The following is a 72,089-nucleotide window of genomic DNA, read 5'->3' as shown; positions in this document are numbered from 1 at the left end:
ATCTTTATTTTTCTCCTTATCCTACTTGAGGTAGCTTGGTTCTTATTGTGTTTGTTTGCTTGTTTATTTTGGCGTATTGAAAGTTCATCCATGGTGTAGATTTATCTGTGGGAACCAAGAAAGGTCTAAAATTAGGGTGGGATCTTTAAAGATAATTTTCATTAGTTTCTTCCAGATATCCTTAAGGTACTGCCTACCAAGAATTAACCTGTGTTACTTTTCAGTGTTGAGGTTTCCAGGTATATTTAAGCCAGACTTGCATCTGAAAAGTTCTCTAATACTGAATTCTTTTATTTTTCTTAGCAGATTGCAAGCTAAGGTAGATAAGTTTTCTTGTCAACTATTTCCTTTTCTTATGGATGGTTTTCAGTCTACCTTTCAATGAGGGCATAGTGCTTCTCAGTTCTGGCCCTTGTTAAGTAGGCCCTATTCTCCCACATTATCTTGCTTGGGCTCAAGGTCATGTCTAAGGTTCTAGGCACGGCCACTGAAAGCTAAACTTCTTGGATGCGGAAATTGAGACACTCCCCTAGGCCATCCATAGCTTTAGCATCAGCCTGCCATTCTGATTTCTATTACTCTTTTGAATTCTGGCCTCTGGAGACTATCCTTACTTCCTAGTGAGTTTCATTATACATTTAAAAAATATTTGTTATATGTTGCTAACATTTCTTGGTGTTTTGCATTGAGAAGTTTTTAAGAATCTGGTTTAAAACATTGCCAAAAATAAACTTAGAAAGCAAGAATTGTAGGGTTTTGTTGACCTCTGTTCTGGAATTTGTGGCATTCATAATAAGCAGTACTTCTAGATATTTGCCAACCAGCTCAGATTTGGGGAGCTAGAACTGGTATAGCTCTTTTTAATGTCTCAGTTCATATAAATCTCACAGATCAGAGGGACCACAGGAGGAATAGTGGTCACTGGCAATATTTAATTTATCACAATTACCTAGTTAACCAAAGTCAACCAAAGTAGTAAAATAACTCTAGAGGCAGAACGTGAAGCAATCAACATTTTTAGCCTTAAGGTAATTATTTCCTTAGAGAAAATGGGGAAGGATTCTAAAGTGTTTCTGCTTGCCCGCATATTTTATCATATTATATTTTAATATTTTTATAGATTAATATTTATTAATGGTGGGAATATTGATGAGGAAATTTGCATACAGGGAGAGAAGGGGAAGAGGAAGATGTGAAGAAATGACAGGGCTTCATGTAGTGAAAGTGGTGGTGTTCTCTTGTCTTATTCTCCTCCAATTAGGAATCATAGGCTGTAGTGTGAATATGGCAGTGTCAGCATATTTTTACTCCATCAATTAGTATAGTGAACACTATTTTTGTTAATAAGATAATATTAACAAATACAAATGCCTTAAATATTATTACATGTACAATAATTAATAGCTTATAAAAGTAAGAATGTAAATGCGGGTTCGTTTGTAAAATAATAGCATCTTCACAGAGAACTTACCCAGACTGACAAGCACGGACTATCCAACCAGATTGGACAGTTGTTTGGAATGTTCCCTTCATGACAGCAAAACAAGTTCAATTATGTTGTTTGATTTCACTAAGTGTCTTCTCTATTTCAATGTAAGTCATCTGGCCTAAATCAGGCTTCCTCTTTTCTTGGTTAACTTCTGCTAAACCAGAGAATCAGATAGGCAAATAGTAAATTAGGCTGAATCAAAATACGTTAATTCCTATTTAGGTGATTATAGAATACTCGATGTTTTCTCTTTTTACATCTAGATTATAACCAATATGATTAGCTTCGCAAATCAGCATTTGGCTGACATGTTGCACAAATCAATGTGGATTATTCTTATTTGCAAAACCTGTGCAACTGTGTAGTATATGGTGTTCCTGTGTGAGAAAATGGTAAGGTTATGGTTATTACTCACACTTTTTCCATTACAGGAAAACCTCAGAATTCTTCCTTTCATCATTATCCTGAAGAACTTACCTGTATTCCTTCCTCCCTCCCTTCCTTTCTTCTCTTCCTTCCTTTTTTCTTTCCTTTTTTTTTTTTTTTTTTTTTTTTTTTGGCCACAATAGACCTAGACAGAGTACTTGTCCATCTGTTGTGAAATTCAAGCCTGTACACTGTGGAATCAGAGATTCAGCCACTACCATCTGAAAGCTGATCACACACTAACAAGATAGAGTGTTGCTGCTGAAGATTAAGACAGGTACAGTCTGGAATATCAGAGAGCATGCCCAGCCCTCTGAGGCTATTGCAGCTACTACCCTCTCAACTACCACTGCTGGTTCTCCACAGCCTGGTCATGCTCAAGGCAAATCCTCATTGTTCCATGTGGCTTGTTCTGGGTCTCATGTACATCTTCTGGATGCAGAGACCCTCCAGACCCTGCTGAAGCTTAAGGCAGGTACAGCCTGGAGTATCAGAGGGCATGCCTGACCCTCTGATGCTGTTGCAACTACTACCCTCTCAAGTACCACTGCTGGTTCTCCACAGACTGATCATGCTCATGGCAAATCCTCATTGTTCCACGTGGCTTGTTCTGGGTCTCAAGTACATCTTTCGGATGCAGAGACCCTCCTGTCTCTCTAAGCTGGGAGTTTTTCAGTGTCTGACATATGCAAAGGACCATCCTTAGCCAATGCCTTATGGAGGGAGACTGGCACTACTGCTGCTGCTGCTGTGGCTAATTTAAGGTTTGCTCAACTTTATGCTGCCACTTTTTTTTTTTCTGCAGAAATTATCAAGGAACATTAACATTGCTGCTCAATATTTAAAGTACTTACAAGAATGATAAGTAAATGAATGAATGAGTGAGTGAAAACTCTGACACTATCCTTAGGCCACTGGTACTTCTGACTGGCTAGAAATTAGGGTTCCTGCAACCTCTTCCTTGGGTTTGACTAATCTGCTAGGACAGCTCACAGAACTCAGGCAAACACATTGCCAGTTTATTATAAAAGATATCATATGCTGGGCATGGTGGCTCAGGCCTGTAATCAAAGAGCCGTCTCTCCCAGTGTTATTTTAGATACATTCACCTCTTACCTCAATTAGAGTAGGAATCCATGAATGCAATTTTTTCTTTTACTTTTATGTGCTTAGTCACTATTTTCAAAATATGCATAGTGCTAGAGCACTTGGGTTTGAAGTAAAGTCTTGTCTTTGCTGCATATTAAATTAAAGGTGTATGTCCTCACTCTTCTTATGATGAGTACCTTCTTGGAAATACCAGCTTCCCATAGACATTGTCTCATTTCATCGGAGATATTCATACTACAAAAGAAAAAAAAAATGGACCTTTTTTCCTTTTTCTTCAAGATAATGAGTACAAACTTGACTAATACATTTCAAAGCCCTAAAAGAGGAGTTAAAAAACAGTTTGTTTCCAATACTTTTTTACTCACAGCATTGGATATCTACTTGCACTACAGTGTCATAGATTCACTCAGATCAATTTCCACACACACAAAAGAAAGAAAATCTGCTCTAAAGTAACTTATACGCAGGACTGCTTGGCATAGATATGGCTGGCAACTTTTGTGTAGCACTTTATCTGTGAAAGAAAGAGAGAAAAGAAAAGAAAGACGAAAACAGAAAAAAAAAATTCTGCCTTACTAAATACCTTGTGGGAGAACTGTATTATAGCAGCTGGCCTACTTACTAATTCTGTTTACCAGAGAGATGCTTTCAGGAGAAAGAAAAACACAGGTGATTGGGTCTAATCCCCTTGTCATTTGTACCTCTGAGTAAATAAACTAATACTATTTGCTACAAGAAGGGCTCTTATGTATAGAAGGGCCTAGTGGGTGTATATGGTTAAATAGTAACTTATAGTAAATAAACACATATTCTATGACACATGGCTCCCTTGAGAATGTCACTTAAGCTAATAATTCTCTGGGTATGAAATTGAGGGGTTTTTTTTAACTTTTAATTGACAGGTAATAATTGCACATATTTATGGAAATATAGAATGATATTTTGATACACATTCAAGATATAATAATGAAATGGTAATTAGCATATTCATCACTTCAACTATTTACCTCTTTTTTGTATTGGGAACATACAAAATCCTCTCTTTTAGTCTTTTGAAAATATACAATAAATTATCATTCACTGTATTCACCCTATAATGCTTCAGAACACTGGAACTTATACCTCCTGTCTAGCTGTAAGTTTGTATCCATAACCAACCTCTTCTTATCCTTCCTTCCTACAACCCTTTCTAGTCTCTAATAACTGCAATTCTTCTCTAATTTATGAGCTCAACACTTTTTAGCTCCCATATATGAGTGAGAACATGTAGTATTTGCCATTCTGTGCCTGACTTATTTTGCTTAACAATGTCCTCCAGGTTCATCCATGTTGCCAAGAATGGCAGGATTAAATGGAGATTTTTCGTAACTTAAGTGTTCTCTATTGTGGAAGAAACCTCAGAAAACCTCACTAGGAGAACTCAGCCATTATTGTGTGCCCAAGAGTGAGAAAGAAGGGCCCTGGGGAACCACCCTGGATGTCCCCAGACCTCTGCCTGCTTTGTCTGTTCCTCTTGATTACCTGTATCCTTGAGTTTATTACTGAAATTTACATTTAGTAAAGTCACTGATTGATTTAGCCTAACTTGACAATCTGAATGTTCCTCTATACTCATTAGCTTACTTAGGAACATAAAGAATCAATGAAAACGAAAGAAATTCATGTATAGATAGATAAAGAGACTGTTTTTAGTAGAAGGATGGTATGATCATAAAAGCATTATTCAAATAGCAATGTTTATTTTATACATTTGTATATTCTGCTTTATTACTTCTTTATTCCAAATTTTTATGTACACCAAATAATCTAGAATTCCAGGATAATTTGGCTAGCACAAAATAAATCAAACTTTGGAATGCTAATTAAAATTGGCTTTCAGCTATATGACATTATTTTTAAAGATGCAAAATAAATATAGCATTAATTTTGATTTATAAAATGAAAGAATGTCATATACATGTTTGAAGCAAATATTTTTACTTAATTTGAAATGCTGTTCCAGTAGAACCTAGGTTCCATAAAAGTAAATGATGGTACATACTATACAGTAGCTTAAAATATTATTTTGACACTTTGATTTGATTAAGTTTGATGTGATGATTCTGAGAAATCACTTAGGTAAGGGTGAAAAAGCTAGATAGATTAAAATAATCTTCCACACTTCATGACCTTTACTGAGTGACCTGAAAAAGATCTCTTTGAATTTCATTCCAGGCATGAGTTCAACACCTGTGTAAATTTGGTAGAAAAGAGAAAATGAATAGTATTTTAAAAACAGTGACTTTGGAGATGGACATTCTTAGTTAAATTCTCAACTCTGGATCTTACTAGCTGGGTACCATTAAAAAAAAAAAAAACACTTTTCTTCACAGTATTTTTTCAATAAAATTTGGAGATAATAATCTTTCAAAAAGGAATAGAGTGAGATAATATATGCATATAGCTATTTCAGTTGACCTCTAAATTAGTTTAAAAATTAAAGGTAAGAGAAGATGTTAGGTTTTAATCCACTGAACATTCTTCACAGTAATTGGGCATTTTTAAGTATAATATAATAACAAAAGCCTGTTGATGGGTTGGATACAATCAGCCGTCTTCCCAGTGACCACCTCCAAGTCTCTCCTAGTATCTTTTCCAGTCTCAGCACTTTCTCAGGATAGAAAAGCTTTGTCATAGGTGTAATGTTACTGACCCCCCTGTGGAATGGAGATGCTGGCAGTGTTATGGAGTACCCCTGTGCATATGCAGGGTACTCAACTCTAGATTAGTGTGATGGTGCTCCCCTAGAGTTATGCACTGCATAATCTGTAGAACATTACGAGATGAACCTTGTTGCTAGTTCCCCAACAAACTCATTTGTTTCAAGGAGAGCCAAGACAATAAGTCACATCTCAAGACATTTTCTGAACATGTAGGACTTCAGTTCTACAGTGCCATCCTCTGATGACAGCTCGGCCTTCCAGCATTTTTCTCTCTGTTCCTATCTCTAGACACTAGACCTATTTCTAACTGATCTACTTCCATTAAGACTGAGGTACCAGAAGCTGGCATTTAGTGTAATTGATATTTATTTTTCCCTAAGGCCCACTCAGTAGTTGTAGGAGCTTATTTTTATTGACTTTAAGAATTGGGAGTGCAAAGTGTAGTCACACTATAAAGAAAACAGCCTTGCTTTCAATGTCTATTTACCAGAATTAGGTAGCTACTTTTGTTTTATTATTATTATAATCTCAGTGTGAGTGAATGAACTTGGTATTTGTCATTGTCTGCTTGTATCTCAGGGTGGAATAATCACAAAGTTTTTCGAAATCCTATAATGCCTGACATATAACATATACTATTATTATATTATTACTATCATGAATAATCACTGATATAAAAAAGAAACTAGATTCACTAAGATAAAGCTAAAGGATTTGAGTAAAAATGTGTCTAGAGATGTTCTTGAGGAAATTGTTTTTCCAGGAGTTGACTGGGAGTCTGTGGGGGCTTGGGGTGGTGGGGATGTAAGCCCTCTGAAATAGGTTTGGATATCAGTACACAGTGGACATTTTCCTCATCCTGAGGCTTGAAGGAAGTCCTATGGCACCTTTTGGAAATATTTAAAAGAAAAATAATTCTGAAATCTCTGAAGATAAAGTTGGGTGAAATAAATACACTTGGAGACCCCCTTTGCCACATCAACTGCTTTAATAGCTTGTGAGTTATAAGTGTAGTGGAACATGAAAATTGTTCTGATGCAATAAATTAATTATAAAAGTATATGATTGATATGAATGGAAACCATCCTAATTAGATGATGATGAGAATTGCATGAAGGATAATGCATAACAAGTGTACCGTTATGAGGTTGTATTTCTGTTAAGGGAATTAAGTAATTCATGCTTGTTATTTATAAGATATTAAAAAGCCCCAAGGTAAAATACAGCTGTATATTCATGCATTTCTCGTGAATTATCTTGTATAACATATTTTGTAGAATTTTTAAGATGGATAACATGTGTTATGTTGAACTCCAATATTTGCCTGGATGAGATAATTACATTAGTTAGTTAGCTGTCAGAAGTGCTCTTTTCAAAATGAGGTAAAATATAGGTTATATAGATAAATAGAGAGATGGTGGATAAATGGCCATGTGATCTATTATTACAGAGCACCTTGATTTCACTGAAATCATTGAATAAAATAACTTTAAATTTCAGAAAATCTAGGGGTCTGAATTTAACTGTTTTATGTTTTATAGGGTTTTAACTTGCAGTATATCTTGAAGTTACTAAAATCTTTATTTTATATTTATGATGCTATCACAAATTGGCTATGATCGGGCGATGTCTCCTAGGTAAGATCCACTCATTTCAAGAAAAGTTTATTTTTTACTTCATAAAATAGAACAGTTTTTCTAGCGAGGAATGGTAGCTCAAATCATGAACTCCACACACAATTGCATTCAGTAACGGAGTGAATTATAGCAAGATTTCAAGATTAACCCAAAGATGTTGTCTGAATAGTATGACCAGAGACCAGAAAACTTGCATACTAGTCTTCCCTGTGATATTGCTGAAGGAAGGGATCAAGGTAAAAGTTAGCAGCCTGATTTGTAAACCTGACACTAGGTGGTCAAATGCATGGAAACCCATGGAGGGAAACTTCCTCAAGGGTTGGCATTGGGATAGAATACTCAGATTCTGTCTTCTGATCATTAAAATGACACAAAGATTTTCTTCTTGATGAATAAAAGCCACCTTGTTCACTAAATTATATTACTAGTCATTGATGGGATAGGACTAGAAAAAAATTGTTCATGCTAAGGTCAAGAATAGAATAAGGCATTACAGCAACAATATATGCGCTAAGGCAGATTGCTGGAGTGGCCCCTACAGGATATCTGTCTCCCTAAAAGACATCCTTAGATGCTGTGACCTCCCAAGGTCTCTTACAAGTCTATTACTCTAAGCATTTTATTTTTCCTTCCACATTAATACTGCCCTAGGTCTGCTTTCCTTCCTAGTTTATTTTCTTCTGCTTTTTTCATTTTCTTAAATGCATTTTGATTTCTATCTTCACTTTCTTTGGGAAATCAATAGCTTGTTAAAGAAGATAGTGGCACCTGAAAGGGCAGGCCTAATGGTCCTACTCAAGAAATCATTGTGCTAACTGGGCTTATAAACCGTGTCCAGGCTCAAGTCTCCCTTTCTGAGGTGGCCAAGGATCACAATGAGTGATATAAAGAAAAATGCTTTGGTTGGTGGAGGGGGGACAGGAGAGGAAAGAAGAAAATACAGCAGTTTAAGAAATACTGGAAGATATTTTTTAGGCAATTTAAAAGTTGATTGTTATTTTTTGGTTTTATTTTTAAGATAGGGAATGGAAACATTATAATATAGTATTATTTAATTTAAAAACACAGCCTTCTAAAATAAGGAACACTGATTGGGATAAAGTTGCTCATAAAGACTTTGAAAATGCCTCCTTTGGAGGCAACTGTATTTCTGAGGAGATGTTGCTTTCAGAACTAGGGGTATAACATGAAAATAACAGTATTGTATTTTTTGTTTGATTATTAATCAAGGTAACGGTAGAAAACTAAGGAAAATAATCAGATCAAAAGAAGCATCTTTTTTTCTGAGACAACTATTGGAATATTATTTTCCCTTGGCTGAATAACTAACCAGGTAAATAGAAAGATGACAGATATTTTGATCAACTACTTGTATTTCTTTGTAAATTTTTATTTTTTCACTTAATAAATCATGATTGCTTTCCATATGTCAAATATGATTCCACAAAATGATTGTAAATTGCTGCATTTTACCTGTGCTGCACTAACATTTATGTGCCCACTTCTTTATTAATTGCAGAAAGAGGGAAATAAAGGTAGGGAAGGAGTATAGGAGCCAGAATGAATGAAAAAGAGAGTAAGAGGAAGATGAGACACGTAGATGGTAGAGTGCAAAAGCGGAGATAATAATGAGACAGTAAGCTCTGTGGACTTGGGGTTTGGGTCTCAGTTTACTAGCTCTCCTGATGCAAACCACCTCCTATTTGTTATCTGATTTCAAATTGTTCATCATCTACTTGAATCTCTCAATGTACAGATTAAGACCCTAGCAAATTAGAAAATTGTCAGACCTTGAAACCAAAGAGATTGCTATGCAATTTCTCAGTAGTTTTCTGTCTTGGACCACTTTGATCTTTGGCTTTCTCTTAGCAGACTGGAGAAACAAATTTATCTTGTGAGGTGCTTGTAAGTTTTCATTTAATTAGGTAGTGTCTGTAAAGTCTTTAGGACACACGTGTCCTGGGTAAGCACTAGCAAATATTAAATTAAACCATATGACATAATCATTTTTATAGATCACAAAAGGTCATGTATTGGCAATTTTATGTAGTTCAATCAAACTTTAATATTTTCCTTTTCTTTTAATCTGCTGAAGAACCAGAGACTAGCACCCCCAGACACCTGTGCTCACATACTGCTCTTATTCTATTGCACATGAACAATACCTAGCATTGGTCTTCCTCTCCACAATGTGAATTATTGCCTGCTAATTACTGTGGCTGGAGGCCTAAAGGACTTCACCTATATATGTTTCCTTCCAAGATGATGAGGCGTCTCATTGAGCTCTGGGTTTTGGGCAACCTTCATTGAACCCACTATACCATTAATGGAGCTAAGGCTATAAGTTTCCACTTGATGGTTGAATAAATTTCATTTTACTCAAACTTTATTTAAATTGTCATGGGTTAGGAGAATTGTGCTCTCAGGAAACAGTCTAACTCTCACTTTTTTTTTCTGGTAATAAGCGTAAAATGACCATAGTTTAACTGGAGCTTGTACTCATATCATAGCAAAGACCTTATAGTTCTTTAACTGAGCATGCTGTTTCTAGGCTTTTGCATATGCCCATTCCTGTGCTGACATCTTTTATTTTTTGTTTCCTAGACACTTGCAAACTCCTACTTTTCCTGCAAGAGACAATTCTTATATCCTTTGTCATAAAGCTTTCTCTGACTACCCTAGTAAGACATACCTACACTGTCCCCAGGCTTCCACTGCACCCTCTACACACAGGCTATTATAATCTTATATTTGGACCTATCTGTTCCCCCATTAAATTGTGAACTGCTTGAGACCAGGAACAGTATCTTTACACTGAAGTATTCTTAACATTTTGCATAATAACTGAAACACAGTAGACACCCCCAAATAGTTCCTGAACCAATTAACAAATGTATGAATCAACCTCCTTTAAGGGCTCAACAACAAATTATCTGCTTTTTTGGTGGGGGAGTGGGTATTAGCTATCTATTTTTATATTCCGTTCCTTCCTCTCTCCTTCAATCCTGTAATTCCTTTCTTTTCAATTGAAGATTTTAAAAATTCTAATTTACCTCCCTGTTTAGAAGTGTATGGGAATTTTGAAGATGCTGATTTGCGTAGGTATGTAGAATGAACAAGTAATCACACATATAAATGAATGCACTCCTTGGCATCTTTCAACTGATTACTATATTATCTCCCTTAATAAGATGCCTTAGAGTCTGCACATTTTCCTGATAAGAATAACTGCTGTCATATTTTTTGTTTTAATTTGAACATTTTAAAGGCATTTGCTATTAGCACTAATTAGATGTATAAGAGCCTTCCTGAGCAAAGAAGATAGTCACAGCTAATTCATAAAGAATTAATGATAGTAGCTAAATTACCTTATAGATTTGCACTTTGGGTAAGGTTAAATTACCAAATAATGTGAAAACAGTTTAAAATTAATTTAATATTTAATATAAGTCGTAGTTTCATTAAATTTGTAATAATTTTGAAATTTGTTCAATACTGCTCCAAATGAGCATCTATATAAAATCACTTTAAAGTAAATAAGCTAATAATATAACACCAGTAGAGGGAATAGTAACCTTAGTCATTTACAGAATACTTTTTATTGTTATCGTTATTAGTATTATTATTATATTTTTGGTTTTCTGCCATTTGTCTAGGTGTTATATACACAGTTTAAACCAGGTTCCTTACATGCAGATGTTAGACATTTGAGACAATTTAACTTGAGTCATTAGATTTCCTGGTAGCCTTAAGGTAGTTTGCATATGTAAGTATGCATGTGTCTGTGTTTCTCAAAAGTTATACAGTTTCCCCTTAAAGAAGTGTATACACTGAGATAATTCTTAATTATGTTGTTAACTCTTGTTAGATAGAAGTTACGTTACTGTCTAATTAGTTTAAAAGAAACATCTGAGAGGTGGTTTTAAAGCAAGAGTGACATCTAGTCAAGCTGCCTACTGAAACAGAACTCAAAGAGAAAGAACAACATTTTAGAAGCTCCTTTGCAAATTCTCAATCTGCACTACAAATGATTTCCTGATTTAAAGAATTCAAACATTGTAGGAAAAAAAAACACACCTAAGTGTATTTTTGCACACTGAGTCTACTTTTCTGCAGATATGTAAAACCAGGGAACAGAATGGAATGGAAGTGAATTCACGTACTTTGTCGACCTACTGTAAGCTAAATTTTGCACCAGTACTTTCTACATGTTATTGTTCATATCTCAAAATTAGGTACCTATTGAGGGGGGCAAGGGGATATCTAAGAGTACTCTTATTTCCTTCTTTGATTTGTACAATTTTAATAACAAAAGCTCTTTAGTTGGTTGAATTATTTTTTAACCTGCCTTTGGGTCCAGAATATCCCATAGACAGAAGGAAATAAAAAAAAATTGCTGCATGGCAATCCACCTGGCCTGAGGATCAGTTTGTCTTGTACTCACTGTGCTGAGGCACACAACAGAACCTGGAACACAATTAGTGCTTACCTGTGGTTTGTTGAGTGAAAGAATAAATGAATGTTACCCCATAGAGATTCACTTTCTATGGTTCACCCCAAAAATCTGATTTCCTTTTTAACTTGCTGCATTAAATGCTGGTACCTTGCCCTCCTTTGGTACCTCTTCTCATAAATTGACCTTCTAACCATCAGCAAAGCAGCTTTCCAGACTTGTTTCCTACCTACATTAGGTTTTGTTCTAGAAAACTGATTCTCAGTCCAACTAGCTGTAGTCCTGGTCTCCTGGCTTAAATTTACATCACTAGTTTTACTCTTTGAGACCAGAGACATTTCATTTAAATGTCAACTGTGTCAACCCAAAATGTTGTTCTGTACCTATTCTCTTCGCATCTTCCAAGAGACTCATTTGTAGATGTTGCTAGGCATGACCAATAATCTGTGTTGCAATAATTTGAGGTTTGTTTTGTTTCAGTTTTCAGCATTCCCAGATTATATTCTATTAGGAATAATGAATATTGGTTTCTTTGGCTTGAATATGTGGTAATGGGTGGGGGTAAGGAAAATGATGAGGGCAGACATTTAGAGGGCATCTATTTAAATAACATTCAAAGAACGCAAGGAAAAAACTGTCCTTGCTACTAATCTGCAATCTCAGGCCATGCCTCCTTATGTCACATAATTACCCATACCTATTGTTCTTAGCACAGTATCTTTTTTTCTTCTCTTTCCTTCAAAAACTCGGTAAATATTAACTCTTGCTTTAATTATATGAGCCCCTTCAATAGAAAATAGAAGTTTCTAATAAAAAAATAAGCTATTTCTATTTGTATTTACATTTCAGTAACAATTTGAAATTGTTAACAAATTTGGAAAAATTTCCAAATCTATTTCAACTACATAAATTTATTTAGGCAAATTTTTATGGCGAGAAGAAACTGCCCTGAATAGCCATGTACAAAACAGGAAAGCATTGAACTAACTGGAAAAGAAGTGGAGTGCTTTTTGTTTTCATTTTTAGGATACATATCATCTTAAGACACCCAATATTCTTATAAAGTAAATCCTGGAAGCTTTGCTAGGGTTGGGAGAAAAGAAGGAATGAGAATGACTTGCAGGAGGAGAATCTAGCACTATAATTGACTTAGCAAAGGTAGTTTTATCTACTTGGTTATCAACAGGTAGCGACTATATAATTGCTTTATTAAGACACCTGCACACTAGAATGTGAGAGAGAAACAGCATGAAAAATCAAAGACTGGCACTTTAGTAAGTTTCTAGTAGTCTATTGAACAGAGGCTTGTCAATGTCATCTCAAAAATTAAAAAAAAAAAAAAATTCTTTCTTTTTATATCATCTACCACCAACATAAAGGCACAAAACCTAGCAGGTCTTTCTGTATTTCGAAGGCAATATATGCTATATTTGGGTTTCTTCCTTCAACATTTTATAAAATAACTCGTAATTCTGTAGTTTTAACTGAGGTCAGTTTTGAGTGGGTCTCAGAACAGAACAAGGCTTTGCAACCAGTCTCATTTGTTATTAAAGTTTCCCATTTGGGCAGTATCATCCAATAGATTAAATAGTGCTTGAAGTTCCCTATCCCTGGTACTTGCTTATAAATGCTGATTGGAACTTCTGGTTACTCCTAATGCAATCACAGCACAATGCAGTTCCCTAGAGTTTGGGAGAAAAGTGATGTTCTCTTATGTGGAAAAATATTCTCCTTTAGAGAAACATTTCCTGGCCTGCTACTGAACCCTACTGTGTACTGAATTTCTAAAAATGTAATACATGTGACCCAGTGTGCTTATAATTTAGCAGGTGAATCTAAGCCATAAATTCAGGAATGCAAAGTAGCAATCATCAAATGAAAGTTATATATATGTGTGTGTGTGTGTGTGTGTAATATTTATAACTTTATATTGTATATATAATTTTATATTTACATATATGGAGAGAGGTGACCCTTGGACAACACAGGTTTGAATTGCATGGGTCAACTTATATGTGAATATTTTTCAGCAAATATATTTAAAACTTGTTGGAGGTTTGAGACAATTTCATAAAACTTGCAGATGAACTGCATAGCTGAGAACTAGGTACATAAGATTTAGACATGTCACATGTGCATGAAATATATGTAGTTACTAGTAAATTCTGTAATTTACTACCATGAAATATACATATATCTATTGTAAAAAGTCAAAATTTATCAAAGCTTATAAACACACTTATAGACCATACACGATGCCACTCACAGTCCAGAAAAATACAAACAAACTTGAGTATGTCATACTAAATTATAACTACATAAAATTAACTGTAGTACATATGGTACTACTGTAATAATTTTGTAGCCACATCCTGTTGCTATTGTGGTGACCTCAAGTGTTGCAAATATCTGCTTAAAATGCTGTCTGATATTAATCATGTCTGTGTGGAACAGATCCTCTCTCTAGAAAATTGCACATCGCACATTGAAGTAAAAACTAAGATCTCATGGCTGTCACATGTTTTTCACTGTATTTGGTGCAAAATCATAAACCGTGAATAACAGTGTGAGACCCTTATGAAATGCCATTAGTGATGCTAGAAGTGGTCCCAGGAAGCAAAGTCATGGCAGTATTTAAAAATGTTGAATTGCAGCCAGGCGCAGTGGATCACTACTGTAATCCCAGCACTTTGGGAGGCCAAGGCGGGAGGATCACGAGGTCAGGAGATCGAGACCATCCTGGCTAACATGATGAAACCCCGTCTCTACTAAAAATACAAAAAATTAGCCGGGTGTGGTAGTGGGTGCCTGTAGTCCCAGCTACTCAGGAGGCTGAGGCGGGAGAATGCCGTGAACCCGGGAGGTGGAGCTTGCAGTGAGCCGAGATCACGCCACTGGACTCCAGCCTGGGGGACACAGCGAGACTCCATCTCAAAAAAAATAAAATAATTTTTAAAAATTTAAAAAATGTTGAATTACTTAGTATGTATTGTAGATTGAGGTTTGCAGCAGGAGTGGCCCACCATTTTAAGAAAAATAAATCCAGCCTAAGGACCATTAAAAAGAAAAAAGAGCATTTATGAATTCATAGCTGTAACTATACCAGCAAGTGCAGAAACGTTGTATATTGTGATTACCTTTTTTATTTTGCATTGGAAATACAACCTTTACGTTGGGGAAAAATTACTATAGGAAAGGCATACCTATAGAATGTAATATGTTTTGAAAAAAGTGAAGTCATTATATGACAATTTAAAGCAAAAAGAAAGTAAAGAATCTAAGCTGAAGAATTTAACAACAGCAAAGGATAGTTTGATAATTTTAGAAAGAAATTTGGATTAAAAAAATGTCAAAATAACAGGAGAAGCAATTTCTGCTGACCAAGAGGCAGCAGATAACTTCCCAAATGAAAAAAAAAGGCACTGAAGAGAAAGGAGATCTGCATGGATGGATTTTTAATAAGATGAAAATGTCCTGTTTTGGAAAACAATACCACAAAGGACATTTATTAGTAAGTAAGAGATACAAGCACCAGAATTTAAGGCAGGAAAGGATAGACCAACCCTACTGTTTTGTGCAAATGCAGTTGGGTTTATGATCAGGACTGCCCTTATCTAACACCAGCTACCAATATTTTTATTGTAAAACAAGAAGGCCTGGAAAATAAGACCAATCTATTTCCTGGATTAGTTCTATTGATGCTTTGTCCTTGAAGTCTGGAAGGACCTTACTAGTGAGGGTCTGCATTCTTAAGTTCTTTTCATGTTGAAGAATGCCCCTGATCACCCAGAACTCCGTAAATTCAGCACTGAAGGCATTAAAGTAATCTACTTTACCCCTTATATGACATCTTTAATTTAGCCTCCAGATGAGGGATCCATAAAGACCTTTAAGACTCATTACACATGGTACTCTATGGAAAGGATCATTAATGCTCTGGAAGAGATAGCTGAGAGAACATCATAAAAGTCTAGAAGGATTGCACCATTGAAATTGCCATTGTGGTTAGAGAAAAAGCTGTGAAAATCAGCAAGCCTGACACAATAAATTTCTGCTGAGGGACACTGTGTCCAGATGTTGTGCATGACTTTCCAGGATTTACAACAAAGCAAATCAAGGAAATCATGAAAGAAATTGTGAAAATGACAACAACAAAAAGAGGGTGGTGAAGAGTTTTAAGACATGAGCCTTGGAGAAAATTCAAGAGCTAATAAAATCCACACCAGAGAAATTAATAGAGGATGACTTGATAGAGATGAGTGCCTCTGAACCAGTGCCAAATGGTGAGGAAGATGTAGAAAAAGAAGTGACAGAAAACAAATTGACATTAGACAATTTGGAAGAAGTATTTTGATTAGTCAGGATTGCTTTAGACTTCTTTTATGGCATGGACCCTTCTATGATACAGGCACTGAAATGAAAGCAAACAGTGGATGAAAGATTGGTACCATATAGAAACATTTTTACAGAAATGGAAAGGCAAAAGGAAAGAAAAAGCCAGACAGAAATTGTAATGTCTTTCTGTAAAGTTACATCAAGTGTGCCTGTCTTTCCTGCCTCCCCTTCTACCTCCTTCACCTTTTCTACTGTTGTCAGCCCCAGAAAGCAAGAACAACCCCTCCTCTTCTTCCTCCTCCGCAGCCTGCTCAACGTGAAGATAAGGATGAAGGCATTTACAATGATCCACTTCCACTTAATGAAGTAAATAAATTTTCTCTTTCTTAACAGTTTCTTTTATCTAGCTTACTTTATTGTGAGAACATAGTATATAATGCATGTAACATACAAAATATTTATTGACTTTGTGTTATTGGTAAAGCTTCTGGTCAACAGTTGGTTATTGGTAAATGTGGGGAGTGTTAAAAGTTACACAGGGATTTTTCAATTGTGTTGGGAGGGTCAGTGCCCCTAAACTCCTATTTGTTCAAGAGCCAAGTGTGATGTGTGTGTGTGTAAATGTGGTTCAAGTTGTACATAAGCATATAAGTTTTAAAACACATAGCTTAATCTTCAATAGCACATACTACTGCATTAACATGTCTCCATCAACCCCCACATTATGGCCTCACCTCCATATCACTATCTGAATGTGAAAGAGAACAAAATGGCCTGGTTGACAGATAGGCATGCATGATATGCTGAGACAGCATTAAATTAGATAATTGCAGTATGAAAACTTCACTCAAGTATGCAAAGAGCAATGAAATAAAAATTAATTCCTTATATAATCCAACAAATGGCCAAAAATGTTATCCAAAATCAATTCGTGGTTAAAAAAAAGGAAGAAAGCTGGGTGCAGTGGCTCATGCCTTTAATCGCAGAACTTTGGGAGGCTGAGGAGGGTGAGTCACTTGAGGTCAGGAGTTTGCAGTCAGCCTGGCCAACATGGTTAAACCCCATGTCTACTAAAAACACAAAAGATTAGCTGGGTGTGATGGTGGGTGCCTGTAATCCCAGTGATTCAGGAGGCTGAGGCAGGATAATTGCTTGAACTCATGTAGTGAAGGTCGCAGTGAACTGAGATTGCACCATTGGATCCAACCTGGGTGACAGAATGAGACTCCATCTCAAAAAAAAAAAAAAAAAAGGAAATGAAACAAGTAAATGAAAACATATTCTATGTTCATGGATTGTAAAAATTAATATTGTTAAAATGTTCATACTACCCAAAGTGACCTGCATATTTAATGCAATTCCTATCAAATTTTCAGTAACATTTTTCACATAAATAGAAAAATCAATTCAAAAATCTATATAAAACTGTAAAAAACCCCAGATAGCCAAAGAAAGCTGAGCCAAAATAAACCTGGAAGCACCAAACTACTTAATTTTAAAATATAATACAAAGCTATAATAATAAAAACAGCATGGTATTGGCATAAAAACAGATTCATGGACTAACGGAACAGAATGGAAAGCCTGGAAATAAACCTACACATGTACTATTAATTTCACTTTGACAAAGGTGCCAAGAACACACAATGGAAAGGGAACAGTCTTTTCAATAAGTCATGCTGGGGAAGAACAAAATTGGACCATATCTCATACCACATACAAAAATCAACTCAAAATGGTTTAAAGACTTAAATATAAGACCTAAAAGTATAAAACTACTAAAAGAAGACGTAAGAAATTGCTTTAATACATGAGTCTGGGTAAGGGATTTGGGGATATTACTCTAAAAGCACAGTCAAAAAAATAGGCAATGGGATTGCATCAAACTGAAAAAGTTCTACACAGCAAAGTACACAATCAACAGAGGGAAGAGACTACCTACAGGATGAGAGAAAATATTTTCAAAATGTACATCTGATATGGGGTTAATATCCAACATACATAAGAAGCTCAAACAATAGCAAAACAAAAGCCAATTTAAAAAATGGGCGTAGGATCTGCATAGAAATTGCTCAAAAGAAGACATTCAAGTGGCTAAAAATATATTAAAACTGTTCAACATTATTAATCATTAGGAAATGTAAACTAAAACCACAGTGATACATCACCTCACACATGCTAAAATGGCTATTATCAATAAGACAAAAGATAAGTGTTGGCAAGGATGTGGAGAAAGAGAAACCCTCGTATACTGTTGTTGGAAATGTAAAGGAGTGCTGTCATTATGGAAAACAGGACAGAGGTTCCTCAAAGAATAAAAAATGGGACTACCATATGATTCAAGAAACCCATTTGTGGATATATATCCAAAATAAATGAAGTCAGTTTTTCAAAGAGATGTTTGCACTCCCAGGTTTATTGCAGTATTATTCACAGTAGCCAAGACATGGAATCAACTTAAGTGTCCACTGATGGACACATGGATAAAGAAAATGTGGTTTTATATACATTGAAGGTTTTAAACACAATGGAGGGGTGGAGCAAGCTGGGAGAAAAGAAGCCTACACCATTGTACACACCCCTGCACCCCACTGTAGTAACACCAAATTTTAACAACTATGCACACAGAAAAGCACCATCACAAGAACCAAAAAATCAGGCAAGCAATCACAGTACCTCATTTTTTACTTCATATCACTAAAAGAAGCATTGAAGAGGAATGGAAAGATAATCTTGAATCTCCAACACCACCTCTCCCTTATCAGCAGCTGCCATTTGGCATGGAGAGAGAATCTGTACACTTTGGGGAGGCAGAGACCAGTGATTTGGGTACTTTACATTGAACTCAGTGCTGCTCTGTCACAGCAGAGAATAAAGCTGTGCAGAGGTCAGCCAGCACCCATGAACAGAGAAAGCAGTTGGACCAGCCCTAGCCAGAAGGGAATCGCTTATCCCAATGGTTGGAACTTGAGTTTCTCAGTAAGCCTTGCTACTGTGGATTGAAGTGATCTGGGTTCTGAGGTAAACTTGAAAGGAAGCCTAGGACACAAGGATTGCAATTTCTAGGCAATTCCTCATGCTAGACTGGGCTTAGAGCCAGTGGACTAGAGTGGCACATGACCTAGCAAGATACCGGCTAGTATGGCTTAAGGGAGTATGGGGCCATCACTCTCCCAACCCCAGGCAGTACAGCTTGCAGCAATGAAAGTGACTCCTTACTTCTGCTTAAGGAGAGGGGAGTGAAGAGTAAAGAAGACCTTGACTTGCATCTTGAATACCAGCTCAGCCACAGTAGGATAGGGCAGTGAGCTGAGCCTTGAGGCCTCTATTCCAGGCACTAACTTCTATATGACATTTTTAGACACACTCTGGGCAAAAAAAAAAAAAAAAAAAAAAAATTCCACTCCCTTGAAGGGAAGAACCTAGTCCTGGCAGGATTCATCACCTGCCGACTTAAGAGCCCTTGGGCCCTGAATAATTAGCAGCAATTCCCAAAAGGTATGCTGTAGGCCCTGGGCTCTGAGACATGCTGGCTTCATGGGTGATCCAGCACATTCCCAGCTGTAAGGGCTATGGTGAAAAACTCTTGCTTAAGAAAAGTGGAGAGAAAAGTAAAGGGAACTTTGTCTTGCTTAGTTCCCTTAGAACCAGCTTAGCCACAGTAAGGTAGAACAATAGTCATGATCTTGGAGTACCCACACTCAGGCCTAGGATCTTGAACATCAGTTCTAAACCTTACCTGGGCCAGAGGGGATCCCACTACCTTACAGGTGAGTTCCAGGCCTGGCAGCATTGACCACAGACTGACAGAAGAGCCCTTGGGCTTTAAACGAACATCATGGTGACCTGGCAAAAACCCCATGGACCAGTGGTGGTGGTGGCCATGCGGGGAGGCATCTCTGCCTGTGGAGAGGAGAAAGAAGAGTAGGAAGGACTTTGTATCGTGGTGTGGGTGCCAGCTTAGCTGCAGTAGAATACAACATCAGGTAAACTGCTAAGGTTTTGGGCTCTATGTCTTTGCTCCCAGACAGCATCTCTGGACATGCCAAAGGGCCTGGAAGAACTTGCCATCCTGAAGGCGAGGGCCTTGGGCAAGACCCAGTGCTCTTCTGGCTTCAAGTCTGACCCAGCACAGTCCCAGTGGTGGTGACCACAGGAGTACTTGCATCATAACACTCCCAGCTCTATGTGGATGAGCACAGAGAGAGAGAGACATCATTTGTTTGGGAAAAAGTAAGGAAAAATAAAAAAAATGTAAGGGAAAAATAAAATGGTAATCTCTGGATTACCAGGATTATCAGGAAGGTAATCCGGAGATTACCATTTTATTTTTCCCTTACATTTTTGGTGTCTGGGCATTGAAGAGTTATATGAAGTGTTACATGAAGGTAATCCAGAGATTATTCTGGATCTTATCTAAGACCACCAAGAGGGTACTTCCTTGAGTCTGCAAAAACCACCACATCATTAATGGGCTTGAGGCCCAAGTCTCTTTGAATACCTGCAAAACCTTCCCAAGAAAGGTACAAATAAGCCCAGACTGTGAAGACTGCAATAAATATATAACTCTTCAATGCCCAGACACCAACAAACATCTACAAGCATCGACACCACCCAGAAAAATATGGCCTCATTAAATGAACGATATAAGACTATAGGGAGTAATCCTGGAGAAAGAGATATATGTCCTTTCAGACGGAGAATTCAAAATAGCCATGTTGAGGGAACTCAAGGAAATTCAAGGTAACACAAAGAAAGAATTCAGAATTCGATCTGATAGATTTAACAAAAAGACTCAGAAACAAGCAGAAATCCTAGAGTTAGAAAATGCAATGGACATATTGAAGAAAGGGTCAGAGTCTCCTAATAGCAGAATCAATCAAACAGAAGAAATTAGTGAGCTCGAAAACAGGGTATTTAAAAATACACAGTCAGAAGATATAAAAGAAAACAAAATACAATGAATACACTTATAAGAAAAAACCTCAAAGGGGCAAACTAAGAGGAGGTAGATAATGAGGTAGGGGTAGAACTTTTTGTTTTGTTTGTTTGAGTCTTGCTCTGTCACACAGGCTAGAGTGTAGTGACACAATCTCGGCTCACTGCAACCTCTGCCTCCTGGGTTCGATTCTACTGCCTCAGCCTCCTGAGTAACTGGGATTACAGGCGCCCATGACCATGCCCAGCTAATGTTTGTATTTTTAGTAGAAACAGGGTTTCACCATGTTGACCAGGCTGGTCTCGAACTCCTGACCTCAGGTGATCCACCCTCCTCAGCGTCCCAAAGTGCTGAGATTACAGGTGTGAGCCACTGTACCTGGCAGAAGTTTTTTTTAAAGGGATAATATCAAAGGGCTGCTCAAAGCTGTAAAGAAACATCATTATTCAAGAACAAAACAGTTGTGGAACACCAAGCAAATTTAACCCAAAGTAGACTACCTCAAGACATTTAATAATCAAACTTCCAAAGGCTAGGGACAAAGAAAGGATCCTAAAAGCATCAAGTGAAAATGTAAGAAATAACATACAATGGATCTCCAATACATCTGGCAGCACACTTTTCAGTGGAAATCTTACAGGCCAGGAGAGAGTGACATGACATATTTAAAGTGCTAAAGGGAAAAAAAAAAAAAACTTGAATAGTATATCTAGTGAAAATATGTTCCATTTGTGAAGGAGAAATAAATCTGGACAAACAAAAGCTAAGGGATTTCATCAATACCAGACTTGTCCTATAAGAAATGCTAAGAAGTCTGAAATAAAAAGAGGTTAATGAGCAAGAAGAAACCATCTGAAGGTTGAAAACTCACTGATAATAGTAAACAGAAAAACACAGAATAGTGTAACACTGCAATGGTGGTGTGTAAACTACTCTTTTCTTAAGTAGAAAGACTAAATGATGAACCATTCATAAAAAACTACAATGACTTTTCAAGGCATAGACAATGAGACATAAAGATAAACAGTAAAATGTTAAAAAGCAGGAGATGAAGTTAAAGTTTAGAGTTTTTATTAGTTTTCTCTTTGTGTGTCTGCTTGCTTGTTTCTATATGCAATTGGAGTTAAGTTTTGTCATCACTTTAAAATTATGAGTTTAACATAGTATTTGCAAACCTCTTGGTAACCTCAAGTCAAAAAGCATGCAACAGATACACAAAAAATAAAAATCAACAAGCTAAAATATTCGAATCAAGAAAATCACCCTCACCCTCACTAAAAGATAGATAGGAAAGAAGAAAGAAGGAAAGAGAAGACTGAAAAACAACTGGAAAGCAAATATCAAAATGGCAGGAGTACTTAATCCCTACTTATGAATTTTAACAATATTGAATGTAAGTGGACTAAACTCTCCAATCAAAAGATGTAGAGTAACTGAAGGGATGAAAAACCAAGACCCATTGATCTGTTACCTACAAGAAACACACATCACCTATAAAAATACATATAGACTAAAAATAAAGGGATAAAAAATATATTTCATGACAACGTTAGCAAAGAAGAGCAAGAGTAGCTACACTTACGTCAGACAAAATAGATTTTAATAAAAAAACTGCCAGAAGAGGCAAAGAAAGTCATTATAAAATGATATAGGGGTTAACTCAGCAAGAGAATGTAATGATTATAAATATATATCACTGAACACTGGAGCACCCAGATAAATAAAGCAAATATTATTAGAGGTAAAGGGAGATATAGACCTCAATACAATTATAGCCAGAGCCTTCAACACCCAACTTTAATCGTTGGACAGATCTCTCAGACAGAAAATCAACAAACATCAGATTTAATCTACACTACAGATGAAATGGACGTAATCAATATTTACAGAACATTTCACCCAACAGCTGCAGAATACACATTCTTTTCAGCATATGGATCATTCTTAAGGATAGACCACATGTTAGGTCACGAAACACACCCTAAACCTTCAAAAAATTAAAATAATGTCAAACATCATCTCTGTAACAATAAAATAAAACTAGAATTCAATAACAAAAGGAATTTTGGAAACCATTAAAAAAATGGAAATTAAACAATGTGCTTCTGAATAACCAGTGGGTCAGTAAAGAAATTAAGAAGAAAATTGAAAAATTTCTTTGCTATTGTGAATAATGCTGCAGTGAACATAGTGTGAATGTGTCTTTATAATAGAATGATTTATATTTCTTTGGGTATATGCCTAGTAATGGGATTGCTGGGTTGCATGGTATTTAGACACACATATGCATATTTTCACTGCAGCACCATGCACAATAGCAAAGACATAGAATCAGCCTAAATTCTCGTCAATGATAGACTGGATAAAGAAAATGTGGTACATATACACCATGGAATACTATGCAGCCATAAAGAAGAACAAGATCATATCCTTCGCAAAGACATGGATGGAGCTGAAGGCCAATATCCTTAGCAAACGAACCCAGGAACAGAAAACCAAATGCCACATATTCTCACCTGTAAGTGGAAGCTAAAAGGTCCACATAGAGGGACCAACACACATTGGGGCCTTTTGAAGGACAAAAGATGGGAAGGGGGAGATCATTAAGAAAAATAAGTAATGAGTATTAGGCTTAATACCTGGGTGATGAAATAATCTGTGTAACCTCTATGACACAAGTTTACCTATGTAACAAACCTGCACTTGTACCCCTGAACTTAAAGAAAGAAAGAAATACAATATTTCTTATCTAAAAAAGGAAAATTCCTTGAAATAAATGAAACTGGAAACAACATACCAAAACCTATGAGATACAGTGAAAGCAGCACTAAGAAAAGTTTGTAGCTGTAAGTACCCTTGTTGAAAAAAAGAAAATCTTCAAATAAATAACCTAGTGATGCATATCAAAGAACTAGAAAAGAAAGAGCAAACCAAACTTAGAAGAAGAATATAAGTAAGAATCAGAGAAGAGATAAATGAAATTGAAATTAAAAATACAAATTCACACACACCTACAGTGAACTCATTTTCAACAAAAATGCCAAGAACATACAGTGAGGAGAAAACAGTATTTTCAATAAATGGTTCTGGGAAAACTGGATATCCCATATGCAGAGGAATGAAACTAGACTCTTGTCTCTCACCGTACACACACACACACACACACAAAAATGAATTAAAGACTTAAATCTTATACCTCCCACTATGAAATGACTACAAGAAAACTGTGAAACTCTCCAGGACGTTGATCTGAGAAAAAAAAAAAAAATGTCTTAAGTTAATACCCCACAAGCACAAGCAACCAAAGCGAAAACTGAGAAATAAGATCACATTCAGTTAAAAAGCTTCTGCACAGCAAAGGAAACAATTTTCATTGAAGAGACAACACCCACAATAGGAGAAAAATATTTGCAAACTTCTCATTTGACAGGGGGTTAATAACTAAAATATATAAGGAGCTCAAACAACTCTATAGAAGAAAACTAATAATCTGATTTTTAAAATAGGCAAAATACTTGAATAGATGTTTCTCTAAGGAAGACAGGCAGACAGGCATATGATAAGGTGCTCAACATCACTGAAACTCAGAGAAATGCAAATCAAAACTACAATGAGGTATCGTCTCACCCCAGTTAAAATGTTTTATATCCAAAAGACAGGCAATAATAAATGCTGACAAGGATGTGGAGAAAAGGAAACCATTGTACACTATAACCACTATAGAGAACAGTTTGAAGGTTCCTCAAAAACCTAAAAATAGAGCTACCATATGATCCAGCAGTCCCACTGCTGGGTATATACTGATAAAAAAAGGAAATCAGTATTTCAAAGAAATATCTGCATTCCCATGTTTGTTGCAGCACTATTTGTAATAACCAAGATTTGGAAGCAATCTAAATGTTCATGAACAGATGAATGAATATAGAAAATGTATATATACACAATGGAATACTAGTCAGCCATAAAAAAGAATGAAATTGTCTCATTTGCAACAACATGGATGGAACTGGAGGTCGTTATGTTAAGTGAAATAAGCCATGCACAGAAAGACATAGCATTACATGTTCTCACTTATTTGTGGTATCTGAAGAGCAAAATAATAACTCATGGAGACAGGGAATGGAAGGATAGTTAACAGAGCTGGGAAGGGTAGTAGAAGAGTTGAGGAGGGGGAAGTGGGGATGGTTATTTGGTATTAAAAAAATGAATAGCACCTAGTATTTGACAGTGCAATAGGGAGACTGTAGTCATTAATAATTTAATTGTACATTTTAAAATGCTAAAAAAAAAAGTATAATTGGGTTGCTTGTAACACAAAATATAAATGCTTGAGGGGATGAATACCCAATTTCTATGATGTGATTATTATGCATTGAATGTCTATACTAAAATATCTCATGTACCCCATAAATATATATACTGTGTACCCACAAAAATTAAAAATTAAAAAAACACAATGGGATACCATTAAGCCTTAAAAAAAGATGGAAATCCTGTCATATAGGACAACATGAATAAACCTGGAGGACATTATGCTAAGATATGCACAGAAAGATCAATACCACATGATCTCACTTATACACGGAATTTTAAAAAATCGACCTTATATAAACCAAGAGTCTAATGGTGGTTACAAGGGTACTGGGGAGATGTTGGCCAAAAGGTAAAAAGTTTCAATTAAAAGCAGTAAGTTTTGGAGAGCTATTGTACACATGATGACTATAGTTTCTACATTCTTGAAATTATCAAGAGAGTAGACCTTAAATGTTCTCACTACAACAAAATTATAAGTATTAGATGATAGATACATTACTTTTTTCTTTATCATTTCATTTCACGATGTATACTTATATCAAAACATCACACTGTGCACTATAAATATATGCAATTTTTATTTATTAAATGTACCTTAATAAAGCTGGGAAAGAAAATTGATTTTTAAAAACAATAAGGAAGACCAACCTAAAGTCACAAAAATAAACTTCATTTATTTTTTTATTTATGGGCAATAGTATGCATTTTAAAGAAACATAATTTGAATACTGGTGAAGACAGAAGTCAATGTACCTGTCAGAGGAAGTGAGAATAAAGATACCTGTATCCTATGTGAATTTTTTCCACAAGACATCCTCTGTCAATGTGGAAAAAAATGTCCAGCTTGTGTATGTTTAATGCATTCATGAACAAAGTGACTGTGGTAGCAGGGATGGAGATTTTTCTTCATAATAAACTTACCTTGACACGAATTTTCTAGCTACCACTACAGTTGCATTGCCCACCTGCCAATAGCAGAAACCGAGGCTAGACTCCTGATATAGAATTAATCCCCATGGCGGTTAAGGACCGACCGCATGAGAACAAGTCAATTGCATTGGACCTCTTCAATCACGGACATAGCAGCAATTTGTCCTTACTGGAATGGATTCTTATTCTGTATGTAGATTTGCCTTCTCTGTCTCAAATGCCACTACCAGCATTTACTGAATGCTTTGTTACAATCAAGGTATTCCGCAAAACACTGCTTTTGAACAATGTACTCATTTAACAACAAAAGAAATAAGATAATGCCCTTACACTCCTGGAATTTATTCACTGACTTTATCACATCTAAAGCAATGACCTAGTGAAAGCAGGCAAGACAGTGTTTTGGAGGTTTAGTTATGGCAATACTTGAGTAACCACATGAGATGAAATGTTCTGCTACAAGATGAGGCATACTTTCTCAACTTTTAATGTTTAGATGGTGACATTTTCCCACTTTCAGAATACAGAGGATCTGGAACAAAGGTATAAAACTGAAAGTGGCTTCTCTCTTTATTTCCCCTAATAACCCAGCCACAATATTTTCACTTCTTGTCCCCAAAACTTCAGTTTCTGCCTGTATAAAGGACTTAATAACAATGATGCTTTCATCTGGAGACACAATTGTTCCACTGAATTGGAAGCCGAGAATTCCACCCGGTCATTGAATTTTTTCTGCCACCAAACTCATAGGCAAAGTGGTGGATTACTATTCTGACTTGAATAATTGATTCTAATTATCTACAAAACAGAGGCATGGAGGAGATGGTCTGGAGGTCAGAGGTTTCCTCAAGACACTTCATGGTATTGTTATGTCCAGTAATAACATTTAATAGAACATTAAATACAAAAACCCACTTTAGGCAAGAACACTAACACAATCGTGTATTGTTTAACAACAAGGATGCATTCTGAGAAATTCATTATTAGGTGTTTTTGTCATTGTGTCAACATCATAGAATGTACTTACACAAACCTAGATGGTATAGCCTACTATACACCTAGGCTATATGGTATAGCCTATTGCTCTTGGGCTACAAACCTACACAGCATACTACTGTACTTAATACTGTAGGCAATTGTCATGCAATAGTAGCAATGGTTTGTATTTATGTATCTAATCATAGAAAAGGTACATTAAAATGCAGTATTATAATTTTATGGGACAACCCTCACACATGTGGTCCGTCATTGACAGAAATATCATTATACAGTGCATGACTGTACTTCAGATCTTTCTTGAATGATGATTTGGGTCACCATATAAAGAACCCCAATACACTGAGGTACTAGCTCAGGGCAAAGGGAACATGGAGTGAGCAGTAGAGGAAGAAATTATGACATGTTACCACTTGAAAAATAGGGATTGTGGTGGGAAATAACAGGGTATTTTTCTTGCTTATTTGATTATGTGCATATTTTTACATCAACCATTTTCCCACTTTCTCTTTCCCATACTGTCTATTACAAGGTGTGTTAAAGATGTTAACGGCAATTAATACTGTAAATTTAATCTTTAAGTTACAGGATATCAAAGGGAAATTATGACTGAGATTAAAAAACAGAACATTATCCAAATATGAATACATAATAGTCATCATTGAGAAAAGGTAGGCATGTTTTTGGTTGATTAAAGCATAATCACACCATGCTGGATAGAATCAGAGTATTGTTTTCATCACTGCAATCCGGAAGCCTACAAACAGCTACAAAGGTAAATATAAATGCCAAGTGGAAAAGGTGCATTGAAGAAGAGAAGTTGAGAACTGTATTTCCTAGAATCTACTTTCCTGTGAAATGCAGTTTCTGGTCTGTTAAAGAGGGGTATCAGAATCAGATTTAGAAGGAAGAAGAGCAACATCTCCAGGAAGACGAGATAGATGTTTGGGTAGACCTTGAATGGGGTGTGAGGTTCAAAGCAGCTGTATTATACCCAGAATACATAAAACGACTTCTGTTTTCCTGACTGAAGCTTGACTGATTCAGTGAGAAAATAAAAATGTCCTCCTCCCAATTAAGAATAAAATGCTTATTCTTCATCAACTTTCCTCCAGTATTAACTCTGGAGGCATTTTAGTTTGTGATGCTGGAAAGCAGAGTAGTTTCACGGTGGATGATAAAAATAGCTCTAAACAATTACTTTGCCCTTAAGCAGCTTTGAAAACAGAACATATACATTAAGAGAAAATAAAAATATAAAGTACCATGACCTAAAAATCAAATGAGGGTATGAAGGAACTCTGTTCAGAATTTCAGAGAATAGCACAGATCTGTCTCTTGCTACAGGACTCTTGCATGCACCTTCTCCACTGCCTGGAAATGTCTCCATGCGGCCAGTTCTTTTGCATTCTTCAGATCTCAGCTTAAATGTTAATTCTTTATAGATTGAGCATACAATCTAAATTTTAAGTTTAAATTTTTAATTCTTTTTCAGAGCACCCAATTTCTTTGTCTTCACTGCATTAATTGCTATTTGAAGTTATTTATCTCCATATATATGTACTTAGCATCTATCTCCTCTATTATACCGTAAACTCCAAGAGGGCTAAGCCCATGTCTTTCTTTGTAAACTGCTTTATAGGCAGTGCCTAGCAAAGAGTATGTGTTTAATAAATAGCTGTTGAATGAAAAATTAATGAAAAAGTGATTAGTGAAAGCAGAGATAGTAAGAGATGGGTAGAAACATGTTTTTTAAAGAAAGACATTGGTACTGATCCAGAGATATTTCAATAATGTGAACTCATGATAAGAGTTTGGTTCCTTTGTTTGCTGAGTTGCAAAAAAGCAGAATGGTGGCATTCTAAGAGTCACTAAAAGACAGAAGGTGGGAGATGGAGAAGAAAAATGTCTTAACTTCCCATAAATCCTTAGATTTCTATTAAGTTTCAGTTCCAACTGATTGTGTTCACAGTCCTTCATTTTTATATCATAACCATAAAATTAATGTATTTTATATGGCATTTATAAAACAAAAGTTCTTAGATACCATTAAAATAAATATATCTCATGTAGCTACACATGGAATTATTTAGCAACAATTACTGTTCTGCAGAAGATTTTTCAATAGAAATTTTTGCTTAATGAATTTAAAAACCACAGTAAAATGGACAACGTTTTGATAATTTTGAGACATATAAACACTATGAAAAGGCCTGCCTCCTTGTTGGAAGCTACACTGATCAATGCATTGACCTCTGTCTGGAACTGCATTAACCTTTTTCTACAGTGAAGAAATTTGAGAGCTCTGCTGTTTTTCTTCTTTAGAAACTTAAACTGAGACACAAAACATTTTTTTTTTTTTTTTTTGGCAGTTTGCTTTATTTCCAGGCTTGTGCTGAGAAGAGTCATGTCTACATCTGCATGTAATGTATAAAGCTACAGTTTGTGGAACCCAAAATATAATGTGAAAGAAGGACCATTTAAAATACTTAGACCCAAAGCAAATTTCCGTGATTTTCACAAATAAGGCTTGTGAATTAATAAGGTGTATCATTTCATTGTTGTAGCAAACTGGATACATTTAATATATAAAGAGGGAAACTTATACTTACTTTTTATCCCCCAAATGGACTCTCTCAAGAAAATGCATAAATATTTTGATAGAATCAAATTGAAGAATATGAATATGTAAGTTTTGAAGCCCTCTATAATTACTGAATTCCAGTGATGTTTTCTGTTTAAATCTAGACATTTCTCTTTAAAATAGTGTGATAGTATTTCTATTACCCAAAAAACTGAAACAATAATAAAGATCAGTTAAATTAGCTATTACATATTTGGTTAACAACATTAAATCTATAGTTTTAAAATTATTTTTATGTACTTTTGTAGATTGAATTAAGTTACCTTTCTATTACTGTCATTTAAAGAGCTTAAAGTTTCCATAATTTGCGAGGCGGGTGGATCACCTGAGGTCAGGAGTTCGAGACCAGCCTAGCTAACATGGTGAAACTCTTGTCTCTACTAAAAACACAAAAATTAGCTGGACATGGTGGTGGGTGCCTGTAATCCTAGCTACTCAGGAGGTTGAAGCAGGAGAATTGCTTGAACCCGGGAGGTGGAGATTGCGGTGAGTCACGATGGCACCACTGCACTCCAGCCTGGGCGACAGAGTGACACTCTGTCTCAAAAATAAATACATACATACATACATACATACATACATACATAAAATAAAGTTTACATAATTTGAACAGAGAGCAAAACTGGCAATATTATATCAGGAAGCAAATAAGGTCATCTGGATCACTACCATACCACTTCTAATTAATTCCTTCCAAAAAGCTGCCTCTATTGTATCTGTCAACTATCGCCAGAAATTTTATGTAACAAGCAAGCAAAATGTTAGAGTCATTTAACAACAAGAATTCATTTCTCTCACTTGTAAGTGTGCTGGGTCTGCTCATGTAGGCTGGATTTGCCTGGGCAGCTAGACTATGGCTCTGGGGCTGACTGGGCTTGCTAAGGCAGCTCTTCTCTGTGTGTGCTCAGTCTGGGGGCCATGATGCAGGCAGAGGATGTTGTTTTCATGGCAGTGACAGGAGCGCAAGAAGCAGATTGGAAGCAGGTGAGGCCTCTCAAGAGCTAAACTTGGAGGAACTGGCACACTGTCCCTATGCCCACATGCCTTTGACTGAAGCAAGTGTGTGGCTGAGATCAAAGGTCAAGGATGTACAAATTGTATTTTTGTGAGAGGACCACAAAGTTGCATGGAAAAGAAAATGAGAAGAGACAATAATAGCTAGCAGCCACAGTGTCCAAGGCAATTTTCCATTACAATCATGGCTATCCAAGGCTCTTTGGTTACAATGGCAGGAGCAGCAGCAGTGACAAGATGATATAAGGTTTGTTGTATGAAAATAGTTCAAATGTTAAAATTAATAATGGCTTAACTAAAAATTTAGAAATCAGTTAGCAGTATGCCTAAGATAGTGTTAAGTATTGTTTGTCAATGGGTGTTTTTCTATTAAATGGAGACCACTGGGCCCAGAAGAAATAAAGCTTACTTTTATTCCCTTGGTCAGCCTGAAATGTCTAGTAACCAGCAAAGTCCTGCAAGAGAAATGATTCATGTTGGACACTAAAATGTATTCAATTGCACATCAATCTCTAAATCGCGAGTATGGTTTTTATTGTTTTATTTAAAGGTATTTCTAAGTTAATTTCACCTGTTTACAGCTTGTTTATCCTTTCACAGCTATATAATCAGACATAAAATGTTTTAAAGGATATTTTTAATAGTAAGTTAGATCTAATAAAGGTTTTTTAGGATATTATTAATGATGTAGGACTTTCTATTTGCATTATTCAATGAAATACACTGACACAGATTCTCATACTTTTTGCCCCACTAATGGACTCCCCCAAGAAATGGTGTTCATTTGCCTGAGAGTATAGTTTAGTTTCAAAAACTTTTCTCAGTGCATATCACTGCAGACCTTTGGAATATTCTCTCCTTCTTTTTCCTCTTCCCATGTAATTTTCAACTATCTCAAATGCAGCATTATTGCACTACTTGCTTATCAAAAAAGATCATGACAAAGTGACCTGACTTTTGTTGAACTAGCAAAGTAGTATATAATATATTTATTCTCAAAATGTGAAACTCATGTTAAAAGGCCAAATTCTATTTTAAAAAAATTCTTCAGTGAATATTATCTTTAGAAATACATGTGACATTATCTTTAAAAACACATGCAACATAGGGCAGGGTGGGGTGGCTCCTGCCCGTAATCCCAGCACTTTGGGAGGTCAAGGCAGAAGAATCCCTTAAGCCCAGGAGTTCGAAACCAGCCGAGGCAACATGGTGAAACCCTGTCTCTACGAAAAATCCAAAAATTCTCCTGGTGTGCTGGCATATGCCTGTAGTCTCAGCTAATCAGGAGGCTGAGGCAGAGGGATCACTTGAGCCAGTAGGTCGAGGCTGCAGTGAGCCGTGATTGCACCACTGCACTCCAGCCTGGGTGACAGAGTGAGACCCTGTCTCAAAAATAAATAAATAAAAATAAAAATACATGCAACATAAGAAACTAACAATGAAGGCAACTTATTTATAAGTTTCTAGTATCCAATACAGAATTTTTCATCTCTGAGGAATCTGAGGTTATATAGCTAAAACCACTAGCTGTCTTTACAGTTGTGTTATATTCTTAGTACTAATATGACCAGTTTCTGTGTGAGAAACTAAATATATATTCCCACACAATGCACAAATTCTTCCACTTTTTTTTTCTAATAGGAATTCTGAAGCAAAATGGTTGTTCATAAGGTCAGAATTCTGTCTTGCTATGATTCATTTGTTCAGGCAGTCAGTGCTTACATTCAGCCATCCTGCACTGATAAGACCACACCCCCTATTAAAATAGAAAAAGACTGTTCTGAGCCCTTGAGAATCCTGCTTTCCTCTCCATGGTTCCCTCAGGACCCTTCAGTTCTGAGACTGAATGTCAACCTGCAGCATTTCAGTGTGTTCTGGCACCTTTTCCCATACTAAGATATAAGGGATCTATGCTGATTTTTCAACGCTTATGCCACACCAATTCTATTTATTTATTTATTTAGAAACAGAGTCTCGCTCTGTCTCCCAGGCTGGAGTGCAGTGGCATGATCTCGGCCCACCGCAAGCTCTGCCTTCTGGATTCACATCATTCTCCTGCCTCAGCCTCCCGAGTAGCTGGGATTATAGGTGCCTGCCACCACGCCTGGCTAATTTTTTGTCTTTTTAGTAGAGACAGGGTTTCACCCATGCCACACTAATTCTTAAATGTCTTTAATCGCATCTTTGCAGACATAGGGAGAAAATGTTTAGAAATCAATTGGGTCTTAAAAGGAAATAGGAAGAGAGAGATTCAATTTCAGGAAGAAGCAAAGTGGTAGTGAGAAAAAGCACAGTGAATTGAGAACTCCCATTGAAGTCAGTGTTCAGTTCACATAAGGCTCTGTCACTGGGTAGTTGTGTGGTTTTGGTAAGAATTTAACCACACACTGAGCCTCAATTTTCTCATCTTTGAAACCAGAATGAGAATACCCATTTTGCATAGGGTAATATTTAAAACAGGAGGTAATATTTAACTGTGTCTGGCCCTATCTTAAGCATTTAAGAAATAATACCATCTGTAATCATGGCTGTGCTCAATATAACGGAGCAAGTCGAATTAGCATCTCCAGACTTTGTTCACTTATTTTTAGTTATTACTCTGAATACAGCTGCTGTAATAAGCACTGATAGCATAGGGGGCTCTGGTTCAGTGCTGAAGAACTTAGCATCCAAGGTTGAACATAAAGAATATCCTATTTATTTCTTCTAACTTGCTACAGGGTGTGTGGCACTCTAGTTGGCTGTGGACAAACTTAATATCTTGATTAGTTCTCCTGAGAATGCCTCTGGAAACTGTTATGTGAAGTGGAAGGTGGAAGGCTGGCTAATACCTATGGTGGCTTTGAAATAGTCTGCTGAGGTCTGGTAGCTTGGAATTGTCAGACATTTGTTACCTTGACAACCACAGACAGCACAAGCCTGGGTTTTGAGTGACTTTAGATTCCTTTGCAGTTCCTTCTGGGGATGAATGATTTGTATGTCTAATCAATGAATGGCAAAAACATGTTATTTAATAAGATTAATGAAGCTCACATAAAGCATTCGGTACACTAAGTCCAATGGCATGGCTTCCTAAGAAATGTAGTTAACATTCTTTAGAAATGCAGTTAACATTTCTGGAATGTAGGCCTCAGGGAGAACCAGAGCCTCCTTTAATACGAGGTGAAGCTCTAGGCAGGGGTTACAATGCCACTTTCAGTTGACTCTGCTATATAGTCTCAGAATATGTCCTGAGCCTTATGAGGAAGAACTTTTTCCTCCATTTTCCTTTTATTCTCTTAATTGTTGATGATCTGGATAACACTGGGATGATTTCTAGACATAAAACTTCCTTTTAATAAATCAATCCTGACTGTATATTTTTACAAGAGGCTAGGAAACAATGAAAACAAGTGTTTGTTTGTTTGTTTTTGGTATTTTTGTTCTGCTTAAAGAAATTCTGGAATATAATTTTTTCTTTCTAGAATGTTTTTCACATTGTTCTCTGTTCCTGTCACAGTCTGGCCTCATCCTCCAACCTCAGGTTCACCTTCATTCCTTTCAATCGGACTCTAACAAACCTCAGTCTATAAACAGAGATCTACTCTCCATGTTTATTTATCATAGTAATTTATTTCTTGGATGTTGTATTGGCAATTTATTGCTATCTAACACACTATCCCAAAACTTAGCAGCTTAAAACAACTGGGGGTGATTATTTCACACAACTTCTGAGAGTCTGGAATCTGGAGTGTCTTATTGGGTGGTCTGGTTCAGTGTCTCTTATGAAGTTGCAGTCACTATCAGTTGGAGCCACAGGCTATAAGACTTGACCAGGACTAGAAGAACCACTTCTAGTTTCACTCATGAGGTTGTTGGCAGAAGTCAGTTCTTTGTTCCATGGCCCTTTCCATAGGACTGTTTTCTCAATATGGCAGCTGGCTTCCCCTAGAATGAGCTGTGGGAGAGACAGCAAGAAGCTTTCTTTTATAATCTGACCTTAGAAATGACTATTACTTATGCTTTCTTCTGTTCACACAGACCAGTCCTGATACAATGTGAGAGGGGACTACATAGGAGTGTAAATACGAAAGATAGGTCATGGAGAGGACACATATATTTTCCCTTCTCAGTTTGCCAAAGTGTGGAAACGTAATTACAATGAATGTAAGGTTTTCCTCAACACTTATTCCTGGAGCTGTGTGTGAATCCTTATGTAGTACCAAGTCTAGGTTTGGTTTGTGTTTTCTTGTTTTGTTTTGGAAGAGAAAGGATGTTTAAAAGGGCAGGTATATCTGATTTTTGGCATTATTATATAGCCAACTTGAAAACTGATGATAAGTTATCATGGACATTGTTAGTACATCTCTCACTTAATGTTCAGCAGGAATGCCATCTTTCATTCCCCCAAAGTATTAGGATACTCATAAGCTCCCTATATTCCAAATGGAGAGTGGGATGGATCCAGGTCTTCACTGTCCAGTATGATAGCTACTAGCCTTACATGGCTATCGAGTACTAGAAATGCAGTAGTCAGAATTGAAATGTGCTGTGTAATACACATCTATTTTAAAGGCTTTGCCAGAACACAAAGTAAAATATCTGTATTGATTACATACTGAAACAGTGTTTTAGTTATGTTGGCTTAAATAAAATGCAGTATTAAGTTAGTTTAATGTTAGCTGTTTTGTATTTTTTTAAAAAAAATCTATTGGAAAAAAATTACTTAAATAACTTGCATTGTGGCTTACATTTCTATTGGACAATGTATCTTGGATGGAAGGTAGCAATATAGAGGAAAAGCCTCCCTATCCAATACAGGAGCATGAAGGGCCCTTCACAATTAGATTATTCTAATAGCAAGAGTATCTCCAACCCAGGAGGACAGAGGATAAGGGACCTGGATATTATCATCTCAAAGAATAGCCTTTAACTGAAACAAGAGAGGACACAAACAAATGGAAAAACATTTTGTGCTCACGGATAGGAAAAATCAATATCATGAAAATGGCCATACAGCCCAAAGTAATTTATAGGTTCAATGCTAGTCCCATCAAGCTGCCATTGACTTTCTTCACAGAATTAGAAAAAACTACTTTAAATTTCATATGGAACCAAAAAAGAGCCCATATAGCCAAGACAATCTTAAGAAAAAAAGAACAAAGCTGGAGGCATCACACTACCTGACTTCAAACTGAACTACAAGGCTACAGTAGCCAAAACAGCATGGTACTGGTACCAAACAGATATATAGACCAGCGAAACAGAGCAGAGGCCTCAGAAATAGCACCACACATCTACAACCATCTGATCTTTGACAAACTTGACAAAAACAAGCAATGGGGAAAGGATACCCTATTTAATAAATGGTATTGGGAAAGTTGGCTAGCCATATGCAGAAAACTGAAACTGGGACCCTTCCTTACACCTTATGCAAAAGTCAACTCAAGGATCAGGTGCAGTGGCTCATGCCTGTAATCCCAGCACTTTGGGAGGCCGAGGCAGGCAGATCACAAGGTCAGGAGATCAAGACCATCCTGGCTAACATGGTGAAACCCTGTCTGTACTAAAAATACAAAAAATTAGTTGGGCATGGTGGTGGGTGCCTGTAGTCCCAGCTACTTGGGAGGCTGAGGCAGGATAATGGTGTGAACCCGGGGTGGGGAGCTTGCAGTGAGCGGAGATATGCATCAAGCCTGGGTGACAGAGAGAGACTCCGTCTAAAAAAAAAATATCAACTCAAGATGATTTACAGATTTAAATATAAGACCTAAAACCATAAAAATCCTAGAAGAAAACCTAGGCAATACCATTCAGTTCATAGGCATGGGCAAAGACTTCATTACTAAAACACCAAAAGCAATTTCAACAAAAGCCAAAATTGACAAATGGGATCTAATTAAACTAAAGAGCTTCTGCACAGCAAAAGAAACTATCACTAAAGTGAACAGGCAACCTACAGAATGGGAGAAAATTTTTGCAATCTAACCATCTGAAAAAGAGCTAATATCCAGAATCTGCAAGGAACTTAAAAAGATTTAAAAGAAAAAAACAACCCCATTAAAAAGTGGGAGAAGGATATGAACTGACACTTTTCAAAAAAAAGACATTTATGTGGCCAACAAACATATGAACAAAAGCTCATCATCACTGGTCATTAGAGAAATGCAAATCTAAACCACAATGAGATATCATCTCACCCCAGTTAGAATGGTGATTATTAAAAAGTCAGTAAACAACATGCTAGAGAGGATGTGGAGAAATAGGAACGGTTTTACACTGTTGGTGGGAGTTTAAATTAATTCAACCATTGTGGAAGACAGTGTGGTGATTCCTCAAGGATCTAGAACTAGAAATACCATTTGACCCAGCAATCCCATTACTTGATATATACCCAAAGGATTATAAGTCATTCTGTTATAAAGACCCATGCACACATATGTTTATTGCAGCACTATTCACAATAGCAAAGACTTGGAACCAAGCCAAATGCCCATCAATGTTAAACTGGATAAAGAAAATGTGGCAAATATACACCATGGAATATTATGCAGCCATAAAAATGAATGACATCATGTCTTTGCAGGGACATGGATGAAGCTGGAAACCATCATTCTCAGCAAACTAACACAGGAACAGAAAATCAAACACTGCATGTTCTCACTCATAAGTGGGAATTGAACAATGAGAACATATGGACACAGGGAAGGGAACATCACAACCAGGGCTTGCTTGGGGGTGGGGGGCAAGGGGAGGGATAGCATTAGGAGAAATACCTAATGAAGATGATGAGTTGATGTGTGTAGCAAATCACCATGGCACATGTATCCCTATGTAACAAATCTTCATGTTCTGCACATGTATCCCAGAACTTAAAGTATAATAAACATGAAAAAAAAAAAAAGAATAGCCTTTAACCAAAGATGAACAGAAATTGCCCCTCATGTGTGATTATATGTATGTTTTGCACTTTTGTCCAGAAGTGTGCAAGATATGGAGTCGCTGCCAAAATACAGAATCCTAGTTGCCTGCAGCAGTGACCAGCTGACAAACATATCTTGTTTAGGTTTTCTTCTCTTCCTACTCCACTAATGGTAATTTCTAGGACCACTTTCCAGACAAACTTCTTTTAAATGATCCTACTTACAGGGAGGGCCTCCTTCTAGAGAAATCTAATTTAGGACAGAATGTATGAGTGCATGTGTCTGTAAGCAGGAGTGTGGATGCACAAAGACAGAGAAGTAGCCTTATGTATTTCCAGTTAGCATAAGTATTCATGGGTTAACTTGACATAATGATTTGACAACCATAATTGTTTTCCTTGTATATCTGCTTTCTTGTCCTCTGGTCCTGCATTTGTGTATCACCATTCTATCCTGGTAATATCTTACCTCCTTCCCTCTAAACAGCATCCTCTGGATGGCTGTGTTCACAAAGTCTTACAGTAGCCAAGTTGGGCCAGGTTCTAGAAATATGGGCCATACGTGACAGCCTAAAAGTTTTCCTTTTGACATTTGTTGAAAGGAAAATCAGTTTTCTTCCTCTGAGGATAGCATGAGAATGACACTTTACTTTCCAGCCTCCTCCTATTGTGACAGGTTGATAAGCACTCTATTTTCATCCTCCTGTTTTCTTCATCATAAATAGGTCTCAATTTATAACCCACGTGTGCAGTTTCATTGAGAAGCAGGGCAGAAGGCGCACTGCCCTATTTTAGCTCAGCAGGGCAAGAGCATTAAGAACAATGAAAGGTCAGAGTTACCTATCACAAATATATCTGAATGATAGCATCAACGAAATCAGAATGAGCTTTTCCAGGAAACAGTGACCTTGTGACATAAAAACTATGCTACCTCAGTGTCTAGGTTGCATTAAAACAAGCACAGTAATAATAACAATAGCACCACTTCTCATAAGTAAAGTGCTTTCTGATTTGTAAAGCACTTTCATAGATATCTTCTCCTTTGATTCTTTCAACAACATTATAAGAGAAGCAACAGTTGTTGCAGATATGCTGGCAAATTATTTGGCAATGCAATCCTACCCATCTCTTGCACTAGCTAATTTGTATAATCTAGTTTCATGGCATTAAGGACACATCCAGGCCTAGGGGAATTAATAAAACTGTGTACAAAACTTGTTTGATGCATGAACACTCAGTCTTTGCAACATTAATTTCAAATGGACAGTTGACCAACTCACATGTATTTATTATCTCAGCTCACTCTACCCCAATCTCTATTTTCTTTATCTTCCTCCCATCCACAAATCATCCATACATGACCCACTTGCTTAATTTCTCCATCGATACATTATTCCTTCCTACTAGCCTGGAGCTTGATTTTAACAGCACTCTTGGTAATGGGCCCATTTGGTTTGGTCCCAGGACTGCCTCCTGGGTATTGTCAATAGTTGGCATCCTTCATAGATTTTTAGTGTAAGCCAAGAACTGATATGCAAATTTCTTTTGTCCCTGTGTTGTTTTACCCACTTCTTTGGAAACAGCATTGATAAAGATGCATTGGGACGGCAGCACTGTCAGAAGATTAAATTTTATGACAGAAAGTGCTAAATAAATGGTCTGTTAAAAGATTGAGTAATTAAAAAAATGTAGACACATTGATATGTCAAGCAAGGTAGAAATTAGTATATCATAAAATGATGTCATGCTACCAAGCAGGATGAGCTCATGAATCTTACCAGACAATCCAGGCATTGGTCAGCATTTCTAGTGGAAGTGTTTGGTTTATGTGTATGGCAGAGAATTATCCTATAATGTAAGCTTCATAAGAGCATGGCTTTGTCCTTGTATCCCACTATGTCACCAGCTTCTAATACAGTGTCTGGTACAAAGAGAGCATGAACACAGTTTTTCAATAAATGAACATCACAATGATTAAATAAATTTGTCTTCTAGTTTATAATAACCTCCTTCCTATTCTAAAGCTGCTGGTATCATAGGGTATCCTAGAAATAGGCATATTTTAAGGAAGAAATTTGAACAGTCCCTTTAAATTTTCTCAAGCTTCCTTTAATGAAGCAAAGAAAAATTCAGTTGCATTTTGTATTTCTCAGTTAGGAATGGTCTGGCCACAGGGCACAATGATATTTTTAAATGCGGGGAAAATAATCCACCAGTTTAATCTGCACAATGTTTAACACAAATATCTTCTCCATTAACAATATGGTACGAGAGAGAGTCTAGGGGTCATTAGAGGACCTGAAAACACCCTGCAATGTGTTTGTACAAGATTAGCCCTTCATCGAAACGATGTATTCATTCTCGATATGGCCTTATGTCAGGGTTGCTGGCCTTAATGTGTGGAACTTTTCCAGTTCATCAAGGCAAACGTGCCCAGAGCTATTTTCTGGGTTTGAAATAAAAGAGCAAGCTGTGGTAAGCTTGCAACCTTTGTTACTATTTGTATTCCTGTCTTCTATTTCCTGCTCTCTCTTTTTTTTAATCCACCTGCTTTTTCCTTTGCTTGGTAAACAGAGTTGCCCATCTGACAAATTGTGAAAATGTCCCCTCAACCCCTCAGTCACACATTTGGCCTTGGTTTTAATACCAAAGAGTTTAACATACCAAAACATAGGCAGCCATTCTTCTTGGCTTATTATAGGCTCAACTCAGCTATTTCCTCAACAATCTGAAGGAACCTTTCCTGTCCTGTCCTATCTCTTCCTGGTCTGGAATTTATTTTCCTATCAATCTAAATCTCTGCCTTTTGTGATAAAAATCCGCGTTTAAATTGAACATTGTTACAGATTTTTGGTTTAGATTTGATGCTGTGTATTTTATAAATGAGTTTGAAGAGAAAGGCAAGGAAATCCTGTACATCCAAGGTATCTAGTCAGTATGGGATATGTTATGCTACAAAGGCAAGTCACACAGACATCTAAAACCATAAAGGTTTAGCTCATGCTACATGCCCATTGCTGGTTGGCAGGGAGTCCTGCCCACCAAAGTCATTCAGAGTTCCAGGCCAAGAAATCAGCTACCACCTCAAATATTGCTGGCCATACTACAAGGGAAAGCTAGAACTCTAGGGAAAGGCTTCTCACATTTTAACTTGCATGAGTTCATCTGGGGATCTTATGAAAATGTTGATTCTGAATCAGTACATCTGGGCAGACCCTGAAAAATCTACATTTCTAAGAAGAGTTCAAGTGATGGTGCTGCTGCTATACTGCCTAGTGTATTTTCAGTAGCACAGGCCTAACTAAACTAGCAATTAAGTGTTCTGCCCCAGAAGTACAATTTCATCAGACACACTGCTCCTCCCAACAACAAGACAGCTGGGAAGTACAATCCAATCAGATACCCAGAAGACAGAACTGAAAATATTTGGTGAACATCCAGAAACATTAGCATGGCTATTTATGTAGCACAGAAGCAAAATAAATACTTCTTAAATCATTTTTAAGCTAAACTGATCAATGTGTTAAAATGTTAATAAAAACAAATTGGGCAGAGATTCTCAATCCCAGGCTATATATCAGAATCAGCAATGGGGATGTTTTTAATCACAGACACCTGACAATGTAGAGTGGCTCCATGGCAGGGTTTGAGTATATTTTTCTTTTTTCTTTTTTTTTAACTACTTAGGCAATACTTTAGCCAAGATTTAAAAAGCACTGACATAGGAATTCCTAAGCATTTTATTGAAGGTGTAAAAGTACAATTTAAAGAATACACTTGTAGGAGTGAAAGAAAATACTCTTCTAACCCACCGGAAGTTAGATTTCTGGAATAACAGATTAAGAGGTAAAAAAGCAAACAAATTCATTATGTCAACATGCATGGGCATCCCATAAAATATGAGACTCAAAGGAAGACCCAATGACTGAAGATTTTATACCTTTATGCCCTCAAATGACTGAAGTTTTATACCAAAGAGAAAGAATAGGGTCTGGGGGCTTTTCTGGGGGAGATGGTGACAAGCCACGGGAGGGTCAGGGGAGAAACTGCACTGGGAACAAAGGCTGTCTTACTATGCAGATGAAGTTTCTCAGAAGCAGCCCTCAGAGGAATTGATGGTAGCTGTGGTTAAAGTCTTTCAATGGAGGTGTCAGACTTGTAGTCTCTTTTCCTGATTTAATCTTCCCTGATTGACAATTGTATGTCTTCTGGAGGAACATAGCTTAGTCAGTTAAGGGTAGATCACAGAAAGCCCTTTTCCTGCCTTTGCTGCTCTTCAGCTGCTCTGTTTGGAGTCCACAGTGACAAATTTGGAGGTATTCTTTTCTGAACACCCATATATTTGATTATCAATTCCCTCTACCACAAATTTATGAAATGTACTATAAAAGTAGTTGTAGTTTAATTGAAATTTAATATAAATTTACACCTGTGACAGAAAATATTTTAAATTTTTTCTATTTATAAAAATTTTTTTTCTTTTTTTAAAATTACTGTAAAAGCCCAAGGGAAGGCCTTACATTTAAGAAGTCAAACATATTATATTATTCACGTTGCTCAAGTATAAAAGTGCTTAAGTAAATAACTACTAAATGTTGATTTATTCAAGATTATGAGATAATTGAAAAAAAGGTAGTCAAGGTAAATTGGAAGGCAGAAAATAAAATGAAGGAAATGAAGAAAAGAAAGAAGCAAAGGAGTGAAGGGGGGAGACTTCCCCTTTGCAGTCTGAAGATTTGCTGAAAATAAACTGACAAAAGTCACATTAATAGGAGAAAAAGGCATACACATTTATCATGTGTGGGTAAAAAATAAATCACAGTAGAATGATTATCCAAAACCAAATGAAGTGCACATGCTTTTAAACCCTTCTTCACAGGAGAAGGGAGATGAGGAAATGTAGAGTAAATAATGTTAGGGGAAATGAATAGGCCCAGTGCTCAGACAATGGTTAGTAACTTTGGCTACTAACCAATGGTTTGGAAACTGAATGCGTCTAGGGGAATAGACAGTGGCTCCTGATGAAATAAACTTGTCCACGTGTAGTTGCATTCCCCACTCCCTACAATATGAGTTTACTTAATGAAAACTCAGGGAAGGGACAGAAGGTAATTATTTTCTTTGTGGTTGTGCCCAGTCCCTCTGCAGATAGGGGAAAAGCCTCTCTAGCACCTGCTGATCTCCAAGGGCCTTCATTTCAAAATATTTAAGCATGCTAGGGTGCCATATTTTGGGGTGATATTCTGCGGTCTCCTTCAGAAAGAAAAGAGGGAAGAAGCTGACATATTGCCCAGAACCAGAGCAGTAGAGGGCAGCCCTTGAGCACAGCCATGGGAATGAGCTAATGCAAATTCAATTCCAGATTCAGATTGTAATAACTGTGAATATTGCTAAAGTGACTTATCCTTGTGCAAGTTACTTAGCTTCTCTAAAACTCAGATTTCTCACTTTTAAAATGGAGAACATTACTATCTCTCTAGATCCTGGGTCAGCTGATCGAAAAAAGTTATGCAAATCTCTTAGCACAGAGGCTAACATGTTATCCACCAAAAAAGGTAGTTACCATTATTTTATTTGTTGACTTGATAGAAGGGAGCTGCCTACAATATGACTCTGATAACACTGATAGTAAAACATGCCAATCCTCTCTATTTCCTTGGGAGTCATCCAGTACATACAGAGGATTTATATCTTTCTTAATAACCTTTGTCATTGAACCGTGGTAATGTTTGAGGTTAAGAGTTGTTATTAACATGCACATAATCAGTGAAATGTAAACTAGATTTGTTAGACTGCCCCAGTGAATTAATTTGGATAAAGGCAACATAAGGATAAATAAAAAGGGCATAAAAGAAGAAAAGGATGTCACAATTAGGTCTACTTCATCTGTGTAACACAATGGTTAGGAAAATAGACTCTTGAATCTCACAGAGACCTGTCACTTCCAGCTAGGTCATTAGGGTCAAGTTACTTACCTTTCCAAGTAAGGATTTCTTCTTCTGTAAAGAAGGTGAGAAAATATAACTACCAAAGGAGTGTTATATTGTTGTTATTTCAAATATGGACTGAGGAAAAAAGAGAGACAGAGTTTCTATATGGGATCCCACAGGTTTTGTGCTACATTGTGACCAAGAAGGCCTTAATGTTCCCCTCAGCTTGACTAAACATTAAGTATTCTTCTTGATATTAGGGCCCTGACATCCCTTTTGTCAGAGAACTAACCTTAGACAATTTTTTTAAAAATTTATTTATTTTTGAGATGGAGTCTTGCTCTGTCACCCAGATTGGAGTTCAGTGGCTCGGTCTTGGCTAACTGCAACCTACACCTCCAGAGTAGTTGGGATTACAGGCTCCTGCCACAAAGTCCAACTAATTTTATATTTTTAGTAGAAATGAGGTTTCATCATGTTGCAGGCTGGACTAGAACTCCTGACCTCAAGTGATCTACCTGCCACAGCCTCCCAAAGTGCGGGGGTTACAGGAGTGAGCCACTGCTCCCAGCCTACCTCAGACAATTTTTTATTGTAAATCAGTTCCTGACTTTTTGAGATGTAAATCTGCCAACCTCTTTCCAGTTTTACAATCCAGGCATTTCTTTTTCAAGGACCTGGCAACTATTCCTTTGAAATGTAATCATCAAAGAAGATAGAGCTTCTATCTCCCAGTCTAGGTGGGAGGCTAGGAACTTAACTTCCATAAGCACCAATTAGCAAACACAGTGGACCACATCAGCCTATAGTCCTCTGGTTCTTTTTCATTAGTTCATCCCGGTGCTTAAAAACTCTCCTGTCTTTTGTTTCATTGGGATTGAGTTCAATCTCTCTTCCCTGCTGCAGTTGTCTTGAATAAAGTCTTCTTGTTTAACTCTATCCAGTGCAATTTTTCTTTTACACTTATAGCCTCTTCAAATCAAAGACCCTCAGAACTTTTCTATACTTAATCTTGATTCTTTAGGCCCAATTGTAAATTAAAGTGAGAGAGCAGATTTAACATTAAGGTTTAGGCTGGGGGCAGTAGCTTACACCTGTAAACACCAGTTTGGGAGGCAAAGGCAGGCAGATCATTGAGCTCAAGAGTTTGAGGCCAGCCTGGGCAACATAGCAAGACCCTGTCTCTATAAAAAGTTCAAAAATTAGCTGATTGTGGTGCCATGTGCCTATAGTCCCACCTACTTGAGAGGCTGAAGTGGGAGAATCACTTGAGCCTGGAAGGTGGAGGTTGCAGTCAGCTGAGATCATGCTACTACAATCCAGCCTGGGTGACAGAGCAAGACCCCATCTCAAAAATAAAATAATAATAATAATAAATAAATAAAAGTAAAAGAAAGAAATTAAGGTTTAGACGCTATCCATTTCTCATGCCTTAAACAGGCATCTGAAAATCATGTTAACTCCACAGTAGCTAGAAGTTACCTGTAGTCCATCATTTATCTATAAATATTAAACTGTGAGATTTGCCAAATTTAAATTGGAGGAAAACCAGAATAGGAGGCATAATCTTCATGTACTGTCTATCTTCTTATTCTTTGTAGGAGAAATGCCAAGTTCTCAACTCATTTTATTAATATGCATTGAAAATATTAGAAATATAAGGCAAAATAATGAAATATGCATGTCAAAACATTAACCCTTTTTAATTTTCATTAACTAGCATTTCATATGATAAATAAAGCTAATCAGGTGCTCTAAAATTAAAGAACTCTTATTTATTACAATTAATCCAATATTAAGAAATTTTAACCTAATATGCTTCAGGTCCTTTTGTAAAATTGTAGTAACTAGCAGAAAAGTTTAAGCTTCTCTACGTATTCTTACATTAATTTAACTAATATTTCCAGTTCTCAATTATCACATTGGTGGAAGAAGAAAATGTGAAATATTCTTACATATTCTGTCCCCAGAATTTGTTTCTGCTATAACCTCTGTAACATAACACCCATGCCCCCCTCAAAAAAAAATACAACAGTTGATAGGATAGTTTGAACATTGTTATAATTTCCAAGAAAATTTAATACTAGATTCAGCACTTTGATCAAGGTCTCTTTACTAAATAAAAAGGTATTTTTAAATTTGTTTATTCTTGTTTTCAGTCACTAAATATTTAGATTTAGCTAACATTTGTTATATATTAGGTACTAAGTGACATGTCAAAGAGTCATATTTTCACTTCTGGCTCTGATGCAGCAGCTCGTGGCAGACCAATACTTCAGTCAATACGTTTAGAAAAGCTGGATAAAATGTTTAAAAATCAAATTGAAAAGACCATATTGCTGCTAAGGCAAATGAGGAAGCAGAAAAATCAAAAACAAAGGATAAGACTACATTTTCCCCTCAGGGAATCTGCCAGGTTATGGTCTTGGGAAAGTGGGAATCTGAAAAACAGGACAAAGGACCATAACCAAAACAGATAAGCTGAGCAGGTTTTGATAATTGCATGGGGCTGGCGAATAATTTTTGTTTAGGACACAAGTAAGACTTAGGGACAATGGTCTCAGAGTTTTCAGAGATGGGGAAAAGGGAACACTCTGGATATTTTCTTTTGAGAAATATCCTAATTCCTTAAGGTGAACATGGAAAGAGGCTAAGAAGCAAAACAGAAAGCTGCTGCCAGGGAAGAGTTTTCAGCATACACAAGTATCTGATCAAACAATAACTGGAGTTAGGTCTCCAGCTAGAGACTCTACAGAGCTATGTCTTAGGAGTGGAGGTAAATTAAAGAGCATCTGAGCCTTATGACCACAATAAACCAACCGTAAATCTGATTGGTCTTGATTGCATTGAAGTAATCTGTTTCATACTCCAGCTGCCTCCTACAGGAAGATGAATCATTGGTGGTAGAAGAGAATATGGCCCTGAGATAACAGCTACATATGTATAATTTCTGACATTCAGGCAGAATTTACCAGGTACAGTAAGATACATGAAAGGGGAGGGAAACAGACGACAGAAACTCCGGTGGACAAAATTGGGACCTCCTGCCAATCCCCCTCCCCGGATTTATATGTTGACAATCTAACCCCTAATATGACTACTTTTTGGAGACAGGGCCTGTAAGTCATAAACGTGAAGTCTTGATCCTGTTACATTAAGTGCCCTTATAAGAAGAGACATCAGAGAACTTTTTTCTTTCTCCCCTACTTGCACACAAAGTTGAGGTCATATGAGTATACGGTAAAAATATGACCATCTACAAACCAGGAAGAGAGCCCTTACCAGGAACCAAATCAGTAGGTACCTTGATCTTGGACTTCCCAGTTTCCAAATCTGTGAGTAACCAATTTCTGTTGTTTAAGCCAACAGTCCCCAACTTTTTTGGCACCAGTTTTGTGGAAGACAATTTTTTTCATGAAGGGGACTGTGGAGGATGGTTTTGGGATGAAACTGTTCTACCTCAGATCATCAGGTATTAGATTCCCATAAGGAAAATGCAGCCTAGATCCCTTGCAAGTACAGTTAGCAACAGGGTTTGTGCTCCTATGAGAGTCTAATACCACTGCTGATCTGACAGGAGGCGGAGCTCAGGCTGTAATGCTCACTTGCCCACCACTCACCTCCTGCTGCGTGGCCTGATTCCTAACAGGCCACTGACCCATACCAATCCATGGCCGGGGTTTGAGAACTCATGGTTTAGGTCACCCAGCCTGTGACATCTTGTTGTAGAAGCCTGAGCAGACTATTACAGAAACAATCCATGTTGGCCCATGGGAAAACTTTCCCTTTTGCCTTCTGAAGGTTTGCTGAAAATCAAACTGAAAAAAAAAGGAAGATTGATAGAAAAGACATACAAAGTTATTAATGTACCTGGGGGAGAAACACCGAGTGATTACCATGCAATGGGATACAAATGGTTACATGTTCTCCTTCTTAGGGAAAAGTGAAATGGAGAAGTGTGGGTAATTTTAGGGGGGTAGTAAAGGATTGTTAGGGAAATTCAGTGAGCTTAAAGAACATACAATGGCCCAGAATGAAGTCTTTTGGGCTCACAGAAGAGACAGTGGTTAGTGACAAAAGTATGCCCAGGTATGTTGCCAGACTTCAGTCTTTCGTCCTGTGGTAAGAGTTCAGTTAATGAAAATTTAGGGAAGTGACCAGAGGTCATTATTTTCTTCTTTGACAGGTCCAGACTTTAGGTAGATAAGGAGACTTCAGAGAACAACTTCATTCTATGCTTTGGGAGAGACAGAAGCACCGTATTTTGGGGTGTTGGCCACATCTACATATAATGCAGCAACATTGTTAATGCACAGCTTAGTATTTGACAACAGAGTACAGGAGATCATTGCTCACATTTTTGGAGTTCTTTGTGTGGCAGTCTCCTCTCTGATATTACATTCCACGATTTTCAGCTGCTTTAGTCTAACCAAACTCTGCTATCAGGCTCTCACTGAATGTAACCACCTTATTCTCCTTCAGTTCCCCCCCTTGCACTGGAGTCTGGAAATTGCCACCATGAAGAAAGCTGGAAATTCAACAGGGACAATCTAATTTGTTTCCCTTTTATGAGGAATCACAGCCCAACACTATTTGTCTCAATAGCTAAAAACAGCCATTTCATATATTTTGACCAGCTTTTAATTTGTTTACTGTGGATATACAACTTCTGTATCAGATACTTAGGATTAGAAGGTTAATCCTTCCTATTCATGTTAAAAACTGTTATTAAACCAGAAATCATAGTCTAAAAAAATCTGATAAAGCATATCTGCAAAAATCCTCCAGCAAAAGTCACATTAGCAATAAAATAATGAATGACAGAGATTGAGAAATAGAGCAGGACAAGGATTCCAGCTATAATTGCTTCAATTTATTATCATTTGGAGTTTTTTGCAAGTTCAATAAGGCAAGTAAAAGAAATAAAATAAAAACAATTCTAAGGAAAGAGGTGCAAAACATCAACATAGAAAACTACAAGATAATTATGACAAAAATGTAAGAAGACCTAAATAAATGAAGGGATATACTATTTCCATAAATTAGAAAACTCAGAATTTTAACAATGCCAAATGTTCCTAAGTTAATCTGTAATAAATAGTTCCATGTACTTATAACAGTTATTTTCTTTTCAATGTATTGACAAGAATGGTAGAGAAAATTAAGAGATAAAAAAATGGAAGATTTATCCCAGCAGACATTCAGATTTATTATAAAGCTATAGTTACTGAAACAGTGTGATGTTTAGCATAAAAACAGGCAAAGAAAATAATTAAACAGAATGGAGAGTTCCAAAATAGATCCACATATATACAGTCATCTGTGATGCAAGTGGAGAATTTTTTTCTTTTTACTTTGCAAAGCAGAGTATCTGGACTTACATGCACAGTATTACCACAAATTCTACACTCAGATATATACTCGGTGGAAATGTATCTAATGTGCTCCCAAAACACTTGTATAAGAATGATTATAGCAACATTATTCATAATAGTGAAAAACTGGAAGCATACCAAATGTTTATCAATAAACATAAAAGTTATGTTTGAATAAAATAAATGTATGGATAAAAATTATGGTACATTCACATAAAATACTATATTCATGAAAGGGAACAAACTAAATTCATATGAACAACATGAATATAGCTCATAAACACAAGAAGCCAAACACAGAAGAATTCATAACAAATGATAACACATATAGTTCAAGAACAGGCAATACTAATAGATGATGATAGAAATCAAAGGAGTGGTTACCTTTCACAGGGGATGGTCACTGGGAAGAAACATTAGAAAGGAATCTGGATATACTGGTTTTGTTCTATATCTTCATTTAAGTGGGAGTTATATAACAGTGTTCATGTGCCTAAATATTTATCAAATTCTATATTTGTGATTTTTATAGTTTCTGTATATATATTACAATATCTATATTACATTACCTCTGTGTGTTTTACACTGCAATAAAATTCATAAAAGCACAGACAGTATCCCAAATATAGTAGAGTAGAAAAGACTTATACTTAGAAACCTATAATATTCAGCAGCATTCATAAGTTATTAGGAAATCACAAGTTACTGTTTCATAGTTCAGAGTGGGAGAATATTGTTTCCACTTTGGTGGAAGTAGATTAAATTGAGGAGTGAAGAAAGGTTTTCTGGAAGAGATAAAATTTGAGATGGAACTGAAAAGAGAAACAAGTGATTGCTAGGCAGAAATGAGGAGTGGTCAGTCATTTCAGCAAAATAATTAGTATCCCCTCCCCAAAGTTGCTTAGCTATGTAAGAAAAAGTGACAGCCATTTGTTTGGATTATAATCAATAATGTGAAATTAGATTGAAAAGAAATATTAAGGGTAGATTTTGAATGATTTCAAATAATGGAGTAACAAATTTAGATTTCTGTAGACTCTAGGGAGCAGCCTTTAACCTACATAAACAAGAAACAAAGGCATGATCAAAATTATGATCTGGAAAAATAAATTGACCTCAAGGTTACAGGAAAGAGAAGGAAATTTATGTGGCAAGAAAACATAAATGAGTATTATGAAAATTTTATTCATTTTCATTTGGCAAATAGTTATAAAAGGTCTACTGACTAGCTGTGGTAAAAATTAGTGAGCAACTAATTTAGATCACTCAAGTGAGAGCGTGACAAGTGACATACATGACATCTTGATTAAAGAACAATTTGAAAAAATTATTTATGGAGTACTACTAATGAAAAGGTATGAAAGTGCATAAGTTAAGAACACGTTCAGCTGCCATAAACCAAAACCCCAACTAATACTTTTCAAAATATGTGGCAGTTTATCTTTCCACACAGTAAGAAGACCATAGCAGATATTGCTAGTGCTGGTTCAGCTTCTTAAAAATGACATAACATCAGAATTTTGTTTTCAGCTTTATTGAGGTATAATTGACAAATAAAAATTGCATATATTCAAGGTGTACAACATGATTTTTTCATATACATATTCATTGTGAAATGTTATCCATAATCAAGCTAATTAACATATCTGTCACATCACATAATTTTCTTTTATGCATATGTGATAAGAATACTTAAAATCTACTCTTGACAAATTTCGAGTATACAATATATTATTATTAACTATTGTCACCTTATTGTACATTAGATCCCCAGAACTTAACTCCTCTTATAACTGGAAGTTTATAACGTTTGACATCTCCCCATTTCCTCCACCCACTGACATCTGGGATCTTGAACTTTTCTCCAACATTCTGAGGTTGTTGGCTTCCATCTTCTTGGGTAACGTCTTGCAATAACAAAATATATATCATATCTTTGACATGCCCTCTTAATCAATGAAGGTAGGGGGAAAGGCAGTGCCTGAAAATTCCATGAACTTCTTATAAGAAGGAAAAAAGTTTTTCAGAAATCGTCTCATCAGATTTTCTCTGTCATCATTGGCAAAAACTGGAGCACATGTCCAGTCCCAGCTGAAATGAAGGCTATGAATATAGAGAATGAGAACACGATATACATGATACACTTCCCTGGCCTCTGTGCACTGCCAGTCACAAAACCTATGTCACCAAATCATGATCAAGTCTCTTCGTTAACAAAGAGAAAGTGCAAAACTGATGTTGGTCTTAATAGAGTTATTCACCAGTCACACAAAAATATACATACATATATAATGGGTGGTGCTTGCTCTTAAAGGGCATAAGTAATACGCTTGCTCTGTGAATGTCATAGGCGGCCACTACATTTAATATGGAAATAACTGAACTTCATATGGAATTAAGAAAATAACTACACTTAATATGGAATGGAGAATTTCTAATATGTGGAATGTATTTTCAACATGTTTGCACATCTTTAATAAAGTTTGCTATGCTTTGCTTCTTCCAAAAACTGTCTTTGCAAGTTTGAAACCACATACAGTAAAGAAGGTAACCTAAAAATGGACAATATAAAATCACAATAAAAACTAGGATTAGAGAAATAGAGGTGATCTGATGAGATAATTATGTGCAGAGAGTTCTGCATTTTCTGTGACTTAACAAGAAATAGGGTTAGTAAAAGATTTCTTATCATTTGACTTTAAAAGTAAACTGTTATATTTTGAGAAATAAAGTCATCATCATTGCCAATAAGAAGGAATTACATGAACTGTTCAGTCTTTTTAGAATAAATATTAGTATCAGGAAGATAAAAGATAAGTTATGTCCTTAAAAAGAATAGCTTCCGATAGGCTAAGTTTTTAGGTGTAATGAATTTCCCATTATTTTCTTCAGGCTTCATTACCTATAATTGATTATTTTACAAATTTTTAAATGCTTTTAAGGCTTTAATATGGCTATGTCTTTAATTGTAATCTTCCCAAGATTTCTTTAGTATATTTTTACTCGAGATAGGGACTATGCCTGGTTTCCCATCATGTTTCTATTATACATGGAAGTCAATCAATAAATATTTATTAAATTAGTCTGTGGGATAAAAATAAGAATAAGAACTATTGTGCTTTTTTCTCAACATCAATTCTAAAATACATGTTAATTAATATTAATACTGATTTTTAAAAATACACAAATATTCTACGTATGAAAATTTTTGCTATTAACCCTCTCTAAAAGTTGCAGTCAGAACATGCCACCTTAAATGGTTTGTGTTTCCTTTTCCTCTGATATTCCAAAGTCCCCAGAATGGTGTCTCCCACATCCTGCATCATTCAGTGTGTAACTGATGTTCTCATGAACAAAGAGATTCCTAAGGACAGTTGAAGCAATATTACTTTGGTACCTTATTTCTGGTTATCTAAATGTCGGGATAGAATTTATTGAACCTAGATAAATAAAAGATTTACATGCCTATTAAGCTACCTTTCTTAAGTATTAGATGTTCCAAGCAGTCTTTGAGAAATGCTGCATCACGGCTTATTCATAGTTCTATTCTGAAATTAGTGACTGAGTGCTATATTATTGATTAACAAGGGATTTATATGTTGTAGAAACAAGCTGAAAAATAAGTTGTATTGGACATTTTACCGTCAAAGTTGAAAGGCTGACTTTTTTTCTTGACCAGGCAGAGGGCAGTCACCCTTTTTCACAGAGGTAGCCTCCAAGGATATTTGCAACCAGTCCACAGGTTTCTCCACAACAGAGTTTTGAATCTGTTAAAGTTTTTGAAGAGTAAACAAATTGAAACCCCAGATTTCTGTGTAGCACTTTATGACAAATATCATTTTGGCATGAAAAACTTTAGTGGTAGGTGGTTACCACTCAACTTCCTAGACCATGGGTGGGTCCAAGCCTGGTGCCTGAGTAATATAACTGCATCATAAGTTTTCTACACTTTTTAGTGTCTTATATTATACTGAAAAATGTAATGTATTCCACCACATTAAAAACAAAATGGAGGCGAGGCACGGTGGCTCATGCTTGTAATCCCAGCACTTTGGGAGGTCGAGGCGGGCAGATCAGCTGAGGTCAGGAGTTTGAGACCACTCTGGCCAACGTGGTGAAACCCTGTCTCTACTCTGGAGGCTGAGGCAGGAGAATTGCCTGAGAATTGAACCCAGGAGGCAGAGGTTGCAGTGAGCCGAGATCACACCACTGCACTCCAGCCTGGGCAACAGAGCGAGACTCCGTCTCAAAAAATAAATAAATAAATAATAAAATAAATAAATAAAAATTAGTGAAAAAGGAGATGTGGCTAATGAAAGAGAATTAATAGTATAATTATAATATCTTGAGTCCAAGCATAAGTAGAATGATGCTTTTGACAGAAATAGGAAACTTTAATCCATTTCAGGATTACCTACCTGCATTGAAGTATGGAATTTTTGTTTTGAAATTGCTTGAAACATGAATTAAGCAGACGTCTATTTAAGAAGTGAAAGAGAGTGTGCACCAGATCCTAAGTAAAGCATTTCGTCAAAACCAGTCATCAAGGTGGAGTTCTGGGAAAGTGAGAGGAGAGGTCCAGGTCAGTTCACCTAATCCTGGGCTGGCTCAGCTTGGTCCTACTTAACTCTTCGTCTCCCCCCATTTCCTGTCTTTATTTGCCTTCATATTTTATTTCTAATCTTGAATTTATATCCCTGTACCTGACAGCCAATTTAACATTTCTGGCCTTGTAGACCTTGTCTCAGCACTATGCTCCCCTTATAAGTGTCTGATCCAGCCCATCTAGGGGGAAGTTAGACAGGTAATATCTATCTTTTACTTTTGAGAAAGAAGAAAGTGTGGTATTTAATAATACCTTTACAGGCAGGCCATATTTATTCCAAAATAGCACTTTATTAGGGCTATAAACATGCAATTAATCATGCTCTACTTTTATGGTATGCAAACGCATACTACCTAAATGGAAGAGATTACTTAGAACACTAGCTATGAATCACAGAGCCCCTGTGACACTCTTCAAAATGCACCAAGGGAACGGCCAGTGCTTTTGAAATAATGCAAATTATATTTGCTAGTATTTGTTAAATACTTATCGTGTATTAGGCATGTGTTAAGCTCTTGTAGGAAATGTTACAGTAGTAAAAGTATCTAGAAAATTGAATTTCTGATTTGTCCATAGTCTCAAAGTAAATATAGGATTAGAAATTGAAAAATTATTACTTCAGTTTACACATTTCAACCGTACAAACATTTATAAAATTGGGATTTTTGAAACATTGTATTTTGACATTGTATTTTCTAGCAAGCTCAGATAAAATTTTTAGAAGGAAAAGGATTTTCACTGAAATCCCTGATTAGAAACTGAACTTAGGGGTGCTCAGAGTGCCCTTTTCAAGTAATAAAGATTATATACATTGCTCTAAATAGTGAGGGACTGATTTGAATGCCATTTAGGCCCAATGCCTTTTCACAGGTTGCTCCTCTCACATGGAATGTCCTTTCTCTATTCCTCATCTAGAAATGTCTGCTTTCTTTGAGACCTGGCAGCTAAGATGACAGTACAGTAATCCACAAAGTACTCTAGCATTTATTGGCAAGATGGGTGGCTCTCAAACTTGAGTTTATCAGATTTATCCAGAGGGTTTATTTAAAAAGATGGCTGGCCCCACTCCTGAAACTTCTGATTCAGTAGGCCTGAGTTGGAGTCACAAATTTGCATTATTAACAAATTTCCAGGTGACAGTGCTACAATGCTGCTGATCCAGAGGCCATACTTGGAAAAAATATTGAACCATGGTACAACAATGACATAAAAAGTCAGAGTGTCCTTTTTCTGCCAGGCCTATTGCTTAGGCCTTCAGTTAAATAATACACAGTTATGTGTGTGTTAAATTGCTTGGTTGCATATTTAAGATAATTTATATTCCCATCACTAATCTATTCTCTGAAACCAGATGCATATATTCAACTACCTATTCTGTAGCTTCATTCATATGTCTAATAAGCACCTAAAGCTTAACACATCAGAGAATGAACTCTTAATTTCTGTCACCTCTCTGTTTCTACACTGTATACTGCTCTAGTCCTGTATAGCAAATCTTAAAGGCAAGGTACAAAAGGATGAGGTATTTTACAAGTAACTTAACTGTGTCCCAGAGAATACAAAAACCGAAACAAAAAAATCAATGATATTATAAAAACACAAAAATATCTAGGCACAAAAAAGTAAAATGTATAATGCTTAATATCCAAGCAAAAATTACCAGGCTTACAAATAAGCAGGAGAATACAGAATATAATTATGAAAATAATCAATTGAAACCATCTCAGAAAGGACACATGCATTAGAATTAATAGTCAAGACTTAAAAATAGTAATTATAATTGTATTACATACATTCAAAAAGTTAGAGACATGGAAGATTTTTAAAACCCCATTCAAACTTGTAGAAGTGAAACTATGACATGTGAGACAAATACTGGTTGTAATTAACAGATTACACATGGTAGAAGAAAAGAGTAGTTAACTTGAAGATATAGCAGCAGCAATAGTTAGAAATGAAATTCAGAGAGAAAATAGACTAAAAAAAATTAACAGAGCATCAGTGAGCTGCAGGACCATGTCGCAGTCTGAATATGCATGTAATGAGAATCCCTCAATGGGAGAGAGGTTGGGCACAAAATAATAGCTAATGGGTAGATAGAATTCTAATATGGCCCCAACATTTTTCAGCCCCTGGTGAATTCACCCTATATAATCCCCAGAACAGTGAATACAGTAGATTTTACTCTCTTGATTTGGTTATAAGGCTCAAGTATCCTTTAAATGGAGAGATTATTTGTGTGGGCCTCACCTAATCACATAAAGTACATACAATAGAAAACAAGAAAAAAATAATGTCCAACATATTTTCAAATTTCAAAAAAAAACTATAAACTCAAAGAACCAAGAGACTAAGCAAAACCCAAGTATTAGAAATGTGAAGAAAACTATACTAGTGCATATTTTAAGTTGCTCAAAACTTGTGCTAGTGCAAATAATAATAATAATAATAATAATCTTAAATGCAGCCACAGAAGACCCACTCACCTACATTAGGGAGTCAAATACAAAATCTTCATGAATCTTTCAAATAAAATATGAGGTTGCAAATAAATACCAGGATTGATTTAGACTATTTTCTTTACCCATCAGACTGCACCAATTCTATCTTTAGGGTGTACTATAAAAGAAGACTTTAGTAATTACCTCATTTGAATATCTTATAGATCTATTGAAGGGAAATATAATTACCATTTTGTAAAAAATTTAGAAACTGAGCTCTATTTGAACATATTTACTCAGTTTAAAAATAAATAGTACCAAGAAGGGCAATTATGCAATATTCCATGTGAAAGAATATGCTTCCTTTTTTTCTTTCTCTTGCCTTTTCTAAATGTGGAATCATGTTTCCTCTGAATTCCAAAAATAAAAAATAAATAAATAAAAATTGATTTTGGATAAAGAAACAAAGAAAGGATAGAATTGATTATATATATATAAAATATATAATTCATGTTTAATGAAATATATATTTCAAATTACTGATATACTAAGCTGACTTGGAAACTGCTGGGACTTAACTGGCATAGATAAGTGGATAGAGAGAGAATATTAACATTAGGCAAAGCCAGAGAGATAAGAGGTTGACTACCACGGTGAGGTTATCAGTGGTATCATGTCTTCCTGAGGAACATCATAAGCACAAGTTTGAATTGGATTGATTTTCTGTTATATTGACTTCAAGTATTGGTTGAAAATAAGAAAGAGTTTCCAGCCTTTTGGGAGTAAGACATTACTAAGAGCATCAGCTAATCACATTGGGGTTGAGAGCACAGCCCCAATGGGTGATAAGAAGCTGAAGATGAAACTCACAGTGAAGGCTGGGAATGTACAGGCAAGCACTGTGGCTCCAGCATACTCTGAGTTCTCATCTCACCCCTGCTCTAGGTATATTGCAACAAAACAAGTTGTCAGCTCCATTATTGTGGGGTTAAAACTTTTTACTTTGATCTGCATTCACTGAACAACTTAGGCTGAGCCTGGCTCTGTGGATAATGTTGTCATTACAAGAAATGTAATGACCACCATCAGCTGGCAATTTGGAGATGAATAATATAGGAGAAAAGAAGAGATTCTTGCTTTTACTAATCAATTGTTTTTTAGTTCCCAAATATTCCTTTCTTAGAGAAAAAGGGGAAAGTTTAGACATGGGAAACACTGAGAAAAGTCAGACTAAATATTTTTAGAATATCCATTTATTTCTTATTATCACAAAATTTTTAGAATATCCATTTATTATTATCACAATTCAAGGAAATGATGTACCACTTTTTCACTTTTGAGAGAGAAACCGTTAATAAAATTGATCGTTAATGCTGAAGACTGTCATGAATTAGTCACTAGATAGAGGCATGTTTAAATTGCAAATTACTTTGAAAGTCATTAACCACCCCAAACTTAATAAAGTGAAATCTTCACACTATTAAAGAGAGTAACAGATGTTGTTTTTAATGTTTAATGAAAAATATTTATCTGCTGCTATAATCCAGTCCCGTCTCCCTGACCCCCGTCTTTTTTTTTCCTGCTCTCCAGTTAGGTTTGTTATGTTTCATTTGAAAGTTCTTTTGCAAGATGATGAGTGCATTTTTTTTTTTACAATTGTGAAGGCTCAATCTTAGATAAATGTTATTTATAAAGGAGTTCTGCATACTGCATATTTGAGAGCAAGAGTCAGTTTCTAGAAATCTGTGTAAGTAAAATGGAGAGAAGGCATTTTTTTTTTTTGTCTCCAGCCAATATGGCGGATAAAGATATGTAACCACAGAAAAGCATTCTAATTGGTGCAGCTTCAAGCCTTGAAAGATACTGCATGGTAACTGTGCTTTCTCTTAGATGATCTTTTTTTCCTTCTTGGATTATTTAAGGGGAACTAATTTTTTGAAACCCTAGGCAACAAGATCACAAGCAGTAAACAAAGTTTGTATCAAGAAAATAATGGTATTTCAATGTTAGGGAAAACCAATGTCATAGCCAGGAGGGAAGCAATCAGAACTTACACTGCTGCAATCTGGAAGCTTCTCCTCAGGACCTGTTTACCGCTGGTTCACTGTTCTCCCAAGCAGTATAATGTGCCAAACAAGTGGCAGGTGGGAAGGTTATGTAAAAAACTGTCTCCATGACTTCGTTGACTGCTGACATACAAAAAGAAATTGTAGAGACATTGAGCCTTCTGAAATAAAAAATGAAAATTAGGGTAATCCCCTCAACCAAGAGACGGAACTGGTCTCTATCTAAACAGACCTAAAGTGAATAGTATTGTCTAGTGTGGATAGAGCTCCTTCTGGTTAAAAAATGTGTCACAGCTTCCTTAATTTTGTGTAATAGTATGAAAAATATATCCTTGATTTCACCTTCCAGACTTGCAACTTTCTCCTAATTCTTTGCGTTCCAGGTTCAAGGAAGAAAAACAGCAATCATGAAGAGAGAGAAAGAGCAGCATAACAGATCATTACATTTATAGTAATGATTTGATTCTCAGAGCCAGGCTTAGCCCAAGTTGTTTAATGAATGCAAATCAAGGTAGAAGGTTTCAGCCCCAGCATGAGTGGAGTTGATAATTCGTTTTGTTGCAATATAGTTACAGGATATATATATTAGTCTCCCTGGAACATTCACTCCCATAAGAAAGGAACCATTTTTTCCCATCTATTAGGCAAATCTTGCAGATTGAAATATTAAACAATTAAAGTTTGTTGTTACGTTATACTGTGATGAAGTACCACAAGTAATCTTATCCTTGACCATAGATTAAAAGATCATAGCCTTCTGAGGAACTGCAAAATGACCTCTAAAATTGTGTGGAATATAAAGGCATTGCAGTCTAAAATGACTGTAAGTATCATTCCATTGTACAAATATTTACAGACTATGGTACCTAATATAGGCCAGGAGCTATGCCAAGTACTTTAGAGCGAAACACAAAGACAGCAAGCATAGCCCCTGACTTAAGGAAACTTCATGTTTAAGAGAAAGAGTAGACAAGTATACAAACTGTAATAGGCAGCAAAAAAAAGTTCATTTAGGCCGGGCACGGTGGCTCATGCCTGTAATCCCAGCACTTTGGGAGGCTGAGGCGGGCAGATCACGAGGTCAGGAGTTTGAGACCAGCCTGGCCAACATGGTGAAACCCCGTCTCTACTAAAAAAATACAAAAATTAGCCAGGCCTGGTGGCGTGCGCCTGTAAGCCCAGCTACTCAGGAGGCTGAGGCAGGAGAATTGCTTGAACCTGGGAGGTGGAGGTTGCAGTGAGCCGAGATCACACCACTGCACTTCAGCCTGGGTGACAGAGCAAGACTCCGTCTCAAAAAAAAAAAAAAAAAAAAAAAAAAAAAAAAAAAAGTTCATTTAGAGATAATCAAAGATGTAAGGATGTTCAGATCAGGAACTCTTAAGTTCAGATAAATATTACATGGGCTTTGTGGATTGAACTTAGTTTCTCCAGGGAAGAGAAAATATAGATGATCCAAGCTGGGGGAACAAAATGAACCAAAGCATCAAATTTGAAGTATTAGGATATTTGGAGTTGGCAAATTGTTCATTGACTTGTGGAGTATGCTGGTTGGGATGGCAAATATGAGAGCTGTTGACAAGAAAATTGTCCTGCCATGTATTTCTTCTATATATTACATTCATGACCTGTGTGTTTATTTATTTTGAACTCTTTCAAATGAAAGATGACATATGAATAGCCATTCTCTATAACTTGGTAAAATGTCCCCAAAGTGATAAAATCCTAGTAACCAGCATCTAGATCTAAGAATCATAGTACCATCATCCAGAAGCCCCCAACCTCCATAGCCTCTTTTAGTCACACATCCCCCATAAAAATCATTATCCATTTTTATATGTACCATTGTATCGCAGTAGTTTTTTTGTTTAGAACTTAATATAAATAAAATATTAGATAAACTTGTGTTTGACTTCTTTTACTGAAGATCCGTGTTTAGTGTAACTATAGCTTCTTCTTTTTATTGTTTATTAGTATTCAGTTGTATAGAATTGTAAGAATGATCTATTGCTGATGAACATTTGGGTTTTTAATTTGTTTTAATCTTAACTTTTCAATCAAATAAATGTGTTAAAAAAACTCAATTTCAAAATGGTTAAATGAATGCAGTGACTGATTAACTTAAATGTATACATAATCACCTACATACCATATTCAAGTATGAACAATAATCAGCAATTTTCCTTATTAGTGATGAGTCATAACTCCAATTTGAGGACTGGGAAGTAATTGAGTCACTTCTGTGTCCTGTTTATCTCTTCTGTGGTCACCTGACTAGCTCAGTTGGTAAAGCCTGAGACTTGTAACCCCTTCTAGTTTGCTTCATACTCTAGTCTGTGTTGACCTCTTTGAATTCTGCACTGTCATTCCTGATTGGAAAGGTCCTCAGATGCATTATAAACATTATATTCTTGTGTTAGAGGATGTTTTGCCTCAACCGCAAAACATCAGGTATTTCTACTATGTTATGTAAACAAACAACAACAACAAAAAATCCTTGCATGCATTTTGTTTTCCAATTCCAGAATAACTCTGTTGAAAATTCACCTCACTCGCTCTGATGAAGGAGAGTGTTATCTTTCTCTTGAGAAAGCTCTGTGTTTTGAGAAGGAACAACTAACTTTCAGATTGCCATCTGGAAGGTTTCTCACTCAGGAAACTTATCCAAATTCCCTCTCTATTGTCCTCAAAAGGATCGTCCATCCATGGCTCTGTGATTCTCACTGTGTCTTGCACTGTTCATGTTTTTCTGGGGGAAAGTAAAATTTCTTAGGATCATAGGCAGCGCTTCCCGTCTCAGTTACCAATCATGATCATTACCTCCTTCAACCTCTGATATCTGCTTTTATAAATTTTGAGGGGAATAGAAAGGAAAGACCAAGAAAATGCAGAAAGTGGAGGGGAGTGCTTTCACCATGCATTGTATGTATCTTCAGAGATTCAGTAAGAGGATGAAAGGCTGCTGGGCAAGTGACTCCATGGGAGCTCCAAACCCTACTTGCACTTGACAAAAATGATTATTTAATTTTTTTTATTTTCAGTTTTACAGATTAGAAAAAGGATGGCAGAGTGAGACACTTCCCTTTTTATTCATTCTCGCTACTGTGCAACTATGAGTTTCCGAGAAGTTATAAGGTTGACTTCATATCATCCATCCCAGTTACAATTCCACTGTGCATAAACACACTTAATGGATTATATAACTACGGTATAAAAAGATGTATTAATTCCTTGGGTGGGACTTGCAGTTGTTCTGGAACTTAAATGCACTAATAATATTTCCAATATAATATATGAATATATGTCCTCTGGGTATAGGACAAATATCTTAAGGAGAAACAGTGTTATCATTCTTAATACATACCAGAATTTTTTTAATGGAATTTTACTGTAATAAACAGCTTATTACAGAAAAACACTTCCTCTGAATATAATGTATCTTATTATAATGCTCAGTATAGCATCATGGTTTTTTTTATTATTTCCAAATAACATAGAAGAAGTTGGATTTAATCTAGTAAGAATTACAACACAATTTCTATAGTCAGTAGCTCAGTAATGAATTCATGTGAATTTGAATGTCCATTTCTGAGCTACTTACTTTAATTCTAAAAATGTTTATTGAGTGTTAAGTATATGACATGTGTCAGATCATGAAAGTATAAAGCAAATTAAGCCAATTATCCTATATTTCAAGGAATTTATGGTGTAACCTAGTAGACAGTAAAAAACATAAAATCATCATGGTGACATACATTTCATGATGGAGATACATAGCTTCCATGGGAAACCAGAGAGGAGGATTTTTGTTTGCTTGTTATATATATATATGTGGAGTGTGTGTGTGTGTGTATTTTTACAGATATATGCTTATACAATCAAAGTTTTATGTGCAAAAGCCTGAGATGTATGGCTTTGGAAAACAGGATAAGTTTTAGGAAGTAAACATTGGAGGGGAGAGGCAGTCAAGAGATAAACTTGATCTTACTGATCTTCAGAGAAGTCCTAACTTTTAGACATTATTAATCATATTTCACAGAAGTCATGGTACTGATTCCTGGCCAAATCTGCTGTATACAAAAGCCTATTCAATCTTTTACTCTATACAACTGAGATATTAAATTGGAAGTTACTTATTTTAATAACATAATTTTTCTATATAATGCTTCACAATTACAAAGCATCTTCACATAAATTGCCTTATTTTAAACTCATAACCACTTTGTGAAGCAGAAGGTAAGGATATTTATTCCCATTTACACATGAGGGAACAAAGGCTTAGTGTAATAAGAACTGGCGCAAGATCACCACACATTTATGGAGTAAAATCTAAGTCATTTTATTCCCAATTTTGCAAACTTTTATTCTCTGTTTCTTAGTGTCATAGTTACTATGATAAAATGGGCAGTCATGACTGCATATTTATTCTTACATACAATTTATAACATCTTCTTTTAAGAGTATAATTAATAAAATTTTTAAAACCAGGACTTGAACTGGGTGAATTCAGAAGATAGAGGACAAGCTGGCACACATAGTGAAAAATGTGGAATGCAAGAAAAGGCCCAAGTGCTCCGAATGGATGGGGATAGCTTAAAGAAATTGTCACACAGCATTTAGCTTGTAACTGGGAAAGTAACTTTTTCAAATGGCTTCATGAACCATCTCCTAATATAAGCAGAACAGAATATACTAACATGTCTAAACACACATGCCTGTTTGAGTCCTTTGATAACACTATTACTAGTTGTTTCCTCTACAAGGTTAGGTTGGATTTGGCCAGTTAATTGAAACTGAAGAAAACAAAATCTAAACAGATTACATGGGAGCTCAAATTTGAAGAAGGGATTCATTTAGGGAACATGCATTCAACTAGCCAATGTTAACATACAGGACCACGTTAGACATATGAGAAATAATCCTACACAATTTTCAGTCCTGTCAGCTGTAGCTAAGGAGTTATGGTGAATACTATAAAGTTAGGTCAATCACCTATATATTGGGACTGACAGTTATTCAGGAGAGCTAATGTGTTGATCCAAGTGATATTTAAAAACCACAGTTAGATTAGTTTAGATGAGGTTGTAATTCCCATTTTCATCATGAATTTTATTTTCCTTTGTCAAAGATGTAATAATACTGAATAGACTTTAAATGATTTAAAGCCTCATAATAATTTCACTGTTCATATCTCATTAATTACTTAACATTATAATGATGGCCTACCTCATAAATAGAAATGCAAAAATAGGCCACAATGATAGAATATAGCCCTTGCTTTTTGCTGAGATAAATTTGAAGAGATCACAATATTGAAGATATTTCAATACTTAACATGCAAAGAAAAGAAAAACTTGCAAAAATTAAATTAAGTCCTTTTTATATGATTAAAAGAATGATAATTTTGCAAAGCATTATAGAATCTTTTTCTCTCAGGTCTACATTTTTTCTGGCATGTCTTTCAGTTGTGCTAAAAGCAAATTCAGTACATCCTATGTTTTGTCATGTAGGGTATCATATTGTCTCCTTCATAGCATTGCTGTAAATACATGAGGAGAAGAAAAATTGAAGTAGCAAATAGGGCATGTGTGTGTATGTGTGTGTGTGTGTGTGTGTATTTACTACAAAGTTAATATAAGTTTAAGTACTATAACTACTACAGAACTCTAATTCTCAAACTGGATTTTATATCAGAATAGTCTTAGAAGTTGTCAAGATGTAGGTTTTGTGGCCCTACTTTTTTCCTACCAAATCAGAACATCACTGTTACGGTGCCCATAAACCTATATTTGCAATACTCTCCATGGTGATTCTGATGTGCAGCTGGATTTGAGGACCACTGATAAGATATTCATATCAAATATTAAATGTGTGTACATAATTAGTATTGAAAATATATGGGATGTTTCTTTGAAATTGTAAAATATCTAAAATAATGGTTTTAGAAGTAACTCCATGCCCAACATCACCATGGTAAATGCTGCAAAGTATTAAATACCTAGCATAGTGCCCCTTAACAGCTTATCGTGCTGGCTTGGGTCATGGGTGATAGTTAGCAAGAAATTTATCAAACGTGAACTGGATTATCAAATGAAAACTTGATGAACTCTTCTATACTGCAGGAAAAGGGGAAGAGTGACTTCAGGGTAAAGAGCATATGTCATCAGCTCAGCAGTAGCCCAAAGACCCCCTTCAGTGTTTTCCACATCCCTTCATGTAATTATGGTAATTATCATTGATTATGCTCAAAGTTTTTTCTAGATAGTCTTTTAAACATTTGCATAGATTATAATTACATAATTCTCACCAAAAATATTATATGTTATTAAATCCATGTTACAATCTGGAAAACTGAGGGTTTCACAGAGACCTGTATTTTGTAATTACTAAGATAATACAGTAACTACAAAATACAGTTACTACAGATAATACAGTTACTGTAAAAATGCAGTAACTCTACAGGTAACAATGATAACAAAAGGTTGTCTTCAAAAACATAGATAACACAACTAACAGCAAAATAGCAGACTTACTTTCCTCATTGCCAGAGTACAAGGACTCCTTCTCCCATACTTCTTCCCATGCCTCTGAAGTGCTTGGTTCAATGAAGGTTAGCCTACTTTACTTTGGGACCACATCAATCAGGTACTGCAGGGCCACTAGGCAGTAGAGATCTTCTATTAAGTTTTCTTATGAGTCACTGGTGAAGCATAGGAGTTCCCTGCCTCTGGCACTCTATAGGAAAAAAAAAAAAAGGAACAAAAGAAAACAGGCAATTTGCCCCTGTCACATAGATTAATCAAGAAAGCCATAACCTTTGTATATTTAGTTTGTCTCTGATAAGGGGAAAAGGGCATTATGATAGATACAGACAGGAATCACTTCAATCATCACATTTAAGTCTTAGGACGTAAGGCAAGGGGCTTAACGCTTTCATTTAACACGTATTCTTTTTCTCTTGAAGTTTCTGTAATTATTACCTGTGCTCCTTCTATCACGCTGTATTGTGAAAACTTCAGAGAAAAGAAGCAAGTTCTATAGATCAAAGAAAAAATTGACTGGAAAAAAAAAGGATTGTCTTTCTACTAAACACACACACATATTCTGTTGTTATGGCAACATAAGATCTAAGAATGGCACACCAAATAATATGGTACCAAGGCACATTATTATACTGTCATCAAATGTCACAATAAATGTGCTTCAGCTCCTGAATATAACATACAGTATTGTTTTCTGTTCTTCTCAGTACTTTCACTTGAGGTCAAAGCAACTTTTTTGAATGAAGACCAAATATCACCCATTGCCCTTCTTGGTAAATCTTTCTTGCATAAAGATATCCCACTAATTTCACTGAAAATATATTCAGTAGATTGAAAATTGGGCTATTTCTTCTGTTTCCTAAGGGAACAACTGTTTATCCTTCAAAACCCATTATACTGTATCTATATAGCAATATGCTTAGCTGAGGAATTCGTTTGTGTGTGTGTGTAGTGTGTATATATATATGTGTGTGTGTGTGTGTATGTATAAATAACTTTTATTGACTAAAAATTGGCTACAAATATGTAGACAAAGTAAATCATACTGATTTAGATAAAACAGATTGGTTTAGTATATCTTCCCACATGCTTTTAATCTTTAAAAATATATTTATGTAAGAGAGCAGTGGTGGAAATTTTACCATTTTTTGGATGGTGCTGCAAATTATACAGTTGCTTTATTCTTCATATTTTCTCTAATATCCTGATATGCATATATATGTGAATATTCTATTATTGTATTGACTCACAACCATACCATGTGACTTTGCCAATGGAAAGAAAAAAAAAAGAGGAAGGACGGGTTACAAGTCAGCAGCATTTTTCTGCAGAACAATATGGAGAGATTGCAACAACAGTGAAAAGGTGAGTTATCTAGGAGGTTTTAGAAATGATAGGAAAAGATCACACATTTTAAACAAGCATGAAGTACTGAGAACTAACATGGGGAGGGTCTGAAATTGGCATTAGAAACTGTTTCCTCTTTCATGTAGGAGCAGAAGAGGAATAAAAAGGAAAGGCTAGCTTGAAGTAGAACATGAGGTTTCAAAGATGTGTCCTTGAGTGTATGTCACCCTCATGCCTTACTGCCCTTCCACCCCTGATATTTCACTCTAATTCTGCACCTAGATGTTCTTATTTTTAAACCAAGAAGTTGTCACCAAAATATAGAGAAATGCAGATGACCCCCAACTTACTATAATTTGACTCACGATTTTTTTGACTGCAATAGTGTGGAAGCAATACCCATTCCTTAGAAACCATACCTGGAGTACCCATAGAACCATTCTGCTTTTCATTTTCAGCTCAATGTCCAATAAATTACAAGAGATATTCAACACTTTATTGTAAAATAGGCCCTGTGTTAGATTACTTTGCCCAACTGTGGGCTACAGTAAATGTTCTGAGCACTTTTAAGGTAGGCTACACTAAGCTATGATGTTCAATAGGTTAGGGGCATTACATGTATTTTTAACTTAGGATCTTTTCAAGTTATGTTGTGTTTATCAGGACGCACCCTTATCATAAGTCAAGGAGCTTCTGCAGATTTCTGAATTGTACCAGTCCGTTTCCAGAGTCTTCTACATTTATCGCTAGGAGCTCATTTCAACAGAAAAATAAATCCATAAAATTGCCATTCAGTTAGTGTCAGCTAATTCTGCTGCTCTGTCCCTATTTATTTGAAAAATGTGCTATCCCACAACACAGTATATTTGTGAGTGAACTAAATTAAGGGTGATAATACTGAACCTACTAATTTAAAATATATTCTGGGGCTCTTAGCTTAGTCAAACATATTTAATATTTCTCTTCTCAATATTTTTCTCTCCAACTACCCATTTCAAGAAATAATTTAACACTGAGTGGAGAGCTGTACACTGATAAAAGAGTTCTATTGTCCCCGAAGCATTTACTATCAGTTTACTCAGACTATCTTAAAATGCCAAAGAAAATGAAATTCCAACTCAGTAATTTAGCCATGTGCTAAATGTATTTTCTGATGAGATTGCTGCATATTACTGAAGCCCAAATTAGAAAGTCAGTGGAGATTGGGAAATCTAAGGACTGCATTAAAAAGACAAAGGCATTAATGGAAATAACATGGACCTCAGTGAATGTTTGAAACAACATTTCAGAATTTTATTTTTATTCAGAAGTACAGGTTGTTGTGCAGTACCAAGTGTGTTCAAGCTACCTATAGAAATCTGGCAGGGGGACATGAAACCATCTTTGAAAACACCCACAAACATCTTTACAACTGTAGTTTATCTATCACTCATAAATACTTTGATGCAGGAAAGTTCCCAGGCACCCAGCTAGAGAGCATGTTAAATTTTGAAGCATATTTATGGAACAGTTACGGGACTTGGGCTTAGCACCAGATGTCAAAATATCCATCAACTTTTGAAAGATTTTTCTCTCCTATGGAAAGACAAAGGAGGAAAAGGCAACACTCTTCTCAATTTTTCATTTTTAGGTAGTACTGGCACAGGTGTGCTGTTGTTCCCTGTGGTTTTACTGTTTAGCAATCATGTAGAACCTTAGATTTGAAAACACTCTCCCTGATTAATCATCAGTTCCTCACACTGTGATGTAGGCTGTACAGTGAGTTCCTCCTAACAGGGCTGAAAGGGAAGGTGAGGAGAGACAGCACCACAAACACACACACATGCAAAAGTGTGCACAAGCACACACACAATTGATTTTGTCATTTCTTACATTCATTTATTGGCCTGTTCTATATATTCAATAAATGACTAAACACCATCAGAATTGACACTAAAATGTAATTACATGTAATTGTAAAAGGGGGTGATTACATTTATGGGTAATGTTCTTAGTTTATTTGGTTACATGAATACCTTTGACTTATAGTAGAAGAAGAATTTTAAGAACATTTATTTGTTTCCACAATCATTGCTTGGAAATATTCATCCCATTGATGTTCAGATATCCCCCTGCTGTCTTTTATATTCATCTACTTTCATTTTTCTTCTCATTCTGTTTTCTTTCCCTCTTTGTTGCTGGAAGTCAGGGACCCTGAACGGAGGGACTGGCTGAAGCCATGGCAGAAGAACATAAATTGTGAAGATTTCATGGACATTTATTAGTTCCCAAAAGTAATACTTTTATAATTTCTTACGCCTGTCTTTACTGCAATCTCTGAACATAAATTGTGAAGATTTCATGGACATTTATCTCTTCCCCAATCAATACTCTTGTGATTTCCTATGCCTCTCATTAATCTCTTAATCCCGTCATTGTCATAAGCTGAGGATGAATGTCACCTCAGGACCCTGTGATGATTGCAGTAACTGCACAAATTATTTAAACAATATGAAATCTGGGCACCTTGAAAAAAGATCAGTATAACAGCGATGTTCAGGGAACAAGGGAGATAACCATTAGGTCTGGCTGCCTGAGAGCTGGGTGGAACAGAGCCATATTTCTCTTCTTTCAAAAGTAAATAGGAGAAATATTGCTGAATTCCTTTTCTCAGCAAGGAACATCCCTGAGAAAGATGTTGTTCCCAAGGGGAGGTCTCTAAAATGGCCTCTTTGGGAACTTCTGTCTTTTACAGTTATAGATAAGGGATGAAATAAGCCCTGGTCCCCCGTAGTGCTCCCAGGCTTATTAGGGCAAGGAAATTCCCGCCTAATAAATTTTGGTCAGACCAGTTGTCTGCTCTCAAACCCTGTCTCCTGATAAGATGTTATCAATGACAATGCGTGCCTGAAACTTCATTAGCAATTTTAATTTCGCCCCGGTCCTGTGATCTTGCCCTGCCTCCACTTGCCTTGTGATATTTTATTGCCTTGTGAAACATGTGATCTCAGGTGACTCACACCCTATTTGTACACCCCTCCCTTTTGAAAATCACTAATAAAAACTTGCTGGTTTTGCAGCTTGTGGGCATCACGGAAACTGCCGACATGTGATGTCTCCCCCAGACACCCAGCTTTAAAATTTCTCTCTTTTGTACTCTTTCCCTTTATTTCTCAGACCAGCTGACACTTAGGGAAATAGAAAAGAACCTATGTGAAATAATGTTGAATTATCGGGGGCTGGTTTCCCCCAAAACCTCTTAAAATGACTTACTGTATACTGCGCCTTCTCACTTTCATTCTTCCTCTTTTAGTCTGTCTCCTCTGTGTGTTTCTCTTGCATTCCAATGTTTTCACTCTTTTCTAACCATCTTTTCTACTTTCTGTACCATTCAGTGACATTACCTCTTGTCTATCACTTTTTTATTGCATTTATATTTATCTTTATCCTCTCATCTTTTTTACTCAGATATTTTTCTCCCTTCTGTGATAAATTTCTCTTTCTCCTATAATGGACATTTTTCCTTTCCTCTTATTTGAATATTTCCTTTTCTTTTTTTCCCCATGATTAATATTTTCATCTCCCACATTTTTCTCAAATGCTAATTTTGCTTTTACTTCCTTTGTTTTCTCGTCCATTTGCCTTACCTTTATTGTTCTCTATTCTTATGAGAAAATATCCTCTTTATCATCATTTCTTGCATTTTCATTCATTGGCTCTACACTATAGTCCCCTTCATAGATATTGCAGGTGGCACTACTGATTTCTCAGTCCTTAAAAGGTCATTTTCCTTAAGTGTCCTAGGGTTGATTTTATATGTCATCATAAGTCCTGCCTTATTGGTCTGCTCTATTTGTTGAATAAATTATTAACTCTAGTGAGAATTAACACTAATAAGTAATTACCTGTAATTATAAAAGGATGATAATCATTTTGAGAGTTCGGATCTTTGGTTTATTTGATTGCATAAATACCTATTAACTCCAGTAGAATAAAATCATTGATATTGATTTAAAGGTAACCAAAGGTATTACCCTACCTTTGAGACTCTACAGTAGATTGAAATGACTAAATACTTACGTATTTTCTTATCTTTAAATAGAGGTTAATCAAATTTGATCACAATTTTTTCTTTACCACACTGCCTTTATTTTACCAACAAAAAAATAATGTGCAATAATTCAGAAATAAACTTGGCAATACAATAAATGCAGAAACATGCACAGGTACACACATTTAAACATCTCTTTTACTTCATCTTTTGTTGACTATTTTCACTACATAATGAAGGGTCTCTGTTACAGGCTACCTGTGCTATTCATTAACTGATACTTTACCAAACCTATAAACTAACTTAGGAATAGTTAACATCTATGTATTATTTTATCTCATCATTTATAAATATTCATAACAATTTTTGAGGACTAACCTCTACAGAAGTCCTGAAGAAAAACACTGAGCCCAAAAGAGATTTTCATGTCATCTGTTGGAGAAAATAATAATAAAAGAACAAGCAATATAAAGATATAATTTTAATACCATAATTAATAAAACAAGAGAGGTATGTGAAACACCAAGAGCATATAGAGATTGACCTCAATCTAATAAAATTTAGGGAAGGCATCTCTGATGAAATGAAGCTTGAGAGGTTGTAGGAAGAGTATGTGGTACTGAAAGAGGAAATGCCACATGCATTTAAACATATGGACCCATTGTATTTTTTATTAGCTTATTTTAGGTTTTTAGAATTATTTTATTACTACTAAGAAATGAATCAATTTTTGATCTTATTATTTTATACCTGTGTATATATGTATATATAGATTAACTTATATTAGTTCAAATAATCTTCACTTGATTACCACAGAATTTTTCTTAAATATGCTTTCTTTTGTGTAATATCACAATGGTGATATTTTGCAGTCTGTTTCAGTTTTCTGTTTCTGCATAACAAATTACCACAGAATAGCAACTTAAAACAACAGGCAATTATTATCTCATGGTTTCAATAGGTCATAAATCCTATTGCTCAGACTCGCCAGGTTAATACTTTACCCCTTTTTATTAACCCAAGGTCAACTGATAGTAAACTAATCATGAGAGTGATATTTCATCATTTTCATAAATTAGATCTGTACTCAATGGGAGGGAATTATACAAGAGATTTTGTGTGTGTGTGTATGTGTACTGGGTGTAGCAGGGGCATGAAACTTGAAGGCCATTGTAGAATTCTGACTGCCGTGGATACTCAACTCATTGTAATTTTAATAAGAAAGTAACAGTAAGTTTATAATATAAATTCTTGGCTTAAATTTAATATCCTTTATTATGTTGGGAAAATCCATATTTATATTCATCTATTTTCTGAAGGATTTTGTTAAACAAAACATTGTTAGTATTTTATTAAGTTCATTTGGGGAGCTTTTGAGATGATAGCTTTGTTTTTTCTCATTTGACCTTTTAATTTTATGTATTGTATTAATAGATTTTAAAAATAAGTGAATTTTTTTGACCATGTGGCCAAAAGGAAACCATGTGGTCACACGCAGTGTTACTTTGGGAAGCCATATAAGTTTACATGCTAAAGAGATAGGATATGGGCTGGATTAAAAATTTTGATGCCGTGAATGCCATTTATCTTTTATAGTATACAAATTTAATGATAATAATAGAAGCTCAGCCTCAGACATTATAAGAACAGCTAAACTGGATACTAACTTTTATTTAGTCACTGAATATTTACTAGCCTGCCTGGTTTTTATTAGAACTGTAGTGAACTCAGATAAAAGGAATTCGAATTCCTTTTGAGCTTTTACTGCCCTACTCAAAATCCTCATTAGTTTTTCATGTCACTTATAGTAAAACCAAAGTCCTTTTAATGGCCCCTGAGAAGTTTTTTACACTTTGTTTCCC

General features: G+C 35.9%; 1 long non-coding RNA gene across 1 annotated transcript; it reads right to left on the bottom strand.

The window, feature by feature from the left end:
• Positions 1 to 34,583: 34,583 nt before the first annotated feature.
• LOC140713073 (uncharacterized) lies at positions 34,584 to 65,401 on the bottom strand. The gene is made up of 6 exons (XR_012094934.1): positions 65,289 to 65,401; positions 64,842 to 65,043; positions 60,856 to 61,057; positions 48,177 to 48,348; positions 47,441 to 47,638; positions 34,584 to 34,926 (listed from the first exon to the last, which is right to left on the bottom strand). It is a non-coding gene; the product is annotated as an uncharacterized lncRNA (long non-coding RNA).
• Between the last annotated feature and the right edge of the window lie 6,688 nt (positions 65,402 to 72,089).

The sequence above is a fragment of the Chlorocebus sabaeus genome, chromosome 12, assembly GCF_047675955.1.
Source record: "Chlorocebus sabaeus isolate Y175 chromosome 12, mChlSab1.0.hap1, whole genome shotgun sequence".
NCBI lineage: Eukaryota > Metazoa > Chordata > Mammalia > Primates > Cercopithecidae > Chlorocebus > Chlorocebus sabaeus.
Note: the sequence above shows the minus strand (reverse complement) of the source record. Positions and strands in the feature narration are given on the sequence as shown.